The 56,456-nt window shown below is 38.7% G+C and overlaps 1 protein-coding gene across 2 annotated transcripts; it reads right to left on the bottom strand.

The window, feature by feature from the left end:
* Window positions 1-16,459: 16,459 nt before the first annotated feature.
* gfra4b (GDNF family receptor alpha 4b) lies at window positions 16,460-50,195 on the bottom strand. Of its 2 annotated transcripts, XM_088431471.1 has the most exons (8): window positions 49,852-50,195; window positions 27,195-27,470; window positions 26,092-26,172; window positions 25,312-25,657; window positions 23,260-23,369; window positions 22,572-22,706; window positions 18,159-18,325; window positions 16,460-17,444 (listed from the first exon to the last, which is right to left on the bottom strand). In XM_088431471.1, the coding sequence occupies exons 1-8, from the start codon at window positions 49,892-49,894 to the stop codon at window positions 17,307-17,309; spliced, it is 1,296 nt and encodes a 431-aa protein (XP_088287597.1). In that variant the 5' UTR covers window positions 49,895-50,195; the 3' UTR covers window positions 16,460-17,306. The 2 variants fall into 2 exon arrangements, with proteins under 2 accessions (XP_088287597.1, XP_088287596.1); XM_088431470.1 differs by lacking the exon at window positions 49,852-50,195 and having other exon boundaries at window positions 27,195-27,516.
* Window positions 50,196-56,456: the final 6,261 nt, after the last annotated feature.

Raw genomic sequence — 56,456 nt, 5'->3', positions numbered from 1 at the left:
ACTTACCAAGTACTACTCAGACCCTAACAGGAACGCTTGCACAGCATCTACATTGCTATCATACGTTTGTCTTAAGTTTGATCATGTGGCGTTTGGAAGCGGAGCTATGATTGCTTATTACCTGAGCAACGGCAATGACATTTCTGGTTGACTGCACGTGACAAAAAGTCCGCTTCCTAAAAACGTGGAATTTGATGCTTAATTCATATTCCACAAACTAGTCATTCCAGTGCGGTCACATCGAACATATTGTAGAAAAAATGAGCATCTATTTTTGGAGAACTAATTAGAGGAGGGATGCGACAAATAAAACAAGCTATTCAAAATTTCAGTTTACGTACTTTAATTTGACTGCGACGACTATAAAAACGTACCATCATTAACTGGGGGAGCTTTGTTTACAATTTTGCAGCGTAACGGCCACTAGATAGCAGCAGAGCTCATGAAAAGAAGAAGGACTAACGTTGTCCACATTGTCCAGAAATGAATGATTGTTTGTGAGTGGCAATGTTTTGGATTACAGCACAGTAAAGAGATATTTTGAAGTTACCTCGTAAAGAAAACAAATCCTCGTGTGCTTTTATCCATTATCCGGTGGGCGGTTATTTGGATGGATGGATTTTGTTTTCACATTTAAAAAAAAAAACTCTGGTTGAGTGTCATTTTCAAAAGAACAAATCTAGTCATGGTCCTGTACTGAACAGTATTGTGTCATTTTCCTTTGTTTTATTTAATTCTGTCTGCTTATTCATCATTTAAACGCATACATGCTGGCCTTAAATCACATACTATGGAAACTGAGTTTGTGATTTAAGGCTTTTAAAACACATTTTAAAAGTATGAGATTAAGTCTTTTTCATTGCTCTTCTCTTCCTATGGCCATAACCCGAAATTGCTGGGGGTTGGAGGTGTCAAATTTTGAGCTCTTTGGTCCAAATCCATTTATCCTCTGCTGCCCCAGTTATGCGCTTCACACATCGTCTGATGTTAAGATAACACTTGTGAACACAAATCAAAAGTGTTGAGTTAAATTCACTCTGTATAAACGTAAGGCTTTAGCCACTTAACTGGAAGAGGAAAATTTCTACGAAGGCCACACTGAAAATATGATTGAATGAATGGATTAATAATGTATACATTTTGATTTGTCTATTTTAGTAAAATAAAGTCATATGTTTTGTGTTAGTATCTGCGTCTTAAAAAATTGTGTTTTTCTCTATAGAGAACTGACCACGTGGACACAAAGTGATTCACAGTGAGCACAGTAAGCCATTAACTGGTTGTGTTCATTTAGTCAGTCTGCTTCAAACTGCATGTACATTTATTTTTTTCTTGATCATGTTGTTTGAAAACATTGTAATATTGTTCTTGAAATGGTTGCATATGTTGTTTCAGGAAACGATTCTGCAAGAGGGCAGATTAATCTCCTGCTGCAATATTGTAGGATCTCTATTATAAAGAAGTTGTAGGGGACACTTTTTTGCATTTTGAAAAGTGTGTTCTCAAATGTGTCCCCCCCGCAAATGCTAATCCTCTTCTCCCTGTGAATACAGTAGCACTCATCTCCCTGTGGCAATTCAGCTTTGAAGCCTTTTCCCTCAGATGGCTGCATGCTGGTTTGGACTTTCACCATCACTCGTGCTGGTCAAACAGTGACCGCTAAACAATGAGCAATGAAATGCTGCATTAATAAACTAATCTTCTGTGCAAGGGCAACCTTTGTTTGTTTTTACGTTTATAGTACAGTGACACATTAATGAAACTCCGAAGAACAGCGGGAAGAGTGCAACTAGAGTGCGCAAAACAGAACATGCAGAAAAGAGGTTTTGCCTGTCACTTTGTTTTTCATCATTTATGACATTCTTGACTTTACAAACTGCGAGCAAATTTGAACACCATTCTTCAAAGACTCATCAGTAAAACACATGGTCTTTTGAATGTGGTTTGAATTGAACTATAATGCAGTTCAGATTCACATGATGAGTCATTAAAACAATGTTCTCACAAATTCTGCAGACGAATCTAAACTTATGAGCACAACCTGAAATCTATAAAGACACTTGTGGGTAACAGTTGCAGCGGAGAATTGGCAGGCACTCCAGTGTTTTTAAAGAGGCACTGGATCACATATAAGTGCTACTGAACTCGTGTGTCCATAATATTCAATCTCCCGAGACCTATAAATATACAACAGGGTGTATATCATTTTGTCTTTTTTCGTCAAACATTAAACTATGTGCAGACACTCCATGCAGTATCAAATAAAAGAGGAAATAATTGCTTCCTGAATCATTGATGGCGACCAGAATGAGGAGTTATTTAGGGAATAAAAGACTACATATTGCCCTCTTTACCCATTGGATTGTTCACCCACCCATCTATCCATTTGCACGACTGCTTGTGGTGAAAAAGTCACAAGGAGGTGCACCCTCTTCCAGACTTTTTTGTGCTCTTACTTACGGTTCTATTTCCATACACAGGGACTTGTTTAACATGTTTGGGAATGTGGATCACCAGACTGTGCCTTTCTGGTAATTCGGGGGGACCAGGGGTGTATTTTATTACACTCTACAAGTTTACCTGACAATTTGGTGACAAAAGGTAACCCATATTTTAGACTAGCTAAAAGCAAATCAAATCACTCAAGAGACATTTGACAAATGAGCCTGTGCTGAAATTCATCAGATGACATGGAAATTTTACAATTAGGCAAGGTTGTTTGTATGTGAGTACCTTGGGTTGGTTAAGACAGACAGGGGTCGTCAACATTTTCGATGATGTCCCCCCTGTGGATGATTTTTTTCAACCAACTACCCTCTTACCAACACAAATGTATTTTTGAATTAAAACAAAGAAAACAAGTGCAGTGCTATTCATCCATTTTCTACAGCCGCTTATCCTCACTAGGGTTGCTCGCTTGCTGGTCCAGGGTACACAGAGACTAACAACCATTCACACCTAAAGGCACTTTGGAGTGTCCAAAATCTTTGGAATTAGGGAAGCAACCTACACGAGCATGGTGAGAACATGCAAGCTCCACACAAGTAACCTGGGCGAGCTCTGAACTGTGAGGCAGACGTGCAAACCAGTCTTCCCTTATGCCATCCATATCAGATTTATTCAAATTTAGAACACATTTGTCGTGGTATCACAAAGCGTATTCTATTTAGCAAACCCAAAAGATAGATCACGTAAAATTGTGTCACTAATGACAATTTGCATCCTTATAATATTTATCAAAAAGTTTGTTTTAAAACTATTTAGCAGTAAGATGCTTCATGTTCCAATTAATGTGTTCTTAGTTTGAAAAAGGACAAAGTACCGTTCTTGTCTGAAAAAGCATTAAATTAGATTATCTGATACCTGTAGAAAACCTGTTGATGTGGTACACATACCCCTTTTTGAGAAACATTGACCTAAGACACAAATTTTCTGTCACTCAATTTTATGACCAAACAAGCTGTAAGATATATGCTGGACCAGTTGTTTACTATTATATTTTGTGGAGACACAAATGCACACTAATTTGCCAGTTTGAACTGTTTTCTGAATTTCCTTGTTCACTGCTGTGCGAGTTTACACGCTATCATTTTAAAGTAGTATGTGTTGAACGCTTAGCTCCTCAGTTCTCCGTTAAAACTATGTTTTTTTGTTAGTAATTAATCAACTGTTGTTTAATTGTTATTTTTCCTCATTTTATTGCATAAGGCACATTTTGAGTGTGCAACAAGCGCAAAATACACTACTTAGTGCAATAACAAGCAGTTCCATGCTTCCTGTCTTTCATTTTATTGTTTTATAGGTTATGGTTATAAATGTCCTTATACAAATATTTTCTTTCATAATGACTACTACTGCTTTAACATACGTTAGTTGTAGACAACAACACATAATTACCTTTTAGAATACAGTATATTAGAAATCCTATAAGTTGGCTTGGAAGCGGTCTATATTGATGTACCTCAACTTCCTGTGGTCGATACGCTTTTCATTTTTCTTTCATGACCAGATACAGTCCACTAAATTTATAATGCAATTAATCGATTGTTGTGCCCATATGCATGCTCCCCATTTTCACAACCTTTATAAAAGTTGAAGACCCATTTTTAATCACTTCCTGACTCCAATGATGCTGTTGTGTAGCAATTTTAAAATCACTACCGGAAAAGGGGTGAACACTTAAAAAGATGCAGCGGTAATCGTAAAGAACTATGATGTTTCACTAACATGCGTGAATTCAATAGATTTTTTTTGCACAAAAAACAAAAACAAAATTAAATGATCATGAAAATAAATGATGTTTTATGGTGATGACTGTAGGTTAACCTTTTGAGTGCAAAAGGATAGTTATAATGTTCTTTGCAGGACTTGATTCATGCAAAATATGGAAGACTTTCCTCTTGGTCCCTCACAAATGAAATAAATGACACATGTTTAGTCTTACCTTGAACAAAACGATTGAGTGTGACCCCTGATGTGGCATCACCTTCCTTTTTCATTTTCATTATGCCTCCTCCGATGTTGCCCCAAAATCTGTGTTTTTTCTAAGTCTTAGGACCACAAGGAAACACAAAACTATAGCAAACTTGATGTTGGTTCGCCGGCTCCAGACTGTGTGAGCCACAGGTAGATGGGAGCCGGCCACCACTACTGAGTAACACCTTAATGTCCTCCTTTCCAATCATATTGAGGCAAGAGGTAATAAGGAAGCATTGGGGGAGGGCGACTAGGTAAGTGAGGGAGGAAGGTGTGAGAGCACTACCACTACTTGATGGGCTGCTTCTCGTATTCTAAATATGACTATGCTATGCTAATCCATGAATGTGTTTGTCCGTTTTAGGCATTGTTACCGTGTCTTGAAATAAAATAATACACGACGTAATGTAGCAAGTACATAAGATTACATTGTTAAAACATTTTTTTAATACATGGATGGCCTTCTCATAATACTCAGTGTAGGCAAAAAAACAACTAACAAACAAAAGATATTGCAATTTACCCTGGAAGGGGATTTGTCAAATTACAAGTCCCAGAATTCACTCAAAATGACCACTTCAAACTTAAAATTATTCTCTTCTTGTTCTGTTATGATGCATATGTTCTTGTGTAATATCACAGAGGGGTTAACAGCAATTTGTACCAAAATCCAAGAATTTGCAGAAGTTGTCATGTTTTAAAAAATGCAGGGGCCCCCAAAACTTAAAAAGATAGGATTTATACCGATGGTTATTCCAAGAGCGCCTAAGCACCATAATGAAATCACCATGACTCCCAAATTACTTACTTTCTTTTATTAAAAAAACGTTTTACTTAAATTTCCCATCTGTCCAGTGTCAGATTTTTGCTGGTTAACTGTAATTACACATGTACTGTATATACCATATTTGTCACTCTGCTTCCAAATCCAGGATCACAAACCCTTGAGTTGTTTTTTTTTTAAACATACTTTACATACTTTGAACGTACTTTTTTAAAGTTTAGTCAACAAAATGTTACAAGATAATCCCTATAAAGACTTCAAATGTTTTTTTTATTTGTATGTCATCTTTGTATGTCATATTTTTTACTGTCAAATTGTGATAGTGATTCTCTCTGTTTACACATTTGATGGTAGCACATTATGCTAAGTGTTCGTTCACAGAGGTTGCGCTCTCCACATGAATTGATAGAAATCATCTACTTTTACTTATAATCTGTCACCTATTGTGTCAGCTCCTGCGGAAAAGAAGAATTAATTTGGCTTTCAAATATTATCTTTCCTGCTCTTGGGCCAAAGAGGATTCAAAATATGGTCCAATTATCAGCAATATCACACCTTGCCTTCCAGCTGTTTCTTCGCATCACAACTGAACTTGATAAAAAGCTTCTAACAGCTTCTTGACAACTTTCAAAACAAAATCGGAATTTTCCTCGGTTTAATTAATTCCTGAGGGAAACTTTTTGTTCTATGATGGGAAAGTGATCATTCCAATGAGGTCTCCCTTCCATTCTAGTTCAACAAGGATAGCCTCCAGATTCTTATTGTCCTTGAGCAGGATAAACAGTATATATTAAAAAATATGCACAGAGAATAAATTTTATTATTGTTTTTAGTCAACATTATGCTGACCTAATCTGCTACAATGTGATAGGCCAATACGTGCCATTTTATGCAAAATCAGCAATCGGCTATAATATCATAATTCGCTGACCAATTAAAGGTAATGTCATGGATCGGTTCCGTAATTTTTGTTTCTTGAATTGTTTGAGGGGCAATGTTACACCTTGCTGTTCATTGTATAGAGTAATAAGCAGGGATGCACATAACTGGTACGCAGGTATACATGTGCGACAGAAATCATTGACGCGTAGGTTGCGTGCTTCACTTTGCGCATTTGCGTACCTATCTAACTTTCAGCCATGACCACAACTAAGCCTGAGCTGAACATTATTTTTTCTGAAAGTGGCTCCAGGATGTGCCGTGGTTGAAGAACACTTAAATGTGGCGCAGGACTGAAAATCTTCAGTTATCCTTTATTTGACAAGTATGAAAAAAGCATGAGAATGTAGCGTAACGTATTGCTAACAGACAAGCTAATCAAGAAGCAATAGCTAATCGCTCTCTTGCTCTTTGGCAAGACAATATGTAGGAACAACGCAAGCTCTACGTAATAGTGTGCAGCCCAGCTTCAGTCTACAAACAAATATCCTCAAAATAGGAAGATATGGGAGACACATTTTGAAAGGCAAGGAGATTGCCTCCATGTCACTTTTGGACATGGTAAAAGTTGTTAAATAGTTATTTAATTAGACATATAGCGTAGGGATTGGATGAGATACAAATCCCATAAAACGATATGTCTCATGATATTGAGTCACCAAGAACGGGACAAAACAAGATTTTTGCAAACCTTGTAATATAAAATAATGCTTAACATAAATTAAAAATAAAGAAAGTTTTATAAATCTATTCTTACTGAGCAGAATATTTCTATTGGGCAGACTACAAAAAAAATTAACAATCGAGTGTGCAAATGTAAATATAAAATGAGAGCCAGGCTTGTTTTTCAGTTATAGTGGAGATTTTTTCTAAAACTAAATACGATAACAAAATGAGTACAGCTCCTTTTAGTTGCAGCGTATGGCATTTGTTTCATTGTTTACAAACTGTATTCCTTTGATCTGCCAATGTTTTACCATCCTTTTCTTCAACTTGAAAACCAAAATATAGCCAAACAAAATATTGAATGTTCATCCTGTATTCCACCCGTAGGTATTGAAACTTTTTTTTTTTTTTTGCTTGGTGAAACACAGATGACCAAATTACATATTTCCACTTGTTTATGACTGACCATCTTTTAGAAATCCATCCATTTTTTTAGCCACTTATCCTCACCAGGGCGACAGGTGTGCTGAGGCCCTTCCTACCTGTGCTAGGAGGTCCTAGGAGGCAGGGTACTTGTTGCCAGCCAATCACAGGGCTCACATAGACAAACACAAACTTTATAGTGAAATATCAACTCCTAATAGGTTATTAAAACACCAACACTGCCCTGCTGCAATCAGTACTATATGGTGAACCATTTGAGTAGAAATGCTATATAATTCACGTTGTCTTGCCTCTTACCACTTCACAGTATGCGATTGCACCGCAATGTTTTCAATCACAGATGCACAAAAATAACCGCAAGTATATGCAGAATTCATCATCAACTTGGTAACACTTAAAAACACTTTTCAGCAGTTGTTGTACCTTTATTAAAAATATTTCTCCTACATTTTGACCTTATGTTAAATGAAGGCAATCTGATAAGAAGAGCTATTATAGCGAGGATAAAAGCGCTTTGGTCAGTTAATGAACAACAATTAGGTAATGACTGACCCTGCATAACGTTGGCTCCTGCTGGATGTCTCTGCTCTGTCTCTAAGCATTCTGAACACAGTAATGACCATAGTGGGCTTTTAAGGATACAGAGGTGGGGGTTGGTTTGGTGCAATGTCACTGATTGGTGACTGATTTTCTGGTTGAGCGGCGAGGTAGCACTAATAAGATAACAGAGATCATGGTAAGGGGTCTATTTGTCCCAAAGGTTCTCCTTAAATACAGGACAATCACAGAAATGTCCTGGCGCTTCCAGAACTTAAGAGGGCACTATTACCAAAGAGGTGCGACTTGGAAGAGAATTTCAACAACATGAATGGGAGGATGTATGATGAGATGCCTTTTCATTGACAGGCGACCAGTCTAGAGTATAGTCCTGTTGAGTGACCCTCAACAGGATAAGTGTTTGTGGATGGATGGATTATAACACAAAAAGAACATAAAATGCACTTTTCCTATGCAGTGGTGGTGGTCTGGTGATCATGCACACCATTGTCCTCAAAGGACGGACCTGTGACAACCTTAGTTGATTGCTATTCTTTGTGCTTTTATCACTAATTGGTTTATCTGTGCAAGATTTTTGGACGTGTCAATATGATTCGTTATTTCCTTTTACTTTCAGAATTCTGACAAAGAAAAAGAAGACTAACTTGTCCAAAAATGTCTTCATTAATGAATGAAGACTCAAGGCCAAATCCAAATATTGATTAATTAGTCAATTGATTGAGGGCCAGCCTTATCGATTTAAGTTTTTCTGTAAAAGCAACTTTTATCATTATAAGCAAAGGCAAAGGAGGAAGTAGTGATGTTTACATACCTTTACTTTCTACGATTCTCAGCCAGACCAACTTTTTTTGAACGAGGTACTTTGGTTTGGGTCTGGTACCTCCCCCGGTTTATTAAGATTATTGTTTTTTACTTTCAAACTTCTTGTGGACGTATCACAACTGTACTTAACTCCAATATACACACATACACCTAGCATGTAAAGATTATTCCTCGGGAATCAACAAACATAAGTCAAACAACTTTTACAGTTGAATAATTACACTGAAGAGTTTACCAAGCCAGTGTAATTTGTACCAATAAAGTAATCAAGTCCGCCCCAAATTGCGCTGTCGAATTGGAAAAGCACTGTAACACAGTGTTTCAGCACAAACAACACATAATTTGATTACAAAAAAAGGAAGTATGGGATCGTTTCATGCTGATTTTGATTTATTGTTACCAACAAAATAAACCCAACGAATCTTTTGTTTACAGGTTGATAAAAAAAAAAATCCTGTGCAAAATGTTAAGAGAAAAATAACACTTATTGATTGTATATGTTTTAACATAAACTTTACATTCATAGCTTGTGCACAAAAGAAGAAGCTTTTTGGGGAGGGCTATACAGCCATTTTAACATCATTACGATACAATCAAAAACAATGTTTTCTCATTTTTATTTCCTTCTCATTTATGTTGCCTTAAAAGATCTTTGATTTGAGTAGTTAGTGACTAATCCTATTGATTTGTATTTGTGCTGTGTCATACGCGAAGATTTAGTCTCTCGCTAGCCACTCCAACCTTTTTTCAGTGGTTATATGTAAATATGTCTTGAGCAAAAGCACATGGTCAAAGTTAAGGAAAGGTCATGACTGGCTAAACTAAAACAAACAAAAAAACGACGTAGCCATTCATCACCTCCAGTGGCACCCCTTGCATGTTTCTCTAGGTAGGCGTAATGTTTATGAGGTGCAGCTCTGTCCAGCATGAGCTTAATTCCCGCTGACACCGGTCTGGAATATCACATGTCTGTACAATGAAGCCGTAGATGAGTTTTGGATGTTACTGTGCTCTCGCAGACTTTACGCCGTAGTCAAAATGTCAACGCACTGTCTGTGAAATACTGTGGCAGACAGTCATTGTAAAAGTGCCTCTGGAGGAGGTGAGCTTACTCAGAAAATTGCCTCCACAGGGAGAATTTCATGTGTCGAGCAATCTAGTGAGCTCCCGTGAGGCTCCGGTCCGGGTCCGCAGGGTTCCGGGCCAGTGACTGATTTGCTGTCATCGCTGTCCAGCTGCTCCTGTGACATGAAGGTGTGTTCCGCGCTGCAGATGTTTGCAGCTGTCTCCAGAACTCCTTAGCGTAGTTTTGGAGACAGATGCCCGTGTGTAACCATACACCTGTAAACTGAAAACACATGGACACACTCAGACACACATGCAGAACACTCTTCTTCCCGCACACAAAGAATGAACACAGCAAGCCAATGCCAGGCTCATTTTAATTACATTGGAAGCGCTTGAATGTTTTAAAGCGTCCTCAAATTCGACCAAATCCATCAATCCTTTTTCTTTACACTTTATCCACATTTGGGTCAGGCTGGAGCTTGAGGCAGGCCTTGTATAGACAATGATTCACGTTCACACCTACGAACAATTTAGAGGCTCCGGTTAGCGGGAAGCCCGACTTCCTGAAAAATATAGAAATAATGCCTCCTGACTATGATACCACCGCCCTCCCAAGTTGCATAAATATTGTTCAATTTGTTCAATTCATTCCCATTCCAATGTTTCTAATTTTAAATTCAAGACCGACAATCCAGATCTGGTCCTCAATGTTAGTTTAAGTGGCCCGTGAAAGTTTGCCACATTTTTTCCTTGACTTCTGTTTAAATGAAGTTAGCCGATATTTTCTTTATTGAGCAGACTGTAAGAAAATTAACACTTAAGCATGCCGTGTTTACAAACTGTCCTTAGCATGCCAATATTTAGCATTCATGTTTTTCAACTAGAAAACCAAAATATCGCCCAACGGGTTATTTTAAAGCAATACGTGCATGGTGTATTTCTCCTGTAGGGCTACTTCTATTGAGTAATTTGGTTTTTGGATAGATTTTTTTTCTTTTGTGTGAAAAACACTGATAAATGCACAAAACCAAATAACACATTCCCACCTTCCTTATGAATGAACCAATTTGATCATTTTTTGATAATGTTCCCGGAATTCAGCATCAAAGTGTGCTGTTTTGAATAATGCCTATTATACTCTGTCTGACAAACATTATGACTGCTCTCAAAGCACTCGAGTGCTGCTAGCTAGCAGCTAATTTATGCTAGAGGCTGTGCTAAACACCAGCAACGTTAATGTAATTATGATGTTTTTAGTGCCCTGAATTGGCGGTTTTTAATGTTGTTTTAATGCCTACATTTTGTGTACAATCTAAGACGTTTGCAAGGTATGACATTATATTTAAAAATGTTATCATATCAAGGTCAGGCCTTTGCTTACATTATTGTTGAAATAATTACATAATTGGGTTTTGTTACATTGTTGAGTCAAGCGCAAATTTTTATTACTTAATTATTACATCTTGAACAAAATTATTATGGAGTGCTACAAGCCATTCTTAAGATATTCTCTACTTTAATTATGAATTATTTATGATGAAGACAGATTATTCTAAATATAATTCCTCTCATCAGAGAAATTTATGTTTTGAAGTTTTACAAGCAACCTGGAACTGATTCTGTTTGAAACTGGAGTTTGCATTGTTTGTTTAGGAAGCAGATTTTCCCATGTCTATTGTTGAGACGCGTGTACATGATTCATGCACATGAATTCCCTTAGAAGTAGGCAGACAAACGCAAACATGTATATACATCTGGAGGTGGAAATCGACGCGGAACAGCTTGTCAAAGACTGAAAGGAAGGACTGTTCTATAAATATTCACTTTTGCAGATATACAAAAGGATGATGAGCAGGCAGAGGATTAAAAAAAAAAAAAATACTCCATGACGCCATGTCGTAAATTTTACCAAGCCTGGACAGCAGTCGTCATGCACAACAAACACGGCAAGCTATTGGTTTAGATTGGGGTAGTTTAAAAAAAAAAAAAAAAAAAACACATACCTGTACACTATAAGACACAAGCACATAATATTCACAGCTGTGTGTGTGTGTGTGTGTGTTTTTTTTAAGAATTTTAGATTTACCACGAGTTCATACAATATGCATATTCATTGGAAAATTGGTGTTTAGGAAAATTAATTAAAAAAACAGCCTGTGCATAATAATTTCGAATGAAGTCTAAACATGTTTTGAATGCCATGATTTTATTATATAATTTAGAGGAATATTTCTTCCCTGAATTTGTGGATAATTTGTTGCAGAGCCCGGCTATTACGAATATTTTGAGGCCCATTCTGATGTTTGGCAGGCTGAAATGCACCTCAATCCAGCAGGGATAAGGTTCTACACACTTGTAAACTTTGGAAGCTAAGTAGATGATGGATGCATGAATCATTATGATTTTTTTTTTTTTTTGCAGTTTACAACTCACTTATTGTTACTAATGATAAGCGGAAAGAAATTATTTGTCGCTATTGTCTCGGTTTTATCACACTCGTGTTTAGAGGACATATAGTCAGAAGACACAATGAACAAATGCCATGCATTTACGCCAATTAGCGAGGGGATCAATTTCAATTATTTCTTCCAACTTCTAATAACGTGCAAGTTGGGGAAAAAAATCACAGGAATAGCGTAGAGTGGTGAAGGTGTGTTGAAATGGTGCGGGTAAAATGATCTTGTGGTAAATAGCACGAGGCTTCAACACCCTAGAGCAACTTTTGATTGTTCTTATTGATCGAGGTTGGATGAAGAGCCTTTGCTGGCAAATGGGAATGGCGACAAAAGGAGCAGCGAGGGCGAAGTGAGTGAATTAATACAAGTGGTCGTTTTGAAATGCATGAAAAACAAGACAATTTTTTGAGAGGCAGTGAGACAAAGAAAGAATATGACTTCTGGTTCCCTTGTGAATTTCAGGACATTCCACTGAGCATACATATACATGTATATGTATATATATATACAATATATATATATATATATATATATATATATATATATATATATATATATATATATATATATATATATATATATATATATATATATAGTTTTGAAATGCCTATTAAGTAATTAGTTGATCTCATATGTAATTTAAAGAAATATATATGTTTTTGGTTGCTCTTCAAAGTTGTCACTCGTGACATTTAACTACTATACACGCATGTGACCAATAAGTCACATGCGCCAAAAATCTTCTCCTTTACGAGCATTTATTTGGGATGAAATTTAAATCAAATACAAGGTATGAAAAGAAAAAAAAATCTTAAGGTAATAAGATCATTACTGTTGTCTTGTAAAGTCTTGAATAATTCAAGCAGTACATATTGGCTGTAATTCCTCCAATGATAAGGTGTTATTAAATTCAGGGGGGAAAAACATCTAAACTATTTTGAACCATTAAAATGTCATCAAAACATATTGTCTTTATGTGGCCAAAAGCATTTTAGCTATAGCGGTAATATTGATGCTAAAACGTTCTGGTCACCACGAGGCCACACCAAATGTCAAACCATAGCTCCTTTCACACCAAACAGCCCAGAAACTCTGAGATCCTGGTCGCAGAGGTTCCAGGTCCAAAGATCCCTGTCTGCGGCCCAAGAGTTTGTGTTTATACCGAGGGACAGGGGCTGGTGTAGTGTATTCAAATTGGACTGATGACATGAAGCAGTGGGGGAGAAACCGCAAATCCCCTCATGTCTAACAAGGGGCACTAACTAAAAAGGTGAATGACAAGCAGGATGATGAACTGAAGACACTGCCACACACCACATGAGGATGGAGCCTAATTAGCTTTTTCATTTATATGCAGCACTGTCAGCTTGATGCTAACCACATGATATACGTTATTCGAGCTGTGCAACAACAACAACGCTACGAGTAGCGGGTGGAGCAAGCACTTTGTTTCGGGAAGCCTGCTAAACTACACGGTGGAAAGGACCACCTGCACTGACAACAATCGGCAGGTGTGGGCAAGCTGCTGTTTGTCGGCGGTCCATGTTCTTTTCGGGTGTCTGCTTTGTGGAGAGCTTGCTGGAGGACACGAAAGCAAAGGCACTTTCATGTCCCCCTGCATGTGCTGTGAGATGCGGCGCTTTTAGGCAAGTGTACGACACGGAAGGGGTTTGTGATCCCCGACATAAGTCCACTTCAGTCGGATATGGGCCAGCTGCGTTTGCTGCGTAATGCGTGTGTGGAGCTTTACGTTGTGGAGGGCGTGTCGGAAGCTCCCTCTAAAGGCGTCGTGTAATTGCCTAATTTCTGTACATTAAAGTGGATGTACTTAATTCAATCTACATTTGTATTAGGTGTATTCCATGCAACTATTGATTCCCACCCCGCTGCTATTTGGTTCACCAGCGTATACTCATCTGGTACACGACGGGGAATCCCAATCGCATCAATGTACTGTTTATTAATCATAGTAATTTAACCATAGTTTGTACAATTAATCATAGTTTGCAGCAAATGAATAATCATCATGCAAGCATGTAATCACTATATTTACAGTTGATCCAACAATAAGAGAAATTTGAAACTTTCACATTTTTGTTTTAATTTCAAACAAAAACAGAAGGTGCCATGTTCCTATGGTGAATTGAATCAATCATAAAGTTAACTGAAAATATTTTAAAAAAGAGTTCACTGAAGTTACACAGTTTTAAATTGTTCTATTACCGCTAATTAAATTTTTAATAAGTAGCCCAATGCTGATATTTAACCAAAATGCAGATTATCGGTCCTTAGAATTGATAAAAATTGGTGCAGTTGAGTGACGATTTTCTATAATGCAGCATTTCTCTTGACACAAACCACGCCAAATGCCATACTTTGTGTGAATGTATGGCAGTGTTTGTTCATTGGTACATTCACGTGGAAAATACGGGCAATGTTGAAGCAGATTGTTTCAGAGTCTTTTTTTAAACCTATCAAATGTAAATAGAAAGTGCAATTATCATTCTTTATGAGAATTAGGCAGTTATATTGACGCTGACTGACGACATCATTGAGATATATTTTTTTTTGAGTACTGCAACCTCTTCTCAGACGATAAAATAAAGCCTCTTCATAAAGACAAAAAAAGCATTCTGCTCATTGTTCACTCACCTTTCTGCCTTCTGCCTGCACTCACATGCTCTTGCGCCCACGCCCCCGCCTGCTCATTCAATCCCATTCAGACAACCGCACGGCCTTGCAGGCAGCTATAACTTATAGAACTCTCGCACCGGTTCTCGTAACACAACTGCAGGGTCACACAGTACTATAATTAAAAGGAAAATCACAGCAGGTACTAATTCTTAGCATTCTTTTTTTTTTTTTACTGACAATAAACATTTCATCCATATATTTCATGAAAAACAGCAAACATAAACAAAAAGCAACATAGCTGTCGCATTTGTGAACTGCTCTGAAAAGAAATATTCATTTTTAAATTCACAACTTGGCCAAGCAGAGAAGATGTCTATATGCAAGACTCACTGCAGCAGTGACTCAGACACTATATGGTTTCCAAGTAGTACTAAAAAGTACCTCTTAATATGCACAAGAGCAATACAGAACGCTGCTTCCAGTTTGACAATGCAGAATGAACGTTTTTCAGATACTAAAGATCAAGGCTGGCTTTTTTTCCATCTATAGCTTTAATTGAAGTTATCGAAATAATTACATATCAAATCTCAGCGGTCAGTCGCCACTCGCTGTCGACTACAAATGACACCTGTGTTGCTAAGGGCTCCGTTAATTAGCGCAACTTAACAAAACTTAGTGACACCATGCCAACACCTTCCTGCCCCCTCCTTATTGTGTCTCTCATCGGTTGCATTGGTTTACTTTTGCTTTTATTTTACAGTGGCTTCTCTCTCACACATTTGTGCTCATAAGGTTACATATCCAAATGGTATGTAAACGTATTGTTTAAGCACAACTGCTGTATATTCCTATTCATTACTGGTTGGCAGACATGCAGTTGTGCTCATAAGTTTAAATACCAGACGACAGTGGTTCACAACAATTTTCACAATTCATAAATTTCAGAAAAGTATCACAGCAAAAACAGATATGCAAAGACCATCTTGAAATGCAGCTACTTTGCTTATTTATCTTGGTACACTACCTAGTGGCTGAATGACTCGATTGTCATTGATTGTCAATGATTTGTGTGCTTAAAAGCACCAATTACTGAACACTTTATTAACTCTTTCAGTGCCATGGACGACCATTTTTGTCAAATAAAGTAATGTACTTAAGTTATGTGCCATTAACAGGAATTCTTATCATTTTTTTTCCGTGTTTTTTTTTTTATGAATGGTAGATGACACTCGTGGCCATCGCTCATCTTAATTATATGCTAATCAAGCACTGTTGTAATGTAGTAATATACATACGCAAAGTTTTTTGATGCAATTTTGCCATCAAAATTTTTTTTTACTGTTTTTGTTCACATTTTACTAAAGAAGACTATTGAGAAAATTCAGATGGATAGATAAGTGATAAGTAATAAGTAGTTGTATCCACTCACTTAATTCAATTGATTGGCATAATCAATTGTATAATCAATCTTAAAAAAATGTTGATAGTACCAGCCCTAAGAAAATCGTACAAGTGGTAGAGAAAAACAATTTATTTGATATGATTTCCTGTGGCAGAATTAGTGAATGTCTTTCCTTGTGTTTGCGCTTTTTTCAAGGAATACAGGACTAGCGAATTGATAAGCTTCTTTATTTGCACAAATTGGTTCCCGGAACAGAAAATATTTTCAAAGACTCTTCACATTGTTAAATCTCCATTTGTGTATATATGTTGGCAAAGCTTAACACACCAAACCTTTGGCTTTGCCCGCTCTTGCAGTGTCCACTCGAACAATAAGAACTAGAAGGTTATTACACTCACAATTACTTTTTGTATAGCAGCCAGAGGTCTGAAGGAATCGTCTTGGCTGATAATTCCTTTTTAAGCGCGAGGGCATGTTTTATACTGTAGCTCCAGAGCTAACAAATAAAGTGAGAGTTTGACAAACGGCGATGAAGAGCATGATTGTGGTGTCAAGGTTTGTCTTATGCACTCTCGGCCGGACGCTGCTGCAGGACACCGAAGAATCAGGGCATCTGTCGGCCGCGTCCGAGTAAAATGTTGCTCCATTGTCTCTCCGCCTTGCTCACACCCCTCTTTTTTTCCAGTATTGATTAGAAATAATGGTCCTCTCGCAGTCACTTGAGGAGAGTGCTGTTAAAGGGCTGTGTGTTCCGGCAGCTCTCCAAACTGACTCACAATAAGAGCTTCTGTTGGTATCTTCAACTACGCATCATACATATTATAGAGACGTCACTGGATAGCTGAGTAATCAGCCTGTAGTTCGATTTTGGCATGTCTCGATCATAGCAACAATTATGTACAACTGTACACATCGGCTTCCGTTAAGGGTCCAACTACCTAGACGCAAAAATAGAACCGGAATTGATGTACAAGAGGAGGTAGAGGCATGTGTAACTGCACGGCTCGTGAACTGCCTCCGTTCTCTGTGGCGGGCGGAGAGCGCCTCCCGGCAGTCTTTAGTGTCCGCTGTCGAGCAAGCCCAACAACAGAAGGCTGATGGCAAGTGGAGGCAGGAGCCCGAGAGGGGACGCTGCGTTTGGGAGGCTGTTGGACGGCAGAGTGGACTGGCCCACCAGGAGTTCATTTTCCATGGCCTCGGAGGCGGACAAAAACAGATGACAGATTTAATTACAGAGTAGTCTACAAAAGGGAGTGCTCCAAATTAAAAGAGGTGCAAGTTGGAGTTGGAATACTTATTGGTTTTAGTAAGTTTAGGCCTTGTCTAGATGTAGCCAGGGTTCTTGCAAACGGGCAGTAAATATCTCCGTTTTGCCCTATTTGCTATATGTGGGCGGGCTTTTTTTTTTTCCATCAAAATCGAATGTTTCAAAACCTCCAGCCAAAGTGGAGATTTGCCCAAGCCTCCGGTTTCGTGGTTGCATGTGACCAACTTCAACAGGGATTTGCGTCATTGCGCTACTTTATTTCCCACCGACGACACAGATACCCTTGATGTCAGAGGCGGAAGTTCTTTCTGATTGGACACGTCAGAGACGGAGGTTCTTTCTGATTGGACAGAATTTGCGACATTACTGCTGCCTAGCGACTTGGCATGCTTGTACACGAATTTGAAACAGCACTATGCGGTTTTATATAGACGCGACTTTTTTAAATAAACAAGGGCGACAGGGGGATTCTATGCGAAATGACATGTAGACAAGGCCTTGGTTGCAAAAAGTCTTAACATACTGACATCATCGTTCCTTTCATCCATCCACATTCAACATAATTTTGACATCATTAGTTTGATATAATCATGTTGGAAAAGGAGGTAAGGAGCCAACATAAGGGGTGGGAGAACAACTCACCTGTGTGGGTATTTTCGTATCCAGTATGTACCCCCTTGTTAATACGCTTTCGGGTGGGGATGTACTGCTCCTGTTTTCTCTGCGGCGGTGGGTGGGGCTCAATGTATTGGATTGACCTACTGTTGGTTGCTGTTCAGATTCACTTCCAAACGCCTTTAGAGCATTCCCTGTTGCATGAAACACCATAAGACACAAAATGTGAATTGAAACTTCACCCGCATCTTCAAAAAGGGAAGTCATTTTACTTTTGTTTACTTAAAAAAAAGGTCAAATAAATCCTGCAAAGTAAATGTAGAGAAATACAACAGTGAATACAACAGTAATCGTGACCACCTGTCGAAGTCCACTAACACTAAAAATTGTAAATGACGCAGTCTCCAAACGAAGTTTATTTTTTAACCACTGAGGCACTTTAACATTTGGTGAACATTTAAACCCTTGATGAACTTAAGTCAATAATTCATAACATCACTGATTTTAATGCATAATATAATAAATATGAAGTTTGTGTATTCTTTTGTGTTTTATGCTATTTTTGTCACTGTGAATACTGTGTTTGTTTTGTTTTTTTCATGGAACAAAGTCTGTCTGCATTATTTCCCCCAAAATGTTTGGGAGTGAAATAAGTAAGATGATTATATGAAGGCCTTTGGAATGTTAGTAATTCATAACCTCACTAAGTTGAATTTTTTTCTTCTTTAGAGCAATGAGTTCGTTCAAAAACACCTCACACTTAAAAGTCACTTTGGTTCATCTGAGAATTTGTATATACTTGTTGCTGTTCTGATTAGCAAACAAGTGGTTTCAGGGGGCTGCTTGAACTCCACCGTTTACCTGTTTGTTTTTCTCAGTAGGAGATGGGAGGCGTTTATTTCAGAGAAGCATTTCTTTATTTATCTAAATAAATAATGCACCTGACAACTACTTGAGGCATTGTGTTTATGCATTGAGTCCGTTTTTTTTTTTTTTTTAAACCAATATTCATGAGAACGTGGCCTTTGGACTTTGCTGTGAGGGGATCGGCAGAAAAAGCAAAAAAAGCATCAGTATTCTCGCGAAGCCGCCGCACTGCACCTGCATCTCCACATCGGCCTCATTAACTCATAGAACCTTCTGACATGGCCAAACAACTCAGAGACTCTCTCTGTATCTTTTCTAGGCAGCAGGCCCAAGAGAGCTGCTCTCATTTGCCACGTCGAGCTCGACAAACCTTTACACTCCCGAGCCAGCCAGCGCGCAAGTGCAGTTCAGTAAGTGTGATTTGAAAATGATTTGGTAGATTGGAAAGCTGCGGTGTTTGACAGAATTCATGCAGTGTTGCCACATTACCTTCCGCAGGTTCATTTTCAACACAGGTGGTGAAGTACGTATCATATCAACTTCTGGTAATTAGTGTGATTATTGCTGTTATACTCCTCACTTTTCTCTCAGTTGAGATTTCAAGTGACACTTCAAAGGCAATTCTTCAGTCTGTGTCTCCTTTAATACATACAAAAAAGTTTGTACAAATGGCTTGGAGGGTGTGCTGGACAGCGCACGCTCTGGGGACTCCCTCGTTCCGCTGGGAGACTTAAATGCTCACTGGGCAAGGACAGTGAGACCTGGAGGGGCGTGATTGGGAAGAACGGCCCCCTGATCTGCACCCGAGCGGTGCTTTGTTATGGGACTTCTCTTCTCGTCATGGATTGTCCGTAACAAACACCGTGTTCAAAGATAAGGGTGTCCATATGTGCACTTGGTACCAGGATACTCTAAGCCACAGTTTGATGAGAGACTTTGTGGTCATGTCACTGCATGTTTTGGACACTTGGGTGAAGAGAGGGTTGAAGCTGTCAACTGATCACCACCTGGTGATGTGTTGGCTCTGATGGTGGGGGAAGATGCTGGTCAGACCTAGCAGAGCCAAACGTATTGTGAGGGCGTCACCCAGAGGTGGACTTCCCATCTCTGGGACTGAAGTTGCCGAGTTTGTCAAAAAAAATTCCTTGGTGGCAGGGCCCCGGGAGTGGATGAGATACGCTACCGATGTCAGAGTTTGGTCCGCATTTCCAGCAGTAAGTCAAATCCATTTGCAGAGGGAGAAGAACTCCGCCAAGGCTGCCCTTTGTCACAGATTCTGTTCATTACCTTTACGGACAGAATCTGTACGTGCAGCCAAAGCATTGAAGGAGTACGCTTTGGAAGTCTCATCATTGCATCTCTGCTATTTGCAAATGAAGCTGTCAGCTTCTTCAGGCTGTGACTCTCACTATAAAACTCTCACTGTAAAGGTTAGCATGCGAGTGTGAATCAGCTGGAATCAAGATCAGCACCTCCAAATCTGGAGGAGGGAGGAAGGCCCAGGGACAACCGAGGAAATAATGGAGACTATATCTCTCAACTGGTCTTGGAATGCGTGGGGAACTTAGTAGAGGAGCTGGACAAAGTAGCTGGGGAGAGGCAAGTCTGGAATTCCCTGTTGAGGCTGCTGAGGCCCCACGACCGAACCCTGGATGGATGGATGGATGGATGGATGGATGGATGGATGGATGGATGGATGGATGGATGGACAGACAGATAAATGTTTTACGGTTTTAAGAATTCCCCCATTGCCACAATTCCTTGATCTAACTCACACTAGTTGGTCTAAAATCTGTTTTCAGCATATAGGTGGGTCAAATTAGACCATGAACAGCATCGACGTACACAAACTTTGTGCCTTTGTGAATTTTGTGTCTCTTTAGATAGAGTTAAAAAAAATTCCAGGTGAATATTTTGAGTATTTTTATTGTACCAAAATGTTAAAATTGAACAAATATAACAGGAAAATGAGTAAACCAGCGATGAGATTGGGTCTCTTTCTCTATTCATGTACCACTTGGGGAAATAGAGTAAATTAGTAGTTTTATGTTTCTTGAGAGATAGGGAAACACATTACCAGCCAACAGGTTTATATCTGATTTTCAATTCCACCATCATCTTGGTTATTATTTGTGACAGCCTTAGCACCGAGGTGCAACCAGTGTGAAGTAGGTGTGTAATAAGAAAAGCAGTGAGATACAAAGGCTATTTAATTATGCCTAAACCAAAGAAAGGCGGGGGATATTTGATTAAATAGCACCGGTGTTTGAGCATGTTGGCAAACATCTGTCCATGTCATCCTGTGTGCTCCTGTCACAATAGTTCCCGTTTTTCTGCGTCATCTTGTCTGGATGCATCATAGCTCCTGTTATAAATTTACCTCACTTTATTGAGTCATCATGGTTTTAATTTCAGGAGGGACTTTTCCTTCACCATCAGCTGCTGACAGTGACATACAGAAAATCATATATATATATATATATATATATATATATATATATATATATATATATATATATATATATATATATATATATATATATATATATATATTAATAATTAAAAAAAACAACAACATACTTGTCATCTTGTCAGAACACTTCTGCTGAGATCAATTCAATGTTACTATTTACAACGGCAGTAATTCTAAACATATGCAGCGTGTCTTACTTTTCTTAGCTTCAAATGATGTTTGTTTCAATTTAAGTAGTTTAGCCCAACTCTTACACTGTCACGATCCGACAGTAGCAAATTGAGCGTACAGCTGTAAGGCGTTAACTTGGCTGGGTTAGCAGACAAGAATCAAGAGCATTTTTTTCATGTGGTTGCTCTTTTTGTTTTTACCCTTATTTTGCAGGTTAACATTGAACCCTCTCTACACTCATTCGTACAGGTTAAGATAAAACTGCCAAAATTCTCTTAAGAAATATGCAAGTGGATATAACACTTTCATGAATCGCTCTTTAAAAAAAAAGCAAGTTGGTTAAAAAAAAATACTGGAATCCCTAAAAAGCTCCCAGGTTAAAGTAAAACCTCATTAAATCTTAAATTCTAAAATTCCCCCCAATTAAATAAATAAAAATGCTCAGACTATGACTACTATAAATTCACAAAAAATGAACGCAGGTTAAATTAACGCTTCCATAAATCTCCAACACTGTAACACTGGAACACAGTAATTTCCCTAAAATTTGGACAAAACAAAATAATAATGAAAAAAAGGGGCTATCTGTATTTTTCAAAACGAGCACAGATAACTATCTCAATTTTATACAAATTTAAATCTCCATATAGGCTGAAACCAAACTACTGTAAATCCCTTAAAAGTTGCACAGGTTACCATGACACCACCATGAACTCCAAAAAATTGAACAGGTTAATATTTGCATTAATAAACCAAATGTTGGACAGTTGAGTCTAAATGTCCTCAAATTCCCAAGATTTTATACTTATTGCCCATAGAGTTCCTAAATGTTGTAAAAATAATGAAATAATCCACAACATGGCTTTTGCCGTTCTTCAGAATTGTATTGCAAGCAACAGTGATTGAGTTGTGTGCAAAGTTCTACTCACGAAGACAGATGTTGTCGGTGAAGTAGTCCAGAAAGTCTTCGCATTCTTGCCTCTGGTTGCCGCTCGCTGAGCAGGAACACCACGGTGCCACGCTGGAGGTGGCGTTGTCCACGTAATTGGGTGTGATCGTGCTTCCTGTGGAGAAACAACACCTGGTGTCAGCTTGCTTTACATATTCATACGCCCTTGCGCGGCTCGGCTTTTATTTTGGAAAGCTCTCTTAAACACCCACCTCCTGTAAAGTATCGACTATACAGCATTGTACTCCAGCTTTTTCACTTTAGGGGCACATCAGGCTAAGGCCATGAGATTTTTCTTGTGCAGTAACAGAGTGGAGGTGGGCTTTTGAGTGCTTCAATAAATGCAAGCCAAGTGTGTGTTTTGTGCTGTGGGGCACCAAGTGCACTAACTTATTCTTGATCCTCTCACGGCTATACCTTTATAAAATGTTATGAAAACAGAGGGGCACATTGAATCCAATAAGCACACCTGTTATGCTGTTGTCTGGAATTTGTGTGACTTTTTTTGTTTAACTGCAGAAAAAGCTCTTGCCACCCTGTAGCTGCACAATCCTCTTATTCTCTCACATAACATATGCTGCCTTTCCCACCGTGTTTATAAAATCTTTATGTTTTGTCCCTTCCCTCCATCTGTTCCATGGTAAATTTCTTCTCAAATGTGTACTAACCTATGAGTCCTGTGTAGGCGAGAAGGCAGGTACCGTAGTTTTTTTGCTTGCAACCACTGGCAGACACTTCAGAAGGCTCGCAGTCATACTGAAACTGTGCCAGACGAGACCTGTGGCAGAAGGAAAGGTTCTGCTATGCAACTTGATTCTTGTATTTCACTTTCTTTCCTACTAACATCTTTAATTCATCTGATTTAATTAATCACCCACAACAATCCATCTATCTATCTATCTATCTATCTATCTATCTATCTATCTATCTATCTATCTATCTATCTATCTATCTATCTATCTATCTATCTATCTATCTATCTATCTATCTATCTATCTATCTATCTATCTATCTATCAATGTTAGCTAGCATGGTAAAGGCAGAGAACACTGGACTTAAGTGCGAAAGTGAACGAAAGACAAATATATTTCACCAGCAAAGCCCTAGACCTAGAATCATTAGTAAAACCCACTGAGTGTAATGGAGCCATGGAAAAATAATGCCCATGACCAGAGATTGCAATGAGCGATAACTCTGATCCATCTGGCTCTTTATCCGTGTTCAATATTTAATGTGCTATTCCAAGAGGCTCTCAGGGGTGTTCTAAGCAATGATGGAGGGTGGGTAAGGCTTGGGGGTAAAACAATGGGTCATTTGGTTGACTGAATGGCTGTTTATTCCTTTTCAAATAGTCTGAAAGCTGAATCGTGCCGGGTGTGCAGATATTGTAACTGTCCTACAACCGGATACTATTTGTCATTTCAATCTTCCAAATGCCTCACCCGTCTCTTGGGGTTAGTCACACAGGGGTTCTGTGGGTACACCGCAGGTATCGGACCCCCCCACTTCTTACACTGTTTGTCACAGAACTCTGAGGCGTAGTACCTCGAAATCATTTTTGAAAATGAGTGACACCTTGTACCCTTGACGTCCTCCAGAAAGTGGGTTCATGTCCCACACTAGTGCCCTATTTTGATTGTCTTTGTGCCTCATCCATCTAGACCTAAATCACGAAGGACTCACTTATACACTCACATAACTATTCAGACCAGGTGCCCAATTACAGCTTTCCTAGTGCCTCAACCATGTCTTGGGTAAAAGAATTCAAATAAATCGTTGGGTCTTAAAAAAAAACTGCATATGGATAACAGTCAAAGAAGATGGCACCTTGGCATGGTTTCAGAATGCGTACTCAGATAGCAATGACAAAACATTGGCAGTAGTATTGACGTGGGCATTGTATCTGGACCGTTTGTACATGTTTTTATCTTTTGTGTAATTTTTGTTTTGCAGAGTAGACTCTTTCTGCATTAGGTATCCTCTCACTCAATTGGCTCCTTTTACTGATTCGAAGGTTAACATAGCCACCTAGGCTGATCCACTTCATGGATCTTTGCATCTAAAAAAATGTATATTGACAAAACCAAAGAATACTGGTACTTTGGCATGGCATCCTGATTGTGTACAAGATGCCGTATTAATGTGCCTCATTATATTACTACCCCATTATGAAGGGGAACTCATGTTTCACACAGGTGCCCATTTCTAATCGTTCAAGTGCCTCAACCATCTCCCATTGTTTTCCCCCATTATATCACCACCCCAATCTGAAAGTGAGTTTATGTCTCACACAGGAGCCCAATTCCAATCTTCCTTATGCCTCAGCCATTTCTGGGGTTAAAGAATTACAAAAAAAAGAATACTGGACTGATCACAATCCAGAAACAAGACACTTAATTATTATTATACTTTCCAGGTTGTGTAGCCATATGTCGTGGCTGCGTACCCCATTATGTTACCGTCCTATTCCGAAAGTGAGTTTATGTTTCACGCAGGTGCCCAATTCCAATCTTTGTTGTTAATTACACAGGTGTCACCTTTCTGGCTGCGCCACAGATTTCACAGATCCCACTCTAAAACACCATTTGTCATGGAGCACTAAAGTTGTACCCTCAGCCTGGAGTTGAAGGTGTGTAGTTGGTTGAAACACGATATTTTGACCTCACCAGCAAAGAGTCAAACATTTAATGAACGTCAACAATCAATCAACTCGCACTAACTTGCACACGTAGTCAGCCTCGCAGATCCTCCTCTGCGTAATGCAGCTGGGCTTTTCGGCACTCTCATAAGAGCAGCTGGGAACGATGGTCTGCCTGCGACGCTCGGCGCAGGCCGTGTCCGTGCAGGGACAGAACAGCAGCTCATGCGTGTGGTCGGCGGGGACCCGGTCAAAGAACCTTCGCAGGGCCTTGTTGCATTTGACCCGGTTGCACAGGCCGGATTTGGCGGTGGGTTTTATGCAGGCTGAAACATATTCTGTGCGCAGCTTCTGACACAACTCGTCCACGTTACAAGCTTTCGCCGCATCCAAGCAGCGGTTCACGGTTACCATGCCAACATCGGAGTCTATAGAATGAAGAAGGAAGCAAATTAACAAAAGGTATTCTGTTATATGCAGGAGATAAGCATGCACAGTTTGCACGAGGACAAAATGTTTTGAGATTAAAGTTAGTCTGTACCACAGTATCAATTACAGTTTAATGCTATTTGAAGATTACATAAGGACAAAAATGTGCACGTAAAAGCAAAATAAACACGATTACATTTTGCTACCTCAGCAGTAGGACCCCGTTTTCATTCATGAATTGCATTACAGTAACGCAGGGTGTGACAAAGATATGGTTTTGGATGCAGGAATTTGGTTCAGATAAATGGAATAGCTGTCCTCGGAACAAAACGGGCTTGTCTTTGCCCCGGGCCAGCTGCCAGGGAAAATCCAAGCGTACCCCAAAGGGTCCAGAAGTAAAAACATGAAAGTTACTGAAGGTCAGCGAACTCGCCTGCTGTGATAGAGGCCAAACGGACGTAGTCATAATCCCTCTGCATGGTCTCATAAGGATAACTTTCCACCAAGTTGAGTCCTGATGGAGAAAGAGATGGTTTAAGGCTGTTTAAATCTCTCTAAATATTTTTAATGAATTGAAAGTTTGTCATTGTTCAACAGGTGTTCCTAAACTATGAAAGATAAATGAAATAAATAAGAAATAAATAAAACTGGGACATTTTAAAGGTCGACTGAAGGAATGAAAAGCAAAGCTGATCTTTAAAAATGAATGAACAACACATACTGTATACTGCATAGCATGGCCTAGTGGTAATATGTCTGTGGTTGGACCCTTAAGTTTGAATAAAAAATGGACACCTCACTGTTTTCACTCACTGTTTTGTTTATATGTACCCTGGGATTGTTTAATAACTAGTCCAGGGTGTGCCCCACCCCTCACCCAAAGTTAGGTAGGATAGGCATACCTATGAGCTCAAGGAGTGCAAAAGTCAAAGAAATGATATGGTTGAATTTCAATGCTAATACAGTATATACTGTCACAATGAGTGGAATGTCTACGTAGTTTGCACATGCATGTTCCTACAATTTACGATGTAATGTGATAACGGTTCCTGAAGGGAGTTAGTTTGGGTCTGCTTTATTAAAAAATGGAATCCAGAAGGTCATAAGAATGATTTTCAAATAACTTATGTCATTAACAAGTAGGACTGTAGAACAGTTATATTCACATTATATTTCTGAGTTGTTACCTAATATAAATGTGGGCTGATTAAAATTCAGCTAGTGAAAACTTAAAATTTCCTCCTGACACCGGCCTATGCAACTTCTATCTCACTAGATGATTGTGATACTGCGGGCAGGAAAAATGGGGGAGTTTTAACTCCGAACAGAGTTGCTAGGGCCATTTTTAGATATGATAATGGTTATTGTTACACTGATGATTGTTTCCTCATTTCTAAGGGCTACTGCAGTATTTGTCAATACCAATGTGATACAGTTCTAATGGAATGGCATGGTTAGTCCCTAGCTGGAAACCAAAAACCCGTTTTTCAATAACTGGAATATAATCCTTTGTGACACGATCCATCAGTCACTAACCGTGAATGATCGACTGGTGAAGGCTCCAGTAGATGCTCAGGCAATTTTTCTCCTTCTTCATGCCCCGTTTACACTGGCAGCCATGCAGAGGGCTGGAAAGCAGGGCGGAAACCGCGTTGGCACACTGACTCCTGGCTCCGGGACCCAGCTTCATGCTGCCGTTGCCTGCCACACACTGACGCAGCGTGCGCAGGCGCGGGCTGCAGGTGTCATCGCTTGAACACATGTCTCCAGCCAGCAAGCAGTCGCTGCCGGCCAGTGCGACCTCCAACAGAGCTGTGGGAGGAGGAAGTAGAATGATGAGTTGAGTAAAAGTTGACATATAAGGTTATCGGAAGAATGCTCCTAAAACTTTTTATGCTAAGTACCATCTAAAAAATATGCTTAGCTCGTCAAGTACTACCATCATGACCAACATTAAAATACTATAGCATAGTAGGAGTGTAGTACGCTCAAGCATTCATCAAAAAATCCAGAGAGCAATTTTATTCTCTCGAAAGCCACTGTATCATGCAAAGTTTGAACATTAACACTTGCCCAAATTATACCTCTGCTAACCCAATTAGAACTCAGCTGGAAACGCTTTGATGGAGAGCATGTTTCCTTTTGACTTCTGATTTGATTAAGAAAAACACACTCTCTCCCTGTAAAGTTACTGCTACATACTTAACTCTTGTTGACTTTACTAGCCCTAATTTTTCTTCCCAGTCTGATGTCAAGACAGACTTAACATAAGTTGAACCACAAGCTATTTTCACACTGTTGCCGTTTTTTGCGTTTTTTGTTCATTTTTTGCACCCCATTTCTAAATGTCAAATGTTTGACAATGTATGCTTATGATAGAAAAGACTGAGATCGAATTTCTCGATTTGCTTGCAACAGCTTGAGTTCAGCTTGTGAAATTCTGCACTCGTAATGCATGCAAGATATGCAAGATATTCTATAAGCTGATACGACTTTTTATAGAATTCAAATGTTCAGTCAGTTCATCTGTTTTCTTCTGTTTATCTCATTCGAGGTCATGGGTGAGCTGGAGCCTATTTCAGCTGACTTTTGTGGATAATTTAGGACAATGTGGAATCTTCTTTCAACCGTGCGTGCTTTTTAGATGTAGCAAGTACGTGGGAGCGGGGGGAGAATGCACTGCAACCTACGGTGGCCCTGAAGTGCAAATGAAAAAAAACAACCGCTTGCAGAACGCTACAAATTTAGGCAACTATCCAAAGAAAAAGAAAAACAAATGCAAACACAAAAAAGCACCAATCACAAAAACTGAATAGAAGCAAAATTCCACCTTATGTGCAAAAAAAAAAAGGATACAGTCCCAGAAATGACGGAGACAACTAAAAAACAAACAAACAAAAAAAACGAGGCACTCATTATTTGGTCACATGTTTTTGTCAGTGCATTTTCAGCATTTTTCATTTCATTTCGATGTATTTTTTGTTGGCTGTTTTTTGTTCAAAGTTTGCTTCCATTTCGTTTTTTCATGTTTTTGTACAACAGTTTCTTACGTGTTTCCATTTTTTTTTTTTTTTTTGCAGTTTGCCTCATTCCTTTATTATAGCACTCTGCCGGTTGCATACATTTTCCCCATTGACCGACCACCTCTAGAAAGAAGCTCCAGTACCTGATAAAAAAAAAAAAAGCCAGGCAAGCATATAGGTAACATGCTAACTCACCACAGAAAAGAACGTACTAACCTCCTTTTTAAAACAAAACGGCAATTAAATGCAAAATTTTTTTTTTTCCCACTGCCTCATTTTAATTTCATGAAAGTTGTGATCTTTAACACACTCCCTCTTTTGTTCTCTTGCCTCTATGCATTTTACGGGGATGATTAGAAGAAGAAAGTAGCTTCTATTAGTTTTATGAGTTTTCTGTGTCATAGTCCAGCGCATGACCTCTAATCGTAAGTCTCAGACATCTGCCTCCATAAAACCTCTTCATCACTTTTTATGCACCACAGATAAATCTGGGACAAAATTCTCAAACTCGTTGCAAGGCTGGCCAACATCACACATTCGGGCGAGCGTGCTGTAAGCTCTCATTTTCGCTTCATTACACAACAGCAGAACCCTTCGAATAGAGCTCTGAGAATGTAGTGGTGTGTATGCGTGTGTTTTCTCCGCAGCTACGCATGTCATTTTGTCCTGCGTGGCACACAAGCCGGCATCGTCAGCATCCATTATGAATGCAAAGGGATAAGTTGATTTGACATTTCCAATAAGCCCATCTTGATGTAGCGGCAGTTTTAGCCAATTAACCATGTCAGTAATCAATGCGTTCCGAGGCTCAGTTAAGTCCTCACTTTGCCTGCCACATAAATCACAGGCGGATTAGCTGATCAGTTACCCGTGCACGCTGGCTAAATGGGCCACTGCAGGACAGATAAAATGGAAAATGAAATGTAATGAGGCCGACTGGAGTGGAGGCGTTGCTCCCTCTCCTACCAACGATCGTAGGCTCTTCCAAGTTTTGGAAATAGATTTTATGTCTGGACTAACGGGAGTATCCTGGGCTTGTCAACGTGAAGCTACTTGAGGGACAATCGCTTCTCTGCAGAGGTTCCTGCTTCTGGAAGCTCGCGTGTCACAATATGACGACACGAACCTTGACGTATACAGTATAATAATTAAAAAAAGTAGTGGGAATTGTGCATTAGTGTGTCATTTCAGGATGAACCGAAGCTTCATTATGATCTTACAGTGCTTGAACTTAATTTGACCTCTGGTAAGCATTAGTCACTATTCTCTGTGACAAAATGACAAAATTCACTGTTTACAATGCCAGTCGCCATGTATAGGGCTGGGTTGGTACAGATACCATGGATCGGGATCAAGCCGAAATGTGGCCTTATTTAGAGGTATGGGACCTCACAGAAACAGATGATACGAGAATCAGTCGCTGTCTTGGCACGGATTTATGATAATGAATTAGAAATGACAAATTATTGAGTTCAAATGAATAAAAATTCTATATTGAGGGCAGGAGCATGTGGGTTCGCTTTTGGCTCCGGTTTTCCTGAGTGGAGATTGCACGTTCTCCCGCTGCCTGCGTGGGTTTTCTCCGGTGCTCCAGTTTCCTCCCATATTCCTAAAATAAGCATGATTGATATAGTGGACTTTAAATTGTCCTGTGAACTCTGGAAATTCTCCTGAGATGTGTTTGTGAGTGTAAATGGTTGTTTTGGTCTCAAAGTGCCCTTTGCTTTGTCATTCGATTGAAATTTTGTGGTATTGGTACTTGGTATCCATGACTGCTCAGGAGTGCAGTACTTGTACTAGTGTCAGTCTGAAAAAAATGGGGCTAAACATCCCTAGTTATGTAGATCATTGTTTCTCAATCCTTTTTCAATGATTTACCCACAGTAAGAAGCCAAGTGTCCCCTAACCTCAAAGCAGCAACAAGTTACTTTATGTTCCAATTCATCTGCTCTTAATTTAAAAATGCACTGTTGCTGTCACAGCATAAAAAAAAAAGAAATTGGATTTGCAGATACCTGCAGCATTTATGTTCAAATCTCACATAATTCCTGTTTTTGTCCCATTACTTTTGACTTGATGCAGCTACTTGTAAAAAAAAAATGACTTGAATTTGGCTCTCATGTGACTGGTAGCGTGCATTTGAGTCCATCTGTCTGTGCTGTTTGATGAAGAAACACGGACTGAAGATGTAAACTGCCACAGTAAATTTTCACGCTTGTCGCTAGCTGCCAGCTGCCTTATGCTCATCACTTTTGATCAAGAGGTAGAATGTTTTGTTTGTCATGTTTATAGTCATTCGTGTTGTTAATTGCATCAAGACAGATTCCAGTCTCAAAAAGTAACTCAAATTCTGTGCAGTCCCCAAGTCATAAAAGTGATATGTAACAAATTGTGAAAAAAATGTGATCTGATGAGTCCCCTTTTGAATCTTGTCCGTTTTCATAATATTGCCATTAGAAAAAAAACTGGCCATTAATATTCAACTTTAAAGTCAGACTCAAAAAGTAAATTGATACATTCTGAAATATTTGATTTTGAGCACACAAAGTGAGCTATTTCTGACATCAAAGACGCGCAGATTGATTTTGCGACAGCAACTATTGAAAGTGAAATACTGTCACTTGGCTCACACATCAAACACATGCTGCATTCAAGAACCAGCAGGAAAAAAAAAAAATAGCCTCATTTAGCTTCAAAGTCCTGAAGAGTCACAGTCACACTTGGATCACAATGTGCTTAAAATGCAAAACACAGTTTTTTTGTTTTTTTTTTAATCTGCAGTTTGGCTTGATATCTGTCCAGTAACTTTCATTATTTAAGAGCTCAGATCCTTCACACTATGCAGTCGAGTTTACATTTCTAAAACGTGCAACGTACACAGTAAATGAAATCATGCTGACCATTACACCCTTCTTCTTGTTCTTATCTGCTAGAATCTCACTTAAAAGAAAACCCACAATTCAATTGTGAAAATCCTCAACCAAAACAATACCGCGCATCGTCAGTCACGTTAGATTTTATCATCATCGAGGTGTCAAATTAGTTATGCGTTAGAGCCTTCGACATTCATTGCTTAGGCAAACCCAGAGAAAATCGAAGATGATCAAATTTTACCTGAACTTGGATAGTAAACACAGAAAATTGATTGCTTGAAAAGTCTGTCTCGTTTGGGCTCTCTGAAGCACCTGAGGCTTACATCATTGGCAAGCTGGAATAAGTTTTCAACTTTTAACTACTTGCTGACGCACACAGGGAAATACGAGCCAACTGAAGACGCTCTGCATATTTTGTTTTGATTGAACGCTACAGACATACAGTAAGTAATGGCAGACCATTTTCTCCCTGCAAAATTGGTCAGGCACTGTCTCCTCATACATTCAAATGGTGTCTTCCCTGCATATGACGATGCTCAGACGCGATATGATAAAGAAGCAGAGACACACACAAAGCTACGCTGATGCTTAATGGAGAGGTAATGTGTTGCTGTGTCGCTTGCGGTTCCGAGGAGACAGGAAGCCTCCTGGAAATGGTGAATCCATAAATACGGAAGCTTAACCGATGTCCACATAAGCGCACGGCTAAATGCAACGCAGAGGACTCCTGTATAAATAGCAGCATGTGTCCAATCGGGGGGGAGTCAACAGCTGTATGCTGTATACATTCAATGATTGAGGGAAAACGACCGTAACAACTAGCACAGGGTGTGCATCATTCGGAGCACTGGCAATAATGACTCAAACAGGAAATCAACAGCTCACTACCTTCTGTGCTTTGAATGTATGGTAGCCTTCTTTTCTCTGTTTTATTTTTTCAAGAAAGAATTGCTTCATTCTCCCTACTTTTACAATTAAAGTGAAATTAACATTGGTTTATGCAGTACTATAAACCAGTAGTTCACAAGCGGGCGCGCAAGTACAGCATATCAAATTTGAGGCTTTTTAATGCAATATCTAGAAAATTACATCATTTTCTTTTCAGATTAAGAGCAAATAAATAGGAATATGAAGAAATGTATTGCTAAATTGTGCTATAGTGACTCTTGTCCCTTTATATTTTTTAAGTCTTATAATGACTCATTTTTGAGCAGACAAGCCAGAATGTACACACATGATGTTACGCAATCTATCTTCTGGAGCGGCTGAATAAAATACATCTAGAGATACCTCTTCCAGTGTAAGTTCCAAAGTTTAATAAATCAGACAAGGATGGCGTAGAACCTTGTTTTAAGTTTCTTTTTTTGCACTGGTGAAGAGGCACTTGACTGAAAAAAATATTCCACAGGGGTGCATCACTGCTTCAGATAAAAAAGTGTAGCTAGCTTCATCTCCTCACAAGCACATTATCATATAGTTCCCATCAGGTCACGTCAATTCTCTATGAATGTACTACAGATTTGATTGGGCTCAAAAAATCTTTTAACTTTACAATGGGTGTCACATTAAAAGATTAATTGTGATCAATTGATTACAGTCATAGTTAAAGTGCTATACTGTTTAATCGCAGTAATCTTATTTTTAATCTCTAAATTTATGCTTCCTGTATGATGATTGAATCTATTTTTATGCATCGGACTTATTATGTGTGTGTTGTTGATAAGAAAAAGCTTGCTTACAACAAAATCTGAGAACATTTGATCTCTTGACAGCACTAACTTTTATCTTATAATAATTGAATCATCAATCTGACATGTGTCACGTCAAATAATCAATCACCCAGATAAAGACAAATTGTGATTGTACATATATTGGATGTGAAATATTTTCCAGTTTGGTGGAACTGCCAAACTTCCATCTCAATGGTTTTGATTGGAAGACCCCCTTGGGACTTTACTAATCTACACTAACACGGCACTTAAATCATAATTAATATATCACTTTGTTGCGTTCAGTATAAAAGGCTAAGGAACATAAATTTCAGAATGACCTTTTACAGCTCTTTTTTTTTTTTTTTTTGCAGGATCTCAGTATTAGAGAGCCTGTGGTGCCGCCAGCTGTGTCTGTCGCTCAAACACAAAGAAAAACAAGGGGGGAACATTCCCATAACATTACTGATACTTAATAACAAAGTCATCATCTTGGACTTACTGATTAATCTTCCAGCATGCATTTCGACGTTGCTATCTGCTGGCAGCGTTATGCTGCAGACACAATGAGATGCTACATGAATCATGTGAGCCTCCATCACCATAAAGACGAAGAACATGGCAAAATCCATAGTGTGCTTTATTACCGCGCCGTAAATCCGCGAGCATTTGCTTTGTTTTTCAATTTTATGGATCCAGATGTGCGCAAAACTGGCCATGTGCGACAAGTGCGTCTGTTTTGGAGGCTTACGTTATTTAAATGCCTTTCATGGCCTCCTTGAGGACGCCATCGCTTTAGATCTCACTTTGATTTTGTGTCACAGGGATGTTGAATCCTTGTCATCGCTCATCCGCGGTGCTTGCGAGTTTTCAATGATACAGAAAAATGGGCAATGTGGGTTAGTGTGCCTCGACTCTGGAGCGGAGGAGTTCATTAGAAGGGGACCCAGGGTAGCTCAGTTACAACGTTTATTGGGGTTTCTTTTGCTATTTGAAAGCCTGAGAGAAGAGGGCTCTCAGGGAACAGAGCCTGAAAAGAACATGAGCTCTCAAGTGTAAGAACAACCTGTCCACCCCTACTCAAGCAAATTCCACCAAGCATTTAACGAGAGCTTTGGACCTATAAGGATTCGGTTCTCATCGAGAACGGCTACAAATAATGAGGGCGGGCACATGGTAGTCGTTTCTGAGTTATTTTTGAGGGTTGAACTTGAATGTTATAGTTGAGAAGCTGCCTCGGTTGAAATCCTTTCACTGAGACCTACTTATACCATCTCAATGGAGTTTGCAAGTTATATCTGTTAAAAAGGAATTGTCAACACAATATCAATAGCTCTCAGCAAAGGTGTGCTGAATGACGCAAGGCCATATTATATTACAAAGCAAAGGTTGTTAGAATCGGATGATTTTAAATGTGGCCTTCTTGTCTTGTTTTTTGTTACTCCTGTCTTTCTACCTCTGCCATTGAAGAAAGTATTTCTATAATATCGACAGGAGCGCCTCAACTTGGGCTCTGAAAGACTGAAGGCCATTGATGTTATAAGTGAAGCCTGTCATTTTTATTCCTGCTTTTTGTAAATCATGACTAGCTTTCAAACTGGCAACAAAGAAGGTGTTGCCACAAAATGTTAAGATAACAAATGTGCGAAAAGATTGAACAACTTAAATGTTTTAAATGACGGAGGCCAGTGACTTCATAACACATTGCAGAGGGTGGTCGGTCCGTCATGGATTTGTTCAGAAATTTCCTGTAATACTAATTTTGGGGGGGATATGGATGCACTACAACTTTTTTTTTCCTGGCAGCAAAGTTGGTACATTACAGTGAAATCTCAGTTTTCATGATTAATTCTATCAAAAACGTCTGTATAAAGCTGAACTGTGGGAAATCTGAAGCAATAATGTTTCCCATTGAAAATGCGTAATATACAGTTAACTGTATACAAGGGGGAAGAGGAAAGCCATTTTACAAGGGCCGTCACAATGTAATCTTTTTAAAATCGATTTCATGCACACTCACATCATTGTAGGTCTCTGTACATAACCTACTTACGGTTCATACTTGTGCTCTGCTACTTTTGTGTTGTTTATACCTATGTTATATGCTAATTATTTTCTGATGGCATCTGTGTTAATACCAAAGTAAGAGTTTCATTGTGTGGGGAAACTTGTTTCCACTCTGTGCACATGACAATGAACAATTTTGATCCTGAATCCTATTGAATATTCAGTCAAATAATTCAGCTGCCCCTCATGTAACCCACCCTGCTTAATCATGTCTTTAAAGTTACTCATATACAATGTTTGAAATATTCAACGAGTAAACTAAAGAGTGGAGCTGCCTGTTAAAATCAACGAGGTCAATAACCTCCTGTTCATCTTCTTGCGCTGCTCCTTCTTCTTGACGAGCCGACTGGGCCTGCTTCGTGCTTGACAGCCCTCTCTAATTTGAACACCTAGAACTGAGCCACTGAAGGTTATATTCTCAAATAATCCAGCGCGCTTTTCTAGCAAATATTTTTTGCCAACTCCTTTTTAAAATTGAATTACTCGATTGATTGTCTTTTTTTCCCAGCTCTTCATTTTACTATTTCTTTCTTGAATTATACGGTGTTTCTTATTACCTTTTTTTTAATCAAATGGCTAGCTAGCAGTTGAAACCCGCAATCATATTGCATAAACGTTTTTTAACAAACTGGAGGGCGTCTTCCACAATGCGAGCTTTGGTTAACAACTCAAGTAAATGACAAGGGCCGCAGGCGGCTAAACTTGCACACTTTACACGTAAAGGTAACCGCCAGTTAAATGTCAGGCCTTCAAAATAAAAGCATTAAATGCCGTTTTCCTCTCCCCTTGTTTCCACAGGAAGAATCATGTCTTAGACAGACTTATTAATACGGTTTAAAACATGAATATAAAATAAGTAGACAAATGAGCCGTTAGGAGATTAGCACATTCTTGTTTTATTGCTTGACGGCTGTAATTGTCAGGGAGCATGCTGCCCTCAAGGGGTTACATAAATGAAATGCAAAACGCTAGCCTGTTTGAAAGTACTTCACGTCAACGGATCCTCCACCGGGCGAAATGTTAAGTGATTCACTTTAGAGAAGTGTCTTTTCTATCACAGATGTTCTCATTAATGTTAACATTTTGGTAGGCCAGGAAACGTGTGGGTGCTCGAGAGGAATAACTTATGCTCCAAAACCGCTCATTTATAGTTCAAAACTTTTGTGAAACTTTTTGCTGGCCTCACATTGAATTGAAGCAAATACAGTGCAGATGCCAGTGACAACCAGGGATTAACATATGACAGGCGGCTCACGAACGGCTGCAACACGGTTCCTATGGGCACTGAGCAGACTCGTTACATGTGTCCTTTCAGTGTGAAAGGAGCTTTTAGACTGGAGAACAAGAAGAAATCAGACATTGAGAGGAAAAGTAATGTGGTGAAGCAGACTGTATAATTTCCTCTCGAACAATACACTTAAGCTGCACTATTAGCCCTGTGTGCTGCTGCAATCATACTGTGTGGTACATTACAATTTGTATGATAATCACACTGAAGTTCTCCCATGACTCTTAAGTCATCTAAAGGCAGCTCATGTATGCGGTGCCCAACGGTGTCTACTTTTCTCTTTTATTACCAATACAGTACATATGAATAGCCTTGTCACTCAAACTTAGTCATGGCGAAGCAGTGAAAGTCTGCTAGCATAATACTATATGGGAAATAAACCATAAAGTACTTACAGTCAACTATAGACCTCACCGTTAAATAGTTAACATTTGACTTTATTTTGGAAGAGTACAATCACAAACTCCACAAGCTTTGTTTGGCGAAAGTCGGATTTCGCGATTACAACCCTTTAACCAAGAGGTATTTGAATAGATGTGCAGCAATGTGTTTACACAGGCAGTTAAGAAAATATTACGAGTGAATAGAATAAAAAAATGAATAATATTACTGCAATACTGCACTATAAAAAGTTATGCTTTTCTGACATTCTGTGCAATTTCTGGCCAGTTAATATCTTTTTGGGGCAGCTAAAATTACTCGCTGATTTTCAGGAATAAACGGTTGGTCTGTCCCTGCATTTCTTTGACACCAATTACCACTTTCCTGTTATTGTGGGCTTTGACACCATCTAGTGGTTAGAGAAATATCATAAAACTGTCAAAAGAGGAGGATAGTTTCCAAAGGGGAAAAACACCAAGAGTTGAACTTGTAAACAGTTGAATAGGCAAATCATAAGTTCAATAAATGAGCCAAAAAATATTTGTTGCTTTCTCGTCATTCAATGGTATACATAAAACATTTTACGTTTAAAGGCATTCATCTTGTTAGTTCTGTTTTTGTTTTTTGTAAACATTCACAGTTTTGTTGATTTGAGCAGTAGGATTTATTAAAGAGTCGCTATCTTCCCTATGTCTCCACGGCGTGCCGGTTTTACACTCATTCATGCCAAAAAAACATCAGTGTTGTGATGACCCTTCGTTTGGCACAAAGAAAACATATGCTGTTTTCATGAACCCAAACAGCTGTTTCTTCCCTTTCTCTCATAAGACATGTACAAAACTACTGAGGCACATAATTCCAAGCAGCAGGTTGATCTGCCAGAATGAAAAAAAACGAAGTCCATTACATCTGGCTGTGAGATATGTAAATCTTTTTTTTTACAGCAAATCATCAAAATAATGAAATAAAACATCAATGCTTTTTGGACCTAGATAGCTAGCCGGCTTTGAATGGAAATTGTTCATACGATTAATGAGCCGAACATTAAAAAAAAACCAGACCATAACATAGTCTCAATTAGTGGGCTCCATAAATGCATACATCATTTATATCGTTTTTCATTGCTAACTACAAACACGCGGCTTTGGTTGAGGTTTTCTTTTTTTTTATCAGGTAAAAAAAGGCAGGTCAAGGTGTTGATCATTTTTCTGTGAACAACGCACCTTGATTTGATCCGAATTTGAATCTTCTGTGACTGTGCAGCATATGCAAACCAGTCTGTGGTTTTATTTATGACCTCCATAAAAAAACAGACAATGAACTGTTTAACACCAAATTTTTATGTTATATAGGGAGTGGTGGATTGTTTGACCATCAGGACAACTGTGTACTGTATATGCAGTATGTGGGTTTTAATGGTTAAATATCATATCAGTGCTTGTTTTCTTTCTTTTTATGATATACTGTACATACATCATATGTTTTATAATAGCTGTGAAATAGATCAGGCGTTGGAATTTGTCAGTGAAGCTAAAATTTGATTTCCAATCAGCGAAAAATGTTTTCTTTCTTTCTTTCTTTCTTTCTTTCTTTCTTTCTTTCTTTCTTTCTTTCTTTCTTTCTTTCTTTCTTTCTTTCTTTCTTTCTTTCTATCTATCTATCTATCTATCTATCTATCTATCTATCTATCTATCTATCTATCTATCTATCTATCTATCCATCTATAAAATAAATATTGCATTCTCCATGTATTGTGCATCACAAAATATATTCTAGTGCACAACTTGTAAATGGTATTTTTTTCATTAAGGGGTTAGAATGTATGGAAATATAGAGCTGCCAATATAAAGTTGGCTAATATATATATATATATATATATATATATATATATATATATATATATATATATATATATATATATATATATATATATATATATATATATATATATATGTATGTAATTTCCACTCCTAGTTCCACAGAACGTTGAAGCAAAATACCCTGTAAAATTTCGCTTCCAAGTCTGTTCAAACAAGTGCATTTGAAATGATTTGAAAATACATTCAAACACATTTCAAAAGACATTCTATAATTCTATATACGTAGGAAGCCCCACACTTATATTATATTATATTATTATTATATTACCTTATATTATGATTGAGTACAAATAAAAGACAAATTAAAAATGTAATTTCTGTCCATGTTTTTATGATCCTGAGAGTGTGAACTTGTCAAATTTGCAGGTCTTCACAGATCATTCTGCTCCAAACTTGTTGATTCCTGTCTGAATAAATGTGGGTATTAGTCTTCATCAATATAAATCTCATTGCATAAATAGTTGAAAATCCCCAGGAAGTGTGTGCCTCTATTGTGTGTTGATTCTTGTCAAGGGAACACATCCACAACAATGTTGTTCTGGTTTCACAGTGATCACTCACACCAAGCTGTCGAATCCTTCGTGGCATTTCCCTGCTCCAATTAATTAGAGGCTTAATAAGCGTTCTGAGGGGGATGCAACTTGTATCAGCGGGCGGGTGACAGAGCCAAAGGCTTCTTTGCGCAAATGAGGCAAAATTCTTGCCACTGCGGCTTTTAATGAGAAGCCAGAAGTATCCCTGTGTCAAACAAAGTTCCTGTTCCCGTGAGTTTGTGGACACACACAAAGAAAATAGTTACAAAAACAGATACAGCTCCAAAAAATTTAGACATATAAACTTCTCAGTTTTTGTTTTGTTTTTTTCTTCTGTGGAACATCTTGTCTTTCTGTCTGTCATGGAACTCCTTCTAAATTGCAGCAGTCTGCTGTTTATAGGAATTGCTTTTGAAGTGCCTTTACACTTTACTGACTGTAATTCTAGTTAATAAGTACAATTTAATAAGCTTTGATAGGACATTTAAAGCAATCAAACATGGTTTAACGGTCAGTCTATATTGCAGATTTTTATCTATCGTTGGTGGATCCTGAACGCAACCACCCCATGGATTAATGACTTACAGTACGCTGTTTTACTGGGCTCGTGTAACCCCTTTTACACTGCTTGTAAAAGTAGAATGGGAACAATGAAGTTGATCAGGCAATATTCCACCTTCAGAAATACTGATCAAAGCCTTAAAAGTGTCAGGACAGGGCTGTAGGCAGGTATCCTGGAATGGAGGTGAGAACTTCTGCATTTGGTCATTGTCACCCCGCAAGTTTTCCATCTTATTCTATAGAATTTGAGTGCTGTGTTTCTTTTTTTCCAAATCCCCAAAAGCTCTTCAAAAACACTGATCAACGTCTATATGTTCCCCAACAGACAAATAAAACAGAGAGTTATAGGGATTTTTTTTAAATACTCAAAAGCTAAATCAAGGTGCACGTCCTGCCTTAGAGTTTAATTTGAGTAAATGAAATAATTATGTTTCGCCTCGTATGTACATTCTGCTTCTGTTTCTTTGTAAAAGAGCAAGATGATGATGCAATTCTTCATTATCTCCTTATAAAATTGGCTCAAGATGCTGAGAGAAGTTTTAATAATCACAGTTCGCCAAGATTCAAAAGTAAGACAGAACTTGCGAGTGCCAATTTGTCGGCTGCGCCTGAGCGATTAATCTTGGCGTGGTGAACGGAGGTGGCATCCTCCCCCCTGCATCAAGCAGATGTTGTAAATCCACTCCAGCTCTCACAGACAGGTGCCCTCCAGCCACTCTTCTTTTTTTTCCCTCTTCTTCTTCTTCTTTTGTCTGCTGCCTCAGTAATGGCACATTTCCTTTCCCCGAACGCTGAGGGAATGAAGCGGCACGCCGTCAAGCTTCTATCATCTCCTCATTACAAGGTTATACAGTCCAAGATAGTTGACCAATCATCTAAGAGGGGGGGATTTTTTTAACCATAATGTTTGAGGGTCGGCGTAAGTGTTTGCAGATGCAGGAGGTGAATGAATGCACAACGGCAGGAACCCGAGCTGATTGTCAATTGGTGTGCAAAGTCTGGCATTTGGGACCGGCAGTTTATTTTTCATTGTTTATTCTAAAAATATATGTCAATTGCAGGGCACACACAGACCAACAACCATTCACGCACCCAATCACACTTTAGTGTGTCCGATACACCTTCCACGCATATTTTCGGAGTGTGGGAGGAAGCCGGATCGTCTGGAGAGATCCCACGCTGGCTTTGAGAGAACATGCAAACTCCACACAGGATGGCCGAAGCCAGGTGGATTTGAACTCGGGTTCCTTAAATGCGAGGCGGACCTGCGGATCACTGTTCCACTGAGTCACCCTGGATCAAGTTCTTATGCTATGTAAATGTATGCATGATCTATCAATGGTCTTCTCCTTTAAGTCAATCTGTCCTCTCATTAAATGTGACTGATTCATTAGGATAGAACACTCCCTAGGGATGGCCTCTTCCTCTCAGCCAGCTCCTCCTCTAAGTTCAAGTTATCGCACAAAGAAATCTAACTTTTTTTTTCTTTAACAGAAATAGTATAAAGCCGAACCCCAATCGTCAGTATGACAGATTGTTAGGATGCGGTGTTTCTCTTTGCTGTCAGGTTCCATCACATGCAATTGAGGCAAGACAAATGACCTGTCAGGGTTTGTGAGCTTCTGGTCATGCGGCCGTTTCCCGCATTCGCCATTTCCATAACGCAACAATAATTCAATCTATTTCACGCAAACCAGCATTTCCAGACATTCCTTTTGATTGCAGCCACACGCGCCTTTTGCTGATTTGATTAACAGAAGAATTCCTCCTGGGCATAAGAGACGGAAAATTAATTTCTGTTGAAAAAGTGTTTGCAGCTGCCCTAATGTAGGTTCCGGCTTGATAAGGAACTATTGCATTATCTCGGCTGAAGCTCACTGGTATTTACTTGTCTGTGCATGTAAACTAACACAGCAACTTCAATACAGTTGGAGGCCACAATTACTTTTTAATGAAATAACATTAATAATGCAGCATGTACCCATATCACATAGTGCTTTTGCTGGCCTCATTCATCCTGACTGTCATGAAATCTGCGCAACGAACAAAGGCAGCCGCATCCGTCGTCGAGCAAACGGACGGCCGAGACGGCTGTATTGTGTACGTTTCAAGATTGTTTACGCTTTAGTCTTGTGTTGCACAGCACGCGTGACAAAGCTTTGATAACATATAGCAAGGCAGTGTAATGGGCTAATGTTTATGGCAGATTTAAATTTGAGGCTGTAAAAGCCAGTTTGTCCTATCACTGCAGGAATAGTAAAGCTGTAAACTTGGCAATTGTACAGCATCTGTAAAGAAAAGCAGCTTTATTTAAGTTTAAAAAACAACAACTGATTGTTTTTCATTCAGTCGATGAGAGATGTTTTTCATTTGACTTGCTGGGATCAAATTTCAGATGGATGCGTACAATTTACAACCTCCTCTTTCATGGAAGAGGCTTATTGATTTTCATTGATACTGGGTATGAATGGGCAGCACTGCTAATATCGGGTAGGGGTTTCTCCATGTACTCCACTCTGGTCCCACATACCACAAAATGCTTCTTCTTGTTTGTCGGCACACCCTGCGACTGACTGTTGTACAGTCCAGGGACTAACTACGAGTGACTCCAGTTACTCTCGACCTCAGGCTGCAGCTAGCAGGTATTTTTGATTTGGATTTCCTACAGAAAATTCTAATTGAATATTTAGAATTTGAATAAAATTGGATAAATAGATTTTTTTTTTTTTTTTTTTGCTTGGTGAAAAACCATTATAAACACAGAAGACCAATCAACATATTTCCAATGAATCCAAAGGGATAGTGTGTAAGCTTTTTCATTACGGACAGCAGGAGGTGCTGCAAGTGCCGCATTTACCATTTACCATCCGTAGCTATAACAAACATGGCCGCCTCTGGAGAAGTGCCAACCCCCATTTAATATAATTTAATGACAACTAGACCTATGATTATATTTGATACTGTTGCTCATTAAGAACGCATTTATTTGCAAGTTTATGAAATGTGTAATCATTTAATGTATTCCTTTTTAATGAAAAACAGTCCAAATCTTACACACTGTCTCTTTAAGAGTGATCTCTCTAGAAGTATATTCTCGCCCTGTAAATTTTGGTCTGCGAGATGAATTTGGCAGCTAAAACAGCATAGTTGAGTCAGAATGGTTTGTTAAAAAGTCATCCATAGGAACCGGAACCCTGCCAGGCTGTGAGACTCGACGTGTTGTCATTTACATCTATCATGCCAGCCTGTATTAGAGGACTCGAGCTATCATCTTGTTAGTGGCTAACTTATGCTAGAAGGCAGCTATAATGACACATCACGTGATACTGCTGTATGTCAATGTGAGCATAATTATGTCTTCACACTCTAAATTGGCAAATGAATGTGATTTCAGAACAACTTTGTGTTATTTGTTTTGGGAGTCATGAACGACAGTGGAAAGACTCGTCAAGTTGTCAACTCAAAACAACTTCAAAATAAAAATGGACCAAGGCATTCATGCCCATTTCTTATTTGGTGAACTGAGGTTTATTTTGAAGTCGGCCTTCTCATCATGCTTACAGTTTGTTTTATCATCATGCAGAGCATTAATGCTGCCTTCAGACCGAATACGGCAAAACAAGCGACTCGTTTCTATTGCCTTCAATGCCCATTAGGGGACACGAAGTTACTGTGCCAAGATGGTGATAGTTTAGCATTAACAGCACATTATTTAGTACCAGTATTAACCACTTAATTATGACATTGAAACCTTTTTTGTCTGTCAGATGAGCTTTGCCGCAAAGCGAGAGACACACAATGCAAAAAAAAAAAAAAATGAAGGTGCCATAGGAGAAATAAAGATTGGTTTGCATAACATTCCAGAAAACCAGAAAAAGTAAAAGTTCTAATCAGTTCTCTTCTTTCCTAATTCACTGTAAACAGCACAAATAAGAAATACCCCTGGCCCCTCCCCCCCGCCCTCCCACACCACCACCACCACCGTCGCAATAACACCCGGCGACAAACATGAGCATGGCGAAACGATTTTGTGCATTCAGTCTGAACGCTGCATAACAATAGTTGCCGTGATTGACTTGACAAATTATTTTTCGGCAAGAATAAAATGCCTCGAGGTGTTTTTGTTATCTCCAATTACTCAAGGGCTTGTTATCGCTCCTCCTCAACCCTAATGAAAAAATAAGTTAAAATAAATGATCGGCTGTATAGAGGCAATCGATAATAGTTCCAATGGTCACACTTACATTTTTATTTGGTAAATGACAGTGCCCTTTGTCCATTTATATTGTGGTTATTAATGTCAATTTAGCAAGTTGGCATCATAATGTTACAAACATTATGGTTTCCAACAATCCAAAATAGTGTTTCATTACATTCTAGTGGGGAAAAAAAAAAAGAAAATAAAAATGAGTGGTCATAGGTACCAGTAGGTCCTACTGTGCAATGAAAATTCTCATTTCACACTCAGCTAACCTGGGGAAGGAAGAATGTCCTTGGACCTTTTGTCAGACCCCCTCTCAAGAATTCCCTTCCATCTATCATCATGAAAATCCACTTAGATGTAACAGTGTCCAGGAAAGAAGTGAAGCGCCAGCTTCCTCTGCAAAGAGGTTAGACCTGCCTGTCTGGAACAGTTTTTCTTAGTGGCAAGAATCCGAGATAATGAGCTTCAGTTTCCCTCGATTTCACAAAAGTCTTTTTTTTAGGAGAAGCCATCTTTTGTCTCGGAGCTTAGTGATCAAGATCAATGTGTGCAGTGCCTTATGGAATTGGTTTATGTGATGGTACCCAACGAGCGATATCGCCTATTTCCATAAAGATATGATATGAAGCAAAATAGAATTAGGTATCATTCATACTGATAACGGAAGTTATTCTTACTCACTGATAAGACATGTTGACTAAAGGAAGACAAAATTGTTATTGTGCATGGAGTTTACTGAGGTGAGGTTCAGGTCTCTTCAAAATGTTTCACTTTATTAACTAAATCACAGGGCAAAATTATTTTATACAACGAAATGTTCTAATAATGACACTTTGATATTACTATGACTATCAGAAATTAAGTGGGCTGCAACTGATTATTTTAATTGATTGATCGATTGATTGGGTTTTTTTTTTCGATTAATAGATGAACTGGATTTTTAAATATCATGATTTAATTCGGAACGTCTTTATTAAAACCTGGGATATTTCCTCAGCTTGATAGCACAGATAATAAAAAAATAATATATATACAGTATATATATATATATATATATATATATATATATATATATATATATATATATATATATATATATATATATATATATATAATTTTTTAACTGGCTTTGTCAAACATTGGGAAATAGACGAAAATATTTATAATTGTTTTCCAAACTAAAAGTAGATGACTGTGAATATCACATTTTGTTTTAATGCAATGATAATCCGTCCACTTCCATAGATGACGAAGTAAATTTGAGAATCTTTACTGGAGACACGTTGACCCTCAGACGATTTTGACAATTTCATGCCTCTAAATTGATCATCAAAAACATTTATCAATTATATTATTGATTTTTTGTCCATAAAATACCATTTCTTACCAAGATCTTTTTTATGCAACAACACTGACGAATTGACACTTCCATACAGTTTAAAATAGCATAACTGTGAATTCACAGTCCTTCTCCGAATAACATACACGCAGCAATTAATGTCTAAATTGCGGGCAACAAAAGCCATTAGACCCTTGAGTCAAAGTGTCCAAATTGACAGTAATGGCCGTTTATTGGGAAATTTTGATGGAGCATGTCCTTTCCTTCTCTTTCTAGTAAATTTACATAATGTAAATAAGTATCATTTTCTGCGTTGTAAACAATAAAAAAATAGATCATAGCATTTTTACAGAAACGTAAAAGGTGTACTCTCTTTTGTGAGATAATGTTCTTTGTACCTCCCTATCATTTATTGCTCATTTTATTCCAAAATGTCCATCACGCTGCAATAAATGGAGGTACTTGACAGTAATAATCAGGATGTGACATGCTTTGCATCAATGAGCGTCACTCTGGTTCCCAACTTTACGTAGTGATTGAAGCCATTACCTCGGCAAGGCGATTATGCCAGCCGTTGAATAATGACACCGTGAAAGGTCAGAGCAGCGAAACGGACATCGAGAGAATGCGTCCCCTTCTGCAGACTTTGCAGCCTTAATAATTGAATACTTTTTAAGGGCTCGGACTGGAGAAGCGAGCCGCTCCAAGCAGAGGAAGATTTCCGTCTCGAAAGCTTTTAACTCCTCAGAAGCACAACAAGTGAGTGAATGTTACCAAGCTACCGTGTATTGACAGATAGAATGTTCATATCCTTAATAGAGCTTCAGTTCCTGCTCGTCATACGTTCATAAGGCCCTCGTGGTCTAATAATCAGCAACATTAAAAGTCCGGTAAAGAGACCAGATACAGTACTAAAAGGACGGATGTTTGCGTGTTATAGCTGTTTGTTTCAATTTTGCAATTTATTAAAAGGGACAAGGGAACTTTTTAAATTCCTTTTATACAAATAGATGGGAATCTCTGAAGTGGCTGCCTGCCACTCTACCAAGGACGGTAGAACTCCTCTGCAACATAATTATGTTTGTTTGCAGCCGGATATTTTTCACAGGAGGGGACTTTTCATTATAGCAAATCTATGTCTCGGAGGTAAACATAAAAAATGTGTTGCACAATCTATGATTTGGCTGAAGTTAAAAACAAAACCATCCAACCAGCCTACTTTGAAAACAAAGAAATTGCCAAAACTACTATAAGCATTCATTTTCATACTTACATCAATTCCTTGCATAATGTCTTTCACATGGCTTCATCCATCTTTCATCTTATTACTTTTATCTTGTGTTCAAGTGTTAAGCTTGACAGGACCTCCGCGCGGCTTCAGAATGACATTATTTTGGAAACCCCTCCGCATGTAGTCCATGCAGGCCAGATTTTCCGTAACGCGTATCTTCCGGAATTTCTGTTCGAGCAGAAAACATTTCAGACCAACTATTGCTTGGAAGTTTGCCGGGACAAACACCTGTATAATTGGGATACATTGACATTGACTTTCTGCCACCAAATTGTCACATCTCCAACAACACCCCTGTATAGGCACGCCCATCTTGGTAAGTCCGCCGGCATTTGCGCCTCACCGCATATGCGCAGTCTACAAAAATAGACCCTCCAATGACAAATTTGGCTTTGCCAGTGAGGAAACATTTTCATGTCAGAATCCCACAACATTACATTAAATTCCTCACTAATCTCATATTGCAGAAGTGTATTAGGTGTTATATAATCTCTTGGCTGAACACATTTTTTATGGAGCTAAATAGTGATGACAAGGCACAAAAGAGGTTAAAAATACACCTAAAATGTACATTTATGATCCTGTCATACCATTACGATGCCGCCTGCCTCAAGTGTAATTCATGACAAATGCCTTGAAGGAGGTCAAGCCAATATGCTTGCTAATGGCACGCGCTGCAGTACTTATCTATCACCATTACAGATACAGGTCACATCCCACAATGTCGAAGCCATAAAGTCAAAAAATACAGTTTGGCTCAACCTGGGCACTGAGCCACCCTATGAACAGTTGGGTCAAAAATAACCCAACAAGAATGGACCAACACATTTAGGTTTTTTTTATTTCATCCAAAAAGCTTGGTTAAATGAAAATAAGCAAAAACCAAATGTTTTGACTGCTAACATATATATTATGTTACAAAACAAATTGACATCAACCACAGAAGGAAGTTTTGGTTTTGTTTGAAAGTGATCAGTTGGAACAGCAGCGGTGTAAAATTAGCCATTTATTTCCTATGAGACTGCCTTTGAAAAGTAATCAAGAACTCTCACCGGCCTATAGGGGGCAGTTGAGTCCTGCTAACTGCTAATGCTGCTTGCCGCTGCTAGTATTGCTAGGCATGTTGAAGCTACCGCTAATTCCTGAGAACAAGTGCTATATAATGCAATGTCAGTGTAATTGTTTCATTTAAGCATCCTTCATTAGCATAATTTGCATGTGATTTGGGGATAACATATCGTTGTTGAAATCTGTAATGAGTCAAGTCAGCCGTTTCGCCCATTCGCTCTCGGGATCTACATCAAAATACAAGTGTACCAACCCATTAATGTCCATGTTTTGTTTTGCGATATTGCTGAGATTATTTTATTCAACAGCTCCAGAAATATCACGTAACATGTTCTGCTGGAAAATTGCTTCACTAATGAGAAATGTGCAGCCCAATGAAACTTGATCAAATAACGACACAAAGTTTTGCAAAGGTGTCATGACAACACAATTTAGCAATAAATTGCTTCATGTTGAAAATAATTTGCTCGTAATTTTAAAAGAAAATTGTAATGTGCCTTTCACAACACTCCAGAATTGGCTACCACTGTACAGCAGCTATAATCATTCTATACAGTAAGAATGTTGTTTACCATGGAGCATACAAATGTGTGCAGATTGATTCCTGATGCAACTGACCGTATGGACAACTCCATAACTGTATCATTTACTCTATCTGCGTTACCTTCATCAGACTGATCCATGCAGCACTGTGATTTGCCAGTCTCCGCTGAGGGATGCGGCTTATTTAATGGTGAAGTGCATGAAGTGACCCAGTGTTCTTAATCATGGTTAAAAAAAAAGTCCTTTACATGCCAAATGGAAATATTGACAATGTAACAGTCTTTTTTCCTCATCAGAGGTTCTGATGGGATTTGGTTGTGAATTACCTACTTTTGCCATTTCACTCTCAAGATCGCCAGGGAACTTCTTATCTAACCTAAAATAATCACACACCCTACGGTTTGCGCTTAATTCCGGATAATTTACAGCTTCTGTGTGGATTTGTCAACGCGTGCGCCGGTGCACATTTATCACGCCGATAACATCAAAGCTCGCCTCGCACACTGCTCGCCGGGGGATCTACTTCATTTTTCATAACGGCCACGGCAACAGTAATGCAGCTTGAACTCTCCGTCCCGCGCAATGCAGGAGCTGACCCTCCACTTGATCAATGTCGCTACTTGGGGAACTCCCACACTTTGAGTTCCAGTCAACTTGGATGCAAAACCAGCACAATTATTTTGATTTGTGATGTGACTTGTTTACCAATCGACTTTGTCTTTTCACCGCTAATTGATTGAGGCAAATAATCACATCATAGTCATAATGTCTCAATAAGGGGTGACGTTCCAACATCAATCTGCGAATGTATTCGCTTGCCCCATGACATCATTGGCACAGTGTCACTCAGCTAGTTTACGCTTCGATTGTGGGGAAAAAGATACATAAATGTTTAACATATTGACATTTAGGTTAAATGAGAGTTTTGGAACAGCCTCTTTGCGTTTTTGTTTTTTTTGCACATGTGGCCCAGGTGCCTCAGGTTGCCCACCCCTGCCTGCATTAGTGGCTTATCTTCCCAAATGCATGCACATGTGGCTTGCTCTTTAATTATTTTTAGCATGTACGACATGGACACACTTCCCAGGATATGAGAGACACTATTGTGCCTCCCCTTAAAAACAAAATCAATAGTGCGCCTTCTTTCAATTACACGGAGAGCAGGTGTCACTTTAATGCTGCACGGGGATTGTTTACCGGAATAAACAGCTCAGCAAAGCATAAATAATTACCACTGGGTAATAACAATAAAACGGAGGGAGTCGATCGAAGCACTTGCAACTCATAATGCAGCAAGTGAAAATACAAAGCTCAAACAAGAAAAGATAAATATAAGTCACAAATTAAAATGAATAAAAAGTTAAGAGTTACAAACGCTTATTTATTCCCCTGGCAGCCCAATGAAAGTAATTTGATTGACTCAGTCCACTTACCGTAAGTTGTGAGATGGAGGAGATAAAGCCCCCACAGGTCCATTTCTCTGCGCCAAAAGATGATTTTCTCCCCTTTCTTTGGAATAATAAACACGTGGGAACTTTCACCTTGAACCGCGCAGTTTATGCGAAAAGACGTGGGAATCCAAATACGCGCATTATTAATGATAATATTATTGCTGTTTGGAAAATGCGATGTAATCTCCCCGAAGCCGTCAAGTCTTCGTTCGGTCGCCTTTTAAGGCGGTGCGATCCCATCAGTTGATCCCGCACCGTGACTGCTGGTTGCGCATTTGGAGCCGCACGTTTGAATGATGAGTGGAAGTTCCTCCGCGCGCCTTCTGCTCCACAGTGTGTGCGTGTGTGTTTGTTGTGTGTGTGGGGGAGTGGGAGTGGGAGAGGGAGTGAGAGTGGAGAAGCTGAGGCGGGACAAGTCGCTCTGAAGAAGATGAAAATGGAAGAAAATGAGGGTTTCTGTCCACTGGTCACAACATTAGGTACACCTACTTTTCGGTGACATCCAGCAAACACAGATAATTGGTCTCATTGCCGCTTGCAGTCATGTTCAAATACGGTTCTTAATGTTCCGATTTTTGGAAGCGCCTTTGTTGATCATTTCAGTGAGAGCATCTTTATACAGAGAAACATTTTAGGGGAGGAAACATGCCGTGTCATTCAACGCAAAACCCGCAGTTTAATATATTGTCATGCGGGATGACGTCAGCATGAGACTTCAGCTCAGTGAGTATCTGACGCAGGTGTGGGTGAAGGCTGAAGTGTCATGTTTTATTTTTAAAATGAACAGATGGTGGACCAGGTCATTTAGAGACAAGGTAAAAAAAAAAAAAAAAAAAGGAAAAGGGAGTAAATTGAAGATGTGTATTTAGAGTACAGTATTTAAAATAATAAACTCTAAAATAATAATAATAATACATTTGCAACTACACTGTTTATTTTTTATTTGTTTAAGATTGTCTTGTACGAGATGACATCTGTTTGAGCAAAACAACACAGATATCACGGTTCAAATTGACCAAGATGTAGATTCGGTCTTTTTATTTTGTTCATTTTTATGCTGTTTGGATTTTTTTACTCAACTGTTTATAAAGTTCAGTGTAACTCATCTTCTTTTGGCTGTTTTACGATCAATAGTTAGAAACTCAAAAATGAAAAATCACAATTTCTTGCAGTAAGGAAATTTACATCTTTGGTTGCATATGGGTGTGTTTTTAAAATTATGTCTTATTGTCCGTTGTTGTCTTGTTGTTTTTGCTCACGTCTTGTAAATGCAGTTTGAACCTTAGACTTGCTTTGTCCTTTTACTGCACGACTGCACGTTACTGTTGAAACCCAGAACAGGGAACAGTTTTCAGAGGTAAAATGAACATTGTTAATTTTAATATTCAAGTTCTAGTTGGTTCTCCTTTGGTGCTATATATTATTGGTCAAGGGTAAATTTGGGGTAAAATCATTCAGAAAAGGTATTAAATGGTCCACCATTTGAATTTTTCTTTGAAACAAAGCAAATAGCGACGCATGGATATGTTGAGGATTATTGAGATAGTGTTCCCATACTATTATGCCTCAGGAGCCTTCAAAGCTCAGCGGCTTTACTTTCAACTGTGGTTTACTTTGTATTTGAATTTTTAAAAATGGTACATGGTTTTACAACTAAACATTTCTTTCCTTCCACATTGTGGTACTCATGTTTTGCTTTTTTTGCAGGTAAAATAATGATTCCTTAATTTGGCTCACAAGACTAAATTTCGCACGGATTTTGCTGCTTTATAAAGAAAAGGCTTCGAAAAGCTCAATAGAGAAATGCTGACTTCTCCTGTAGTCCTCCGTCATCACCTCAAGGTCTTAAACTTGACAAGTGTGTCTCTGTGGCAGAAAGGTGATGGGAGGGTGTTTAAAAGGATACACAAGGTGAGGCTGAATGTCTGAGTTTGATGCACATCTTTTTTGGAGGTCAGCTGTGCGGTCGATGAATTGTGTTCTTACATGAACTCAGAGAGAAAATTAAATACAGGCGCACACACATATAGACGTCCATGAGATGCAGCCGACTTCTCAGAAGAGGCAGATTTGGGGCGAACCTATTTCAACCAAGGTTTCCGATGCCGTTGTGAAGCCTCGCTGTCCAAATTCATGCTGACAGTTCACCTCTAATTGGTCATACGATAATATGCGGGCAGCCTTCTTTTAGTGGGATCCCTTCTCAGGTCACATGGCTGTAGGTGCTGAGCAGACCAAACTGCCCTTGTTCACCATTTTGTTGGCACTTGCAAACACATTTTTCATGCCAAAGACATATTTTCACCTTTTCTTTTAAAAAGCTTCCATTTTGACTTTAGAGCCCATTTTTCTCTTTTGGTGATGCTGGTGCTTTTGGTCGCCTCCCCTTGCCAGAGAAGTAAAATGGCGAGGAGTTTCTCACTTGTGTCACACTCTACGCATCTTCAACTGTCGTTTGAGACAAATTTTGAAATGTGGAAAATTTGAATAGAATCATTATATCAGCACTGGCTATATTTATATAAGTTTTGGGCCAAAATTGGCCAAATTCCGTTTGCGAAAGTTGACGGCTTCCATCCGAGCAGCCCATGTAATATAACTAAATAGTGATTAGTAGATCTACGATTATATGCGGTGTAAAAAAAAACACATTTATTTGCATGTAGTTGAAATTTAAAGTGAGTTTTTAAAATGAACTCTCTAAACTTGACACACTGGGGCTTTAAGTAACTAATACAATCATTTTTTGGTATTAAAGTACTAAGGTCATTGATTACTTTAGGCAATCAAGTATTTAAATAATTTTGTTCTTTAATACTTAATCAATTACTAATGCTTAAGTAATTGATTACTTCAGTAATTTACTACACAGTACTTTAGTATTTAATTAACTCTTTTATTTAATTACTTTAATACTTGATAAACAAAAATAAATTGCTTTAGTACTTGCTTGCATAAAATAATCAGCTACTCACTTAAGTGGTTTATTTTAGTGCTTGATGCATTTAGTACTGGGCATTTTTAGACCACACTTAAAAATAATGTAAACAATATAAATAAGTACCTGAGATTCACTATCAGCATCACTCTATAGTATCTTTGAGAGTTGTGTGAGTAGTGTGTGTTCGAGTATGCGTGTATATACACACACACACACACACACACACTCACACACACACACACACACACACACACACACACATATATATATATATATATATATATATATATATATATATATATATATATTTTTTTTTTTTTTTTTTTTTAATCTTTTTTTTTACATTTATTGCATATAGAACTTTTCAGGACTTTTCAGTGCCAGTTGTAGATTTTGAATGAAACAGAAGGAAAATGAGAATGAAACGAATGAGAATGAAACTTGGTGTACTTGTTGATTGTGACTCATTCTAAAATTGTCACTCAATTGGAGTAGGGTTTTTGGACTAGTTTTTTGTAAAAAGGGGCATGGCTACCTTTTTAAAGCCTGAAATCTCAGGAACTACCATACCAATCTTCACACAACAGCTATCACTCGAAAAAGGATCATAAATGCAGATATATGGTGTTTTTAACAGGGACGGTGTACATTAATAAAGATTTCTGTACATGCACCAGAATTAGCCAGCAGGCTAGTTTCCAATATGCAGTCCCTGAACTGATGTTAGATTGTCTTAGGAGCAATCGAGAGTTCAGTGTGTTGCGCAAGGACACTTGAACATGGTTGCGGTGGTTGGGTGCTTGAACCTTCAACCTCTCAGTTGGAATATGACCACTCTGCCAGCGAGCCATGCCGCCCTGTGTGGAACTGTCTTACGTTTTTTACCTTTGGTGCATATTTTTAGTTTTTTTGAGTGCTATTTAAGTTTTTCAGTTGACAGTCATGATTCTTTGCTATTTTTGGTCGGGCCTTGTTCCTATTACTGTATTCCATAGTCTCCACTTTCTGCCCTTTGTCTCCTTTTGGATACATTTTAAGCCACAACTGATGTTTTTGTGTCATCCCAACTGATTCAGTTTTTTTTTTTTTTTTTTTTTTTCGGGAGGGGAAGCTAAGATATACGATGCGGTGTTGGCATTATTGCGTGATGAGTATGTTATTTTTTGAAAAGAGTTGGAAACAATTCTGGATGTCTGTATGGATAATACGGCATGTGGAAAATGTGCACAAACGCTTGGACCGCATGGAAAGGCAAATCAGTCCCTGGTCACTACTGACCACCAGAGCTGCACAGCTCCATTCGCAGAGCTGCTTGCTGTTTTGAAACAGACAGTAATTGATTTTTTTTCCTCCCTCTCTCTCTTGTGCTAAGAATTCCAGTTTCGCACCATCTGTTCATTTTATGCTTCAGAAGCCCTTTTCGTCGGACCAGCCCGGATGTGCATTTGGAGTTTGTTGACCGACCCCCTTTAGTGCGTCTCTCCCAAACAGGCAAGCACAAAATGGAGTTTCCAGATGATCCATGCAAACAAAGCTGGCCAGCAGCAGATAACAAAGGGTCACTATGTTGGTGCCGCCAGACTTAGACCGAGTGTGTGCTTTACTCCACGTGTGTATCGGGGGTCCAAAAGGATGATCCAGCTGTGCAGTAAAGACAGCAAAGATCTCTATAGGGACATTCTTGCCTGCTGGTGTTATCTTTGCTGCCATTCATGCCTTACTTACACAGGCAGGTTGTATCGGTTCCCTCTTTTGAATATATAGAATGTGTTTCAAGTTCCTGTGTGTTTGGAGTTCCTTTTCGCTTGCCCAGACTGCATCTGTCATGCTGTTGCACCTCGGCCATAGTTTCTAACTAACAAGCTTGCAATGATAATACATGTAACAGTGCATTAGCGTCTCAGCTGAGATACTCTTGAGATAAAATGTGGGAAGAATGGCTCCAAAAATGTGTTCGATTAGTCCTTAAAGAGCAACTCAGCTCACTGGGGATCTTTTACTGTTGAATACACAATCTGCAATTTGCAGCATACGCGGTTTATATCACAATTAGATTTTTTTTTTAAATGCTTGCTTCCCTCAAATCCAGGGCATCACAAACTTATGTGCACACACACAACTGCAGAGGTGTATGAGGAGTGAAATGAAATTGTACAAAGCTTGTTAATAGACCAGCAGGGAAGGCCTATTCCTGCTGTTTAGTGTATCTGTACTATAAATAACTGCAGCTTTTTGAATGATGATATTCACATTCACTGAGGCACACCATGAGTTAGGAATTGAATAGTGATTCTTTTTAAGTTCCCTGTAATTTAATAACTAGGAATTGGGTGGCTGCTTGGGTGACGATGACACTCATCCCTTGATAAAAGGAAGAAGTGCTCGAATTGATCGCGTCTCAGGTGTGATCTTGCTTATACTCATTTGTGTCAAATTAACCCAATTTGAGTCAAAAAAGCACGTACCCAACTTTTGGTTTATGTTCTGTCAAATAACCAAGAAGTTGGGTCAAACTAAAACACAAAATGAACTATTTTTGTCAGTTGGGTCAAAAATAACCAAAATTGTGACAAAATTGGACCGACCCATCTTTTTTGTTTATGTTGTGTTAAGTAACCAAGTTGGGTCAAGTGAATAAGCCACAAAATGACCCGAATTTTTGTCATTCGGGACAAAAATAAACCAACTTGTGACAAAAATGGACTGACTTCATCTTTTTGGTTTAAGTTGAGCGATATTGGCTTAAATACCCAACAAATTGGGTCAGATGAAAAGGAATCATGTAATCAGGGATCGTTTTGACAGTCCTGTCATCACCATGGGAAAGTCTGCACAGCTAGATGATGACTTATGTTCCTCATTTAGTGGTCTATAGCCCCAAAATGAAAAATGCAGTTTCAGTCTGAGCTGCTGGCAATGATGGGCGTGTTGAGCCACGGCTAGTGCACTGATGATAGCTGCCAGATCCCTATATGGATATGGCGAGAGCTCCCACTTTTCGCTTGAAGCAAGCAGCCATTGATTTCCTCTGCAGCCGTTGTTTTACGGACACAACATTAATGAGGGATTCGTTATTGTGGACATGGCCATCGATATGTCAAAGCGTCAGCTCGCGAGAGGTCAAGCGGCTTTGCAGATGCTTGCCATTGATCAAATGCAGTCACAAGCAGACACTCACCTCAAGATTAACGTTTACAGTAGAGTGTCTCAGTTGATTCATGCTAACTATATTTCAAAATCAATAGCGGCAGAAAGGTGAGAGCAGGCCTGGAAAGGATCTTATGTTACATGTGAAACGCATTCATAATCAGAAAAACTTATATTATTATTGCTCAAGTACTCTGCAGTGCTTTGCAATTATTTTTTGCAAAGCCCTACTGAGGAAAAAAAAACTTCGCGCTGACTACAAATGAGTTTATTTTCTATAAAAATTGTACAAGTATACTAAAACTGCATCATATTTAACATTAACAAAATAAAAATCTATGTAAATCATTTTCAAGATTCAAGTTTTATTGTCATATGTAAAGTATTATCATACCACACAAATTCTTATTCTGTTCACTTCCCCGAGCAGCAAACTGCATTTCATGATTGAGCAATAAACAAATAGCAATAAGAATAGCAATAAAACAACAACAGAAGT

The sequence above is a fragment of the Hippichthys cyanospilos genome, chromosome 13 (assembly GCF_059441005.1).
Source record: "Hippichthys cyanospilos isolate Australia breed blue-spotted pipefish chromosome 13, RoL_Hcya_1.0, whole genome shotgun sequence".
NCBI lineage: Eukaryota > Metazoa > Chordata > Actinopteri > Syngnathiformes > Syngnathidae > Hippichthys > Hippichthys cyanospilos.
This window is presented reverse-complemented; position numbering and strand designations above follow the sequence as displayed.

Coding starts and splice junctions, on each gene's coding strand:
- gfra4b (XM_088431470.1), bottom strand. CDS start 27,516: ATGTCAACTTTTACTCAACTCATCATTCTACTTCCTCCTCCCACAGCT. Junction 25,658..26,091: donor TTTGGCCTCTATCACAGCAG/GCGAGTTCGCTG, acceptor TTCATTCTATAG/ACTCCGATGTTGGCATGGTA. Junction 18,326..22,571: donor CACCGACAACATCTGTCTTC/GTGAGTAGAACT, acceptor TTCATGCAACAG/GGAATGCTCTAAAGGCGTTT.